This window comes from Aethalodelphis obliquidens, unplaced genomic scaffold, assembly GCF_003676395.1.
Source record: "Aethalodelphis obliquidens isolate GAN/ISIS:26980383/991018 unplaced genomic scaffold, ASM367639v1 scaffold14, whole genome shotgun sequence".
Taxonomy (NCBI): Eukaryota; Metazoa; Chordata; class Mammalia; order Artiodactyla; family Delphinidae; genus Aethalodelphis; species Aethalodelphis obliquidens.
The window spans coordinates 205,683-266,117 of NW_020837958.1; the positions used below are offsets into that span (position 1 = coordinate 205,683).

The window sequence follows — 60,435 nt, forward strand, 5'->3', positions numbered from 1 at the left end:
AAGAGGAGACATTCCAGCTGCAATCTAAATAAAGAGAAAAGGCCACCCATGCCAAGATGTGGAGGAAAAGCTGTCTGGCAGAGGTAACAGCAGAGACCAAGGTCCTGAAGCAGGAAGGGGCTCAGCATGTGAGAGGAACAGAGAAAGTAGGTCAGTGTGGCTGGATCTGAGTGGACGTGGGGCTGCGTGATGTTGAAGGAGGGTAGGAGCCAGATGCCATGGGGCTTTTAGGTCAGGGTGAAGGCTGGCCCTTAATCCAAGCGCACCACAGGGCTCTGTGGAGGGGAGCGCTAAGGCCTGATTTTGATGTAGTCTGAGGTCAGTCTCTGTCAATCTCAACTTACTTGTGGGCCCTCTATGGTGCCACAAGCTTTGAAGGTGCCCCCACTTCCTTCCTCATGATAGCATTTGCATAATCTGAATTGCATTTGAGAGTTTCCTGTGTCTCTCAGGAGCCCGAGCAGTGGTTTACCCCTAGTTCAGCCACCATGAACCAGTCATGCCCGGACCTCCCTTCCCCGCCTCCACTGGGCCTCAGTCTCCGCATCCACGAAGTGGGCGGGTAGGACCAAATGATGCATATGGCATTTCCGGTCCCATCACTAACTTTGGTTTGTGATTGGAAGAGGATGCAGCAGAAGTGGGATCCAGGAGAGAAACGAAAGTGAAAGATGGAAAACATTCCTCCAGCCTCCAGGAAAGTAGGCAGAGCTGGGGGTGGGGACAGGGTAATGGGGGGGGAGGGAGGTTTTTAGAAAGCTGGCCTGGCAGGGTCCCTGTGACCCAGACTTTCGCTTCTCCTAAACACCCCAGAACACCATGTGACGCAGCCTGGCCACAGAAGCAGCGAAAGGGGAAGCTAGGGGCTCCCAGAGTTTCTCAAGGAGCAGAGAGCTGGACAGAGGCTGAGCCCGAAGGGAGAGGGCCTGGGAGGGGCGGCAGGGGAGGCAGTCTCGGGAAGGCGAGGAGCGGAGGAGACAGCGGGGCGGTGGGGGCACAGGGAGCCCCTGTGGGAGGACCCTTGTCTCCGGAGTGTGGGCCAGGTGTCACCAGGGGAGGGGACAACGGTTAAGAAAAGACGACCAACCGGAGAGACCCGCAGAAAAGGAGGGGGAGGGGCAGAGACGAGGAAAGAGAAGGGTCGGCAGTGAGGAAGGGTGGAGGAAGGAAGAAGAGTTAGGGGTGGGAGGAGGGGAGAGGAGAGAATTAGGGAGCGGGAAGTAGAATCCGGGTAGCCCCAGAGGCCCCAGGGGGCGAGAAAGACAGGGAGAGGGGACAGGGGAGCAGAGGGGAAAAGGGAGAGGAAGGGGGGACCAAAAGGGGTGAGAAAGGAGGGAAGGGAGGAGAAGAGAAGAGGGAGGCCGCGGGGGAGGGCCGGAGGGCTGCGGACAGGGTGGGGGTCTGAGAAGCGCAGCGGGGGCCCAGGATGCCCGGGCCGCGCACACCAGTGGAGCCCCGAGAGTCCGGGGAGCGCCGGCCGCTGCTGGAGCGCAGGCCGCGGGAGCCCCGACGGTGGTGGCGGGCGGCGGCGGCCGCGGTGCTGCTCGTGGAGATGCTGGAGCGCGCCGCCTTCTTCGGCGTCGCGGGCAACCTGGTGCTCTACCTGAACAGCGCCGACTTCCACTGGGCGGGCGAGCAGGCGTCCCGCGCCGCGCTGGTCTTCCTGGGCGCCTCCTACCTGCTGGCGCCCGTGGGCGGCTGGCTGGCCGACGTATACCTGGGCCGCCACCGCGCCATCGCGCTCAGCCTCCTGCTCTACCTGGCCGCCTCCGGCCTGCTGGCCGCCACCGCCTTCCCCGACGGCCGCAGGTCCTTCTGCGGCGAGATGCTCTCCCTGCCGCTGGGGCCCGCCTGCCCTTCGCACGGCTGCCTGCACACCTCGCCCACCCCCTACTGCGCCCCCACCCTCTACGCGGTGTTGCTGCTGCTCGCCCTGGCCGCCAGCTCCGTCAGGAGCAACCTCACCTCTTTCGGTGCCGACCAGGTGAGTGACAAGAGGGCCCGCCCCGTCGGGAGGCCCGGGGCGTGCGGAGGGAAAGCGATGGACCCGGGAGTCAAGAGGCCCTGGCTGCCAGCCTGCGTGACCCCTCTCCGGGCCCAGTTTCTTTATTTGAAAGAAGCTGTGGGGTTGGGGGTTTGGGGGTGCGGACCCCTACAACAAAAACGATGGCACGATAGTGAACCATAGTTGGCCTTTGACTATGTGCCACTTTCAGTGTTTTAACTCATTTCGTCCTCTTAACTACTTAGAAGGTAGGTAGTATTTTTATGTCCATTTTGCGGAGTAGGACACTGGAGTTTCAGGATGTTTATCGGCCTGGCTGAGGTCTCATAGAGAGCAGGTCGAAGAGCAGGTTAGGGTAGCTGCACATCAGGCCCCACACCTTGGGCCCCATCTTTGTGTGTTGTAGAGATCTAGAGGCAGGCGGGAGCCTCTTCTTGCCAGCTGTGTCGGAGGTTGAGTCAGGCCCACGTGTTCAGATCCCAGCTCTGCCACTCACCAGCCAGAGGCACCTGGGCCAATACCTTAACTTCTGCGCCTTTTTCTGTACACTTTTGGACAGAACATGGCACATAGGAGAAATTCGATAGATATTTGTTAAATGAATGAGTAAATACTGTGTAATAACATGGCTATATTTTGATAGCTCTACTCAGTGGGCTATTAGACAGTAATTTTTAAAAATATGTAACGTGACTTGAACAAAACCGCATACAGTGTTAATGAGCAAAAGCAACGCAAAATTGCCTACAGAGTATGAGTACAGCCGCGTGAAAAGAGCAGGTGTCAACAAAAGGGGGAAACTGGAAAAAATTGTGACAGTAGTGTGATCAGGTGCCACCGGTCTAGTTGTACTTTTTTCCTAATTGCTTTAAAATGTTCTTTAATTGCATGTATTACAATCAGAAAGGGGACATTTTGGAAGGAATATTGCATCCAGCTGGCACCCACAATGCGGCATCCAACACAATCTCCGGAGTCCTTACCAAGGAGTGACTCATCCAGCCTGTTCGGATTCCTTTGATGATGGGGGATTCAGTGCCCCCAGGACAGCCCCGTCCATTTCTCAGCCACCACTGACCTTCCTGCAGACCAGGAGACCCCCAACATCTGCCAGTGGGAATCTCTCAGCTTCCCTTAATTCTTCTGCTCTTTCATTGACATCCCACTCCGCCCCCAGGTGCCCTTGACTTCATTGACCTCCAGAGGGCCTCAGCCACCTACTGCCTCCTGTCTGTCCCTCCTCTTGGTGGCAGAATTGGTCTCTCAGAGGCTCGGCCACTGGGTAGCATGGACTGTGGGTGGGGCCAGGCCAGGCTGGAAGGCTGCCTGGGGGTCTGGCCTGATCCCTAGGACAGTTCAGAAACACTAAAATGATTTGAGACAGGGATGGAATCATTAGATTAGATTTTTTTTTAATTCTTTTCTTTTTTTTTAAACCCCACATTTGTTTATTTATTTTTATTTTTTGGCTGTGTTGGGTCTTCGTTTCTGTGCGAGGGCTTTCTCTAGTTGTGGCAAGTGGGGGCCACTCTTCATCGCGGTGCGCGGGCCTCTCACTATCGCGGCCTCTCTTGTTGCGGAGCACAGGCTCCAGACGCGCAGGCTCAGTAGTTGTGGCTCACGGGCCTAGTTGCTCCGCGGCATGTGGGATCCTCCCAGACCAGGGCTCGAACCCGTGTCCCCTGCATTAGCAGGCAGATTCTCAACCACTGAGCCACCAGGGAAGCCCCATTAGATTAGATTTGAGTTCTTTAAAATGGCTCTGGTTACAGGGTAGGCAGTGGATGGGGGTAACACGAGTGGGCACACCAGAGCAGCGAGGGGGCTGCTGCAGAATTCCGGGGGGGCTGTCAGATGGGGGGTGCAGGTGGGAGGGGCTGGCACCATCTGGCAGACAGCCATACCCAGGAACTGAGTGTTTAACACACTTGCTGATTTCAGAAAGGGCCATCCATCATTCTCGACAAAGTGGCTGCTTATTTTGGGAGAGCTCATTTATATCCTGAACGGGCTGCCTGATCCTCCCCTTACAGTTGCAACTGTCATATTCATTTATATCCAGTTAATAAACGGAGTGCCTGCTCCTAATGGGACTTATTCAATTTTCTGCTTGAAAGTCTACAGCAAGGATTTTCAGTGAGTGAGAATTCTCAGCGAGTGGACAGGCCCCCCCCTCCTCATCCCCGAGAGGACCCCTCAGAATCTCCAAGGGGATGCAGTTTTAAGCGCACCTGTGTGGACTAAAAGTTTACATTTGGGAAATGAACACAATACCTAGTTACCTTTTTCCTCATGCAACTACAGAAATTAAAGCTTGATAAAATCTTAACTAATGGATATATGTATCTCTGGGTGGAAGGAGAATAATGGATTCTGAGATTTGGGGAGTTATTGAAACGGTGATGGGGTACAGAATCATTTATCTAGAGAGGTGACCTCCAGACATCACTGCTTTTAAAACGTACAGATGCCCGGGCCCTGCCCCAGATCTGCTGAGTCAGAATCTGGGACCAGGGTCTAGGAGAGGTATGGGCAGCCAGTGCAGTTGATCCAAGCCAGCAGACCGGAAGGGGGCCCGGGGCCTGGCTGTCGCAGATTGATCCAAATCCTGGGTAAAGATTTTCAGCTTTACTGCCCTTGCTGGGGGGCCCACATTTTTTTTTTTGCATCAGGCCAGAACCCGCTCTTGGGGCCGTGTCTGGGACCACTTCTGCTTTCCCTGATTATGCCAACTTTGTCTGACTGGGAGGCAGGTTGCGGTGGGAGCACAATGGAAAACTCCATTTGCATCTTCAAACTGCAGAGGAAATTTTCAATTAGACTTTAACTGTCCTTTCAGTAATATGCACAAATCCTAGGACCTGAGACCTTGAGTGGCTTTTTTCTGACTATGAAGGTGACGCCCAGTATGGATTGCTCAAAGACAAAGGGATAAATCAGCTAGAAATGAACAAAGGGGCACCAGAGACATCTGTTGTGTGTACTAGTTAGTGACAATAAACAAGCAATGTGTGGGCTTCCCTGGTGGCGCAGTGGTTGAGAGTCTGCCTGCCGATGCAGAGGACACAGGTTCGTGCCCCGGTCCGGGAAGATCCCACATGCTGCAGAGCGGCTGGGCCCGTGAGCCATGGCGGCTGAGCCTGCGCATCTGGAGCCTGTGCTCTGCAGCGGGAGAGGCCACAACAGTGAGAGGCCCGTGTACCGCAAAAAGAAAAAGAAAAAAGCAGTGTGTGTCAAGGGCAGGAAGAAACAGGTGTGTCAAAATGTCCTGATCATTAACAGGTGACTCCCCAGAGAAGGGTTTATTCATTCATTCAACAAATATTATTGAGCATCTATTTAGTGATCAGGATGAGGAAAGTGCCAGGACACCCACCCACTGATCCAAGAAGTGTCTCTGTGGGAGAGGGGGTGCAGGCACGCGGCAGGGTGCCCTCGCACCTCCTTGGGCCTCACTCTCACCCTTGCCCGGCAGGTGATGGACCTTGGCCGCCACGCCAGCCGCCGCTTCTTCAACTGGTTTTATTGGAGCATTAATGTGGGTGCAGTGCTGTCGTTGCTGGTGCTGGCCTTTATCCAACAGAACATCAACTTCCTGCTGGGCTACAGCATCATCGTGGGCTGTGTGGGCCTGGCCTTCTTCATCTTCCTCTTCGCCACCCCCAGCTTCATTACCAAGCCCCCCACGGGCAGCCAGGTGTCCTCCATGCTCAGACTTGCTCTCCAGAACTGCTGTCCCAGGCGGTGGCGCCGACACTCTGCCAGGTAAGGGGAGGGCTCTGGGCGAAGAGGCCACATGATTCAGTTTAAAGACATTCTGGATCAGCTCCAGGGGTAGCCCTTTATGATGACCAGCTCCCCAATGGGCTAGAGCTGCCCGCCATGACTGAGGATGCTGACGGAAGTCAGGGTGATGGTGGTGGTATTGGCAGTGGACTCACTGTAGAAAGTATGAGGATGTTAGTGGTCTTGACAGTGATGGTGGCGAGAAAGATAGGGATGGTGGTGTTATTAGCGACAATGAAGATAAATGCTGGCAATGGTGATAACCATGGCAGTAGAGTGGTGCTTATGAAGATGATCTACCAGTGAAGGTTGTTGGGATAGCAGTCTACGCTACCTGGGTATTAAGTATAAGAAAGGCTAAGGTGTCAGCCAAACTGGCTCCCTTTCCCATTAGCTGGCATTCAAGGGAGGAAGGTTCTGAATGGCCTTGCATGTGCACAATGGCTTCCTTTTGCCCCTCTCTTCCCTGAGTTAATTGACTACTTATGCTAAGCAAACCTGTCTCCAGACCTTGGACCCAGTTACAGCTCCTGTCAGTGGGATCTAGACGGAAAAGGTATAGAACATGCTTTCCCCCAACCTGGTGCATTGCTGTAAGGTTTTGTTTGAATGGTCCATTGCTGCCTAACTAACTATCCCAGAACTTAATGGCTTAAGCAACCACCTTTTTTTTACCCCTCAAAACCTTGTGGGTAACTGGGCTCAGCCGGACAGTTCTGCTTCTTATGGTATCACGGCGGGCTGCAGTCACTGAGGACTTGAAAGGGCTAGAACATCCAAGACGGCCCACATTCCCGGCTGGCAGTCAACGTTGTCTATCAACGAGGACACCTCGGCTCCCCTTCGTGTGCCCTTGCCCCCCAGGTGGCCGGAGCCTCTCCCAGCAGGGTATCTGGGCTGCAAGAGGAGGGAGCATTCCAAGAGGGAATGTTCCAGAGGGCAGGAAGTGGAAGCTGTCGGTCCCTGAAAGGCCTTTTGGAGGTTTGGAGTCCCAAAGCATCACTTCCTCCTCATTCTGTTGGTCAGTGCAGTCACAGCCCAGCTCAGATTCAAGGGCAGGGCAGCTAAAATCCACCTGCTAGTGGAAGAACAACGTCACAAACTGGGTGGGGAGAAGCTGATGGTGGCTGTCACACCACACCGGTATCGTCCCTTTTGGAATCTCAAAGGATGAGGCAAGGCTCTTGGGCAAGTAGGGATTAGAAGCCTCTCAGGACAAAGGGCAAAGGGTAAAGGGTAAAGGTTGATCTTTCCTGTCTCCTGATAATGTTCCCTCCACCCCTACCTCTCCATCCCTTGTTCTGTAGGGAGAGGGCTCCCACGTTGCCTGTTGAGGAGGATGGACTTGGGAGAGTGCGCTGGGGGGACTGGAGTGACAGCCTCTCTCTCTGAGTCAGGCACGGACTGGGGCTTCCCTGGCTCCCATGGCACACCAACACTACAAGCCAAAAAATCCCCCAAGACTCTGCTCGCCACAGCCTCTGGTCTTACTTCCCCCAGGACCCGAGAGGCCACAGCTCTAGGATGGAGTGGGTCTTGATCGCCAACTCTGCCACACGGATGGCAGTGATAGTATTGACAGTGGCAGAAAAATAATGGTGATAGAATGAGAACTCCACGGAGGGGATGGCTTTGGTGATGGTGATGACGGCAAAAGGGATGCCGATGGTGGAGCGGAGGACATGAGGGTGGGATTTCTGAGATGATGTCTGTGATAGGTTGTGATAGGGGAGTGGGATTAAAGTCGCGGATGATGGGGGAGGTGGGAAGGCGGCCATGGTGGTGGTGACAGGTGACGGTAGCAGCCATTTTATCTGCTGCCTCTATGGCCCCTCAGAGACCCTCCAGGCGCCCAGCTGCTGCCTCATCAGAGGTCTCCCCAGGCTGGCCCTTCCCCCCAAGAGGACATCGCCAACTTCCAGGTGCTGGTGAAGATCTTGCCCATCATGGTGACCTTGGTGCCCTACTGGATGGTATACTTCCAGGTCAGCACCCCCGCCCTTTCGCTCTGTGGGGACTCGCTCCCCAGGCCCCTCACTGGTCTCATCTCTCATGGTAGATGCTCAGGGTATGTGGAAAGGGGGAGGGGCTCACAAAGTGAACTGCTGCCACGTAGCAGCTGGGGTGGCGCCTGGAGCTAAGCCGTCCCAATAATTACACTCTGGGTGGTAGAGCACAAGGAACTCTGGAGACGGGTCTGAGGCCCAGTGACTGAATAAGTCACCCCATCTCTCCGGGCCTCAGTTTCCTGTTAGACTAGAGGCTCTAACAGTTCTGCAGCATTCAGATTCTCCGCCTTGGCAACGGAGGCCCAGAGAAGGTGTGTTGGTTGCCCGAGGCCCCACAGCAAGTTAGGGGCAAACTTAGTCCCCCGAGTGCTTTGCAACAGTGGTTCCCCACCCTGGCCGCGCCTCAGAATCCCCTGCAGAGCTTTTAAAAAATACAGATTCCCAGGTCCCACCGCAGACTACTGAAAGAGAATTGCTGGAGGAGTCTCCAGTGTAATAAACTTCTCAGGTGATGCTGACGCTTACCCAGGTCTGAAAACCGCTGCTTCCTGCCCACTCCCCAAGGGGAAGGTTACTGCAGTGAATGTGTGTGCGGGTGTGTGGAGGGTGGGCAGCAGCCTAACCCCAGCCTCTAATCCCCAGTCCACAAGGTCACTGCCTCTCACACACGCTCTGCAGGAACCTTGTTGCGAGCTGCAGAGGGTGAGGGTCATGCAGGGCCAGCCTGCTACGTGGGGGTGGCACAAAGGCCGAAGGTGTCTATGATGGGACATGCGTGTCCATGGTTGATCCCTAGTCGTACCAGTTGGCAGAATACTGACATCCTTCCATACCAGTCAGCAAACAGCTGCTGCCCTGAGCACCCCAAGTGCCCTCTGGCCCCAGGCCCTCCTGCAGGATTCTCCCAGAGCCCCCTCCCTCATACAGCAACTAATGGGATAACGGCCGGTATGGCGGGGAGCCCTGCAGCCTGCCCCTGCTGCTGTCCAGGGCCATTCTGGCGGGTCAGTGCCTACGCAGTCCCCAGTTGTGTCAACCTGTGGGGCTCAGCTTGGCCTCAGTGTCAGATGAGCGCTCCCTGCGGGGACAGCCATGCATTATCTTCCCCATGTCAACAAATATTTATCCACACTTACTCTGTGCCAGGCCCTGGAGACAAGAACGTGAGCCAGGCCAGCTGGGCCTGGGCTCTGGAGCAAAGCTGCACGCACAGCCCTCAGGCCTGGGAACAGAGCAAAGGAAACTCCCGGGGAGGGAGGAGGGTGGGAAGCTGGACGAGGGGACAACTGCCCGGCTGCCCTGTGCTACTGCGGAGGAATGCCTGCCTTGGAGCTGGGAGCATCCTGGGATGGAGGTGAGGCGGCCGTCTCTGTTCCAGCCTCACCTCCAGCTCTCTCGGCAGATGCAGTCCACCTATGTCCTGCAAGGTCTTCACCTCCAAATCCCGGACATCTTCCCAGACTACCCTGCCAACAGATCCGCGGCTCTGAGGGCCCAGGGCAGCGGCTACAAGGTAAAAGACACACATGTGATCAGCCCCCACTTCAGGCCGGGCTGGGGGCTTCCTCTAAGAAAAGGAGGAAATGAAGCTGCCGCCACACTCCCGTCCCCCAGCGGCACGGCATCCTCGGGATACAGGAAACGCACCTGGAGGCCCAGACATCCTGCCAAAAGGCTCAGGTGCATACAAGACTTAAGGTCAGCTTCACTCCCACCCACTGCTGCTCTGAAGCGGGCCTCACTGCCCAGTTTGCACCAGGCCCTCAGATCAGACACATTCGGGGCACTCTCAGCTCTACCCTGCTCCCTCCCTCTGTGGGACTCCTGGATGCTCACATCTCTGCCTTTCTCCAGGACTTACCAAACCAGTTCCTTGGCATCTCAGAGACTCTTAAAATCAAAGACCTTCAGAGCTGGCAGATAAATGACATACCTGCTACTAGACCTCCCTTCCTTGCCCATGGCAGACATCACTAATCTATCATGGCATTCTTTCATGCTGAGCCCATGAACATTCCAGGCAGCCACTACCAACTGACAGAAGTTGAAGGAACCTATTTGCCATCCCTGATCTAATCCATCCCCTAATTACACAGCCGAGGAGCGTGTAATCAGGGGAGGGGAAAGGACTGACTCTGGGTCGCCCAGGTCTCCGGACTCCAACCCAGAGCTCCTTCTGCTCTGCTAGCCTGCCTCTCTTGGTTCCTTCTTTCCCAGATCCCAGAAGCCTGGCTCCTCCTGGCCAACGTGGTGGTGTTGCTGATCCTGGTGCCTGTGAAGGACCACCTGCTCGATCCTTTACTGCTGCGCTGCAAGCTGCTTCCCTCGGCTCTGCAGAAGATGGCGCTGGGCATGTTCTTTGGTTTCACCTCAGTCATTGTGGCAGGTATGTCGGCCTGAGTGGAGGGCCTTGGGGAGGGGGCTGGCCTTTGTCTGGGGCTGGGGGGAGGCCGGCTCCACCAGGGGCTGATGCTGAAGCTGTGGGCCTGGGCCAAGTACACCCTCCACCCGTGGGTGCCAGTCTTGGCTTCTGGAAGATGTGAGCTGAAAGAGACCCTCCTCCTTGAGTCCAGCCTCCCCTCGTTTTGACAGATGAGGGGACTCAGGCCAAGAGAGGAAAAAAAGATTTTCCCCAGTGGGATGTACACTTTCTGAAGGCAGGGGATTTTTTTCTTTTTTATTCACTGCTATGAATAATGCACATGGGTGCTCAAAAAATGTGTTGAATGCATTTCCCAAAGACACACAGCCGTTTAGCAGTTGGCGGACATTTTTCAAAAAGTATCTATTATTTATTCTCTTCCCTCTTCCATTTCAAAAGGATTTGAAGGCTCTCATAGGAAAGAAGCTCTGGTAAAGAAGGCTTGCATTCTACTGCACAGACCTCAGCCCTTTTCACGTTGCGACTTAATAATCCTGAAGTTACTTAGTGTCTTTGAGCTTCATCTTTAAAATGGGGAGAGTAATTCATTCAGACCCTGTGCAGAGGCCAGGCTCCACCCTCATGGAATGTGGTCTAGCAGGAGGGTTGTGAGGATTAAACAAGAGGAAGTCAGTAAAGCACCCAGCACCATGCCTGGAACACAAGGAGCCAGAGGAATTAAAACTCAATAAGCAGTATTGTGTTGCCAAGTATGAAAACCAAACTAGATTCTTTTTCAGCTACATGCTTTAGTGCATTTTGTCCTATTTCATCCTCACAATAATCCTGGGATTTTGATTCCTACTTCTTGCATAAGGGAACTGGGTCTCAGAGAGGTTAAGTGATCGGCCCAAGATCACACAGCTAGCCAGTGGCAGGACCAGGATTGGAACCCAAGTCACCTAATTCCATATCTGGTGTTCATTCCACTAGAGCACAGCTGTCTTCTAAGCAATGAAGGGGGAGGAGATAAACTAAACTTGAAAGCCAGGTTAGAAACGCTATTGTAATACTTGACGCTGCAGTAGAGGAGTCGTATATCATGGGAACGGGGCTGGCTTTGAAACTAGACACGCTGGGGCGCAAATACAGCCCCAGTTACTTATCAGCTGTGTGACTCAGGGCTGATTGTTTAACCTAAATTTCTCTTTCTTACTTATAAGAATGCATATTAAATGCCTCGCCTATAACAGGCTCTCAGTTAACGAGAGCTGTTACGGTTATTGAGTGCAAAACCTAGTTCTGAGCTTCCTAGCAGCCAAGGCAAAAAGGGAAGAGATGGAGGGCCAGTGTTCTTTTCCTTACATGCTGCCTAGTCAATGACTGGCTACTTAGCGAATACCCACTACATGCCAAGCTCTGTCATGGGCTAAGCTGCCTACAGTGGGCCTGACTGTAGCCCCTCTCCCCACCACCAGGAGTCCTGGAGATGGAGCGTTTAGAGTACATCAGTCACAACCAGACGGTGTCCCAGCAGATTGGGCGGAACACATATTATGCAGCACCACTGTCCATCTGGTGGCAGACCCCTCAGTACCTGCTCATCGGGATCAGTGAGATTTTTGCCAGCATCCCAGGTATCCTGGACCCCTCCCCTGCTCTCGCATGGGTGATGGGCTCTGCCTGGTGGTGCCTCGAAGTCAGAGGTCTCACGGGCACAGCCTCTGGAGCTTGTCTGCACGGAGGAAGGCAGGGTTTTCTGAGCGGGGCTGCAGTCACCCCATGGGGACTTATCAGCACTGGTTTGTGCCAGGCACTGCGACAGGCAGTGGAGATTAGAGGTGAATAAGACATTCCCCACACCACCTGTCCCCACAGTCCCCCTGGTGCCATGTTCCCCACCCTCTGTGACTTTGCGGTTGCTGTTCCCTCTGCCTTCCCATTTCCCAGATTGGAAGTGAACTCCCATTTCCCCTTGAATTCCCAGTCTAACTGCCCTCTCCTCCATGAGGCCCTCTCCAAGGCCTCTGAGCAAAGGGGGTCCTCTCTGTCTTCCCTTTGTCCATGTGGTCCGGGGCAGAGGGAATGGGGCGGGGGAGACACTGGGAGATTTCTGAGGTTGAATCAAAATGATTTGATGATGGGGCTTCCCTGGTGGCACAGCGGTTGAGAGTCCGCCTGCCGATGCAGGGGACACGGGTTTGTGCCCCGGTCCGGGAAGATCCCGCGTGCCGCGGAGTGGCTGGGCCCGTGAGCCATGGCCGCTGAGCCTGCGCGTCTGGAGCCGGTGCTCCACAACGGGAGAGGCCACGACAGTGAGAGGCCCGCGTACCGCCAAAAAAAAAAAAAAAAAAAATGATTTGATGATGATGCTGAAGGTGGGCAGAGAGGGTGGGCAAGAGTGAGGATGAGGACGGGGCTTCTGTCACTGAAATGGGAGACCCAGGAGGAAGGGGAAGAGGGGTGACAGAGCAGTGTGGGAGCATCCAGGTGGAGGTGTTCAGGGGGGATGAGCAGGGCAGAGGCAAGGGGTCACCCAGGGGAAGCCAGGAGGGAGGCTTGGCTGGGGGAGGGGAGGGCTGTGGCCCAGCAGGCTCTGCTCCTCCACCAGCCCCTTGGGTCGTCCTTCCTCCCTCTCTGCAGGCCTGGAGTTTGCGTACTCAGAGGCCCCACGTTCCATGCAGGGCGCCATGATGGGCATCTTCTTCTGCCTGTCTGGGGTGGGCTCGCTGTTAGGCTCCAGCCTGGTGGCACTACTGTCACTGCCGGGGGGCTGGCTGCACTGCCCGGAGGATTCTGGTGAGTGTGGGAGGCCTCCCCAGGAATGGGACATGGGTGGAGGGCGACTTGGAAAGGTGATGCCAACTGCCAAGTGCTTTGACCCCAGGCAGATGGAAATGGCACGCTAGACTCAGTACGGGGCACTCGCCCAAACCTGGCCCAGCGCCCACAGCATGGTCCTGTCCTGAGCCTCAGGTACCCTAACCGTCCAAAAGGAATCAGTGAACTCAGCAGACCTCCAAGGCACCTTCCTGCTTCCGAACTCTGCCATTCTGGCTAAGGGTCACCTCTCTCTGTGGTACTTATGTTTTAAGCCCCTGAAAGAACAGCAAGCTACCAGGGCATTGTAGACACCACAGGAGACACCCAGGGCAGCCCGATGCTAGTGGGCTATCTGCCCTGTGTTTTCAGACCCCACCCGCTGCCCACTTTGGCTTCAGCTGCCAGCGCTGGGGGAGCCCTGCCCTGACCCGAATGCCAACCCCTCCTTTCCCCAGGGAACATCAACAAATGCCGGATGGACCTCTATTTCTTCCTGCTGGCCGGCATTCAGGCTGCGGCAGCCTTGCTGTATATCGGGATCGCTGGTCGCTATGAGAGGGTGGCCCAGGGCCCAGCCTCCCAAAGCTGTCCCAGGAGGGACAGTGGCTGAACACGGCCCCCACTCTCCGCTTGCCTCTCTCCCCCAACAGACAGCCGCAGGCCCAGCTGGGGTTTCCTTCTCAGTTTATTCTGTACCCAACATTAGGATGAAATGGTTCTCATAAATATGGGCCATGAGCCCTTCCTCACGACCATGGTCCATGACAAGGGGCAGGGCAGAGGGGGCCTGGGTGGGAGTCCTTGCGAGGGACCAGGCAGGGGACTCGCATCAACAAGCACCAGAGGATGAACAGGAGGCTGCCCAGGCGAGAGGCCCACGGCGCCGGGCCAGGCAGGCCGGGGAGGGTCAGGAGCTGCCCCGGATCCGCTCCATGTAGCTGCGCAGCTCCTCGGGGTCCTTCAGCCCCATGTCCTCACACACCCAACGGATGTCCTCCTCGCCTGCCACCAGGATGGACTGCACGGCAGGGGCCCCCCCGGGCTCCTCCGGCAGCTGGGCTGGGGGTGCTGGCGCAAACGTCACAAACTCTACTCGCTTCCGCCGCCCCCCCGCTTCCTTCCTGGCCAGGGTGCTCGAGGAGCTGGGGGTGCCCCCGGCAGGGGCCTGGGCCAGGGTCAGGGCCTCCCCTCCTCCCCCACTCTCGCAGGGGCAGCCCCCCTCCCCCTTGGGCAGGCCAGGGGACTGCCGATCCAGCTGGCGGCTCAGGTCCTCCTGGTCAGTGCCCAGCCAGACCCAGTTGTGGGGCTGGGGGGCGGCAGCACTGTCGGGGGGCTCCTTGCGCTGGTAGCGCAGCATGAAGACCACACCGTTGACCAGGAAGATGAGGATGGCCAGACAGAAGATGCCCAGCAGGGCGTACATGCCCAGCTCTAGTTCAGTGACCCGCTGCGGGGCGGGGACCATCTCCTCGTCTTCTTCCGCCTCCTCCCTAGCTTCTGCCTTCTCCTTCCCGGCCTCCTCTGCTGCCTGCTCAAACTTGCGCCTCACATCCCCGCCGCCCCCCACACTGCCTGCCGCCCGCCGTTCTCCACCCACGCTGGCCTCTGGGGCAGCTGAGCTCTGAGCGGGGCTGGATGGGAGGGCAGGGGCTGGGGTGGGAGCGGGGGACAGCCCTAGCCAGGCGGTGCCAGAGGCCAGGGGCACACGGTGGCGGCCCCGGCGGCAGGGCTCAGGCGGGTGCAGAGCCACATGCAGGGGCAGCCCCTTGACGCCCGCCCCACTCACCACCACCCCGAGTTGGGCACCCCGCTCATAGGCTGGCAGCACAGCGCCGGGCTCCTCGGCCGAGACGGACAGTCCCAGGTCACGGTGGTTGTAGAGCTCAGCGGGGGCCAGGGTGTGGTCAGAGAAGGACAGCCATAGGGAGAGGGCCACCTCCTGTCGGGCACACAGACACAGGCAGAGACACGCCAGGGCACGCACGCATGCACACAGAGACCACTCCCACAGAGACAGGCCACACGGAGGAGGAGAGACCAGAGAGAAAACAGACACAGGCAGAGGGACAAAACACAGGGAGAGAGGGGACATGCGTCAATCACCTGTCTTCCACTCTGCCCTGGGGTCTGAGTCATCGGGAGGGTCCTCAGTTAGAGCCATCTAATAACCTCCCACTGCCACACTCCAGCCAGTCACTGCTTGATCACCTCCAGCCGCAGAGAGCTCACTACCTTACAGGGAGTCAGTCCTCATCCCGAAAACCCTAAGGTGAAGGGTGGAGGTACCTCCCATCCCCCTGTTATCAACCCCCAGCTGGAGATGTTGACCTCATCCCCCTGACCCCCCAGCTGTCACCTGCTTTGGGGCAGGAAGGGCTGACTGTGCCCAGCACGTGGCTGTGACCTCCCCGGGGTGGGCAGTGCCCCGGCTTAGGGCAAGTGAGATGCCCATCACTGGCTGCACCCGCAGCTCCAGCACCGAGACCTTGTCATCCGTCACGGCCAGCACCTGCTCCCCCAGGATGGAGTCAGACAGCGGGGAGCGCACCTGAGGGTGAGAGGGAGTTGGAAGTGTGGGGGGGGCCCTCGTACACAGACAGCCTCTGCCCTCTGAGAACCCAGCACCCTTACAAAGGGATCTGGTTTGTGCTCCCAGCATCTGCACAGGCTGCTTTCCCACCCGTAGCACCACAAGACCTGGCTCCCACATACCCAACCCCAGCCCTTCATACTTTGAGGACTTCCTCCGTTACACGGGCCGCCCTATTCTGACCCAATCCCCAACCCCCCTGGGTTCATACCTCCCCAGGTACACCCTGGGCCTTCCGACACTCTTCACACCTGACCATTAACATTATGGGAGTCACCTACACCCTTTTCAGGCCGTCTGCTCACCTCGATGGAGGTGATGCCGGGCTCCCGGCCCACCAGGACGCGGCCTCCCTCCAGCGAGGCGACACTCGGGTCCTGCACGCGGGCGTGCGGCGCCACGAGGTGGGACACGTCCAGCAGCCAGTCCGGGCCGAGCAGGTGGGTGAGGCGGCGGCCGCCGTCCAGCGGGTGGGCCGCGAAAGGGACGAGGAAGCGCACGCCGGCGCGCTGGTACTGCAGGCGGCAGCCGCGGACGCGCCGCTCGGCCTCCTCCGCCCCTGCCGCCTCGGGCTCCAGCACCCTGCGGGGAGCGGCGGCCCGGGGGCGGGGCGTCAGCGCGGGCCCCGCCCAAGGGAGGCCCCCGGCTCCTAGTGGGCGCACGTTCCCCAAGCCCCGCTCGCAGCTGCACCTTCGTGGCCAGGTCCTTCCACCCGCAGGCGCCGCGCCCCAGTCCCATTCCTGACTGGTGCCTTTGCCTATGCATCGAGCCGGTCTCGCCCTCCTCTTACTCCTAATTGGAACTCTGGTTATGCGTGACGAGACCCTCTCTTAAGGGGGAGACCCACGGTGCTCGCTCTCTGGAGGGCCTGGGAGCTCAGATTCCAGAGGCCTGAGGCCACCTCGTCCTTGCGCTCTGGTGGGATCCCCTCAATATTTACTAAGTGCCATCTTAGGCTTTGAGGACACAGCAGGCGACAAAATAGACAAAATCCCCTCCTTACATGCTAGGGGAGGAGTGTGGAGGGTAGTCAGACTACAAACAAGATTAATCAGATCACGTGGTATGTTAGAAAGTGATACGTACTATAGAGAAGTAAGACAGGGAAGGAGGAGAGGAGTGGAGGTCGGCAATCACAAACAGCGGTCGGAAGCTGGGTGATGATGGGCGGGCAGGGGGAGAAGCAACCGCAGGCAATGGGGCAGTTTTTCAGACCCCAGCTCGGGCTTATGGCTGTGTCCCCTGCACCCTCAGTCCCAGAGCGACTTCGCCAAGGCCTGCCAGCTTCCCCAGGGCTCCACCTACCCTTCCGCTGGGCCAGGTACCCTCCAGCCTCGGACCTGCTCGAGGGTGGTGTCGGTGAGTTCGATGTGCAGGGGCAGCAGCGGGGCCCACACGGTCAGCCGCAGCGAGGCCCGCAGCCGGCGCCACCAGAAGTCCACCCGCACCCCCCGAGCACCCCGGCTCTCCTTGCCAGCCACAAACACAGTGTCACAGGCCTCGGACACCTGTGGGAGGGCAGAAGACAGGGGGTGGGCGCAGCCACCTGGGACAGGTATGGACCGGGGGGCATCTCTTGACCCCCATACCATAAGAAAGGGGTACGGTTGAAATTCATTATGTATTTTTCTGTAACGCGTGTCCTCAGATTAAGATTTCCCCACGCGGCCGAGATCCATTCCCCTGGCAGGAACGGCCCTTCCCTGAGCTCACCTGGGGCTCAGCTGGGGGAACTGGCTATCTGCACAGGACAAAATCTTTCTCCTGGCAGAGGAGGGTTTGAATCCACAACTCTGGCTCCTCATTAGTGCTGGCCCCTGGCTTGGGTGCCGGAGCCACCAGGTACGAGTGGGTAGGCAGAGGCTGAGGGCAAGGCAGACCTATCCGTCCGTGAACCCTCAGGTAGGAACCACTTACACAGAGGCAAAGTGCTGGCACAGGTAGCCAAAGACACCTCCACTCAGGCGGCCAGAATTTAGGAAATGCAGGCCCTGGGCTGCCCCTCTGAGGGGAATTCAAAATGGGGAATGTTGCCCTGCCTTTTTTTTAACCTCATGGGTCATTATGAGGCTCCAATAATAATAGTTGTCTTTACTTTTACCATTCGATAATGACTGTATTGTATTATGATTATGACAGCAGCCCCTGCTCTCCGCTGGATACTGTCTTAGAGTGCTTTTAATTCTTACAACATCCCTAAAATAGATTCCCATTTTAAAGCTTAGGAAACGGAGGCTCAGAGAGGTTGAGACTTGTCCACAATCACACAGCTAGCTGATAAACAAAGATGGGTTTCAAATGAAAACTTTCCCACCATAAAGTACATGCTCTTAACTCTCCCACGTCAGTTCATTTGCCAGTGCAGTAAGAACGTGAAAGTGCCTAAGTTGGGGGTTTGGGGGTTGCACAGCTCCCACTTGACTCTGGAGAGAGTTGGTGGGACCAAAGCTGTGGTCCCCCTCATGAGGTTACTGGTGTCAAGAAAAAGCTGTTCTCTTGGGGACCTGAGTGGGGAAGGAGGAACGCTGTGTGCGCCACGTGTACACAGACGCATACGTGCCACTCACCTGCAGGACCTGTGTGTTGGCTGACTCGCAGCCGATGTGCTCTGTCACCTCCACCAGAGCTCCGCCACTGTCCACGGTGACAAGGCGCACAGGGACATGCCGCGGCACTCCAGTCAACGGCGCCGTGTTCACCAGCTCCTCAGCCTGGGGGTGCAGGAGGAGCTCAGCCCCAAGCTCTTCACCTCACTTGGCCCCCAGCCTGGCTGGGAAGAGCTGGGGACCCCTTACCTTGGCCAGTGGGACGAGGGCTCTTATGTCCCGCTCCGACACCAGGATCTCCCACACCATTTTGTCCTTCTCCGCTTCGGGGGCCTGGCCTGGGTACTCCAGCTGCCATGTGACAGGGCGAGTGACTGCCACGCCCCCACTAGTGCCATTCTCCACCAAAAAGTCCACCCACAGGAACTCGGACAGTTCAAGGGGGCTGCTGGCCAGAAGAGAGAGAATCTGAGTGCTTGAGAGCGGCCAGGCACTGTTGTGAGCACTTCCTGTATTCATGAGGTAGGTCCTACGATTATCCCCATTTTACAGATGAGGAAACTGAGGTCTGGAGGTTATGTAACTCGCCCAAGGTCACACAGCAAAAAGTGGAAGGGCTGGGATTAAACCCAAGCATCCTGGCTCCAGAGCCCAAGTTCTTATCCACTCAAGATCCATGAAGCCACTTTACCAACCCCTAGAACGCTCGCTGGCTCTCCTGCCTTCCTGGGCCCCCCGCACTCAGGCCTCTGTCTTCCACAGCCGTTGGGGTGACATGAAGCACCAATGTCAATTTCTACCAAGTAGGAAGATTCACTTCCCGGTCCCAGAACTGCCACTTGACACCCTGAATAATAAATTACCTCACGGAACCAGCCTAGATGCTTGCTGGGTGGTACCTTATTTTCACAAACCCTAAGGGATGCATCATTATTCCCATTTCACAAGTGAGGAAACAGAGGCTCTGGTGGGGTAGGGCGGGGGCGTGCTGAACTGGCTTGCCCAAGTTATTTATCCAAAAAGTGTCAGAACTAGGATTCAAACAGGGGCTACAAAGCACATGGCCTTGACCCAGACTCAGGGCATGAATAAGAAGAGTTCATCAATGTTAAGAACTGCAACTGGGCTTTGGGGGGAATATTAGTGGCTGGGAAAAAAGGGACCCATTTGCGGGTAGTGGGAGGCAGGGTAGTGGCAGTGAGGGTTGTGACTGGGCGGCCAGGATAGACTGTCATCACCTGGATTAAGACTCACAGACACTCACTGTACCTGGCACGTACCTGGGGATGGATAGATAGTAGCTGAATGAACAAAAGATATATCTGCGTTGTGCTGCTTCCTCGAAGGAGTCTGCTCTTGTGCCTGCCTACATGGGAATATGGGGGCCGGCAGCCCCCTCCCCTCGGGCCCCCTAGATCTGCCCACTAGCACTCCAGTACCACCCCTCCCCGCTCCACCCCTCGTGGGAGGGAAGCACCCACCTGGAGTCCGGCCCCGCGGGCCTGTCCTGATGGCAGGTGATGAGCGTGGTGTGGTGCTTGGAGCCCTTGAAGCGGTCCAGCTTGGCGGTCCAGAGGGCTGGCTGGGCTGGGCGGGCAGCTGTCACATACAGCCCCTTCTTTACCTTGATCCTGGGGAAGGGGACACAGGTCCAGTTTGTCAGGGGGCTGCTGAAGCGTGGACTGGATCAGAGCGGGAAGATAAGGGACTCCAGTGTGAATCTCCTCCTCGCCATCCTCTGACCCAGAAGGACCTCATCTCATTGCAGGTCCTGCCACACAGCTCTCCCCCATTCAAAGACCACTTATGACTCCCCACTGCCCACAAGGTCAAGTCTTAGCCTGGCATCCGAGGCCCTCCAGGGTCCGGTCCAGTTTCTTCTTTGGCTGTGACATCTCTCCACGCACTCTTAGCTTTAGCTGCACCCGAAGTACACGAGCACGACGCCCTTCATGCCTCTAAGCCTTTGCTCAGGCTGTACCTTCAGCCTGGTCTGCCCTTCCTTTCTTCACCTGCTCATTCTTCAAGTCTCCAGCAACACAGATACCATTTCCTTTAGAAAGCTCTCCCTGTGGCAGGATGAATTTCCCCTGCCTCCATCCCCCTAACCCCAGCCCCTGCAGCACTTTGTACCTTCATCAGAGCATATAATCCAGTCCCTGCCCATCCAGTCCCCTTCCCTACCACTAGGGGTCCCTTAGTGCCAGAGGGGGATGGGGCCTTGCTCTTTTCTGAAGGTCCCGAGTAGAGACACAGGGCTTGGCATATTTTAAGTGTCTAGGGAGATCTAACGATGATACGAGTGAGAGAGGAGGGCATGAGAGACAGGGAGATGCGACGGGCACCTGTGAGACACAGGGATGGGACACACACAAACCCCATTATGGGGTAGGCAAGTCACGCCCTGCAAATCCTTGGCAGTAGTAAGATTGGGGTGGGGGGGACTTCCCTGGTGGCGCAGTGGTTAAGAATCCGCCTGCCAATGCAGGGACACAGGTTCGAGCCCTGGTCTGGGAAGATCCCGCATGCCACGGAGCAACTAAGCCCGTGTGTCACAACTACTGAGCCTGCACTCTAGAGCCCCATGAGCCACAACTACTGAGCCTGCGCACCACAACTACTGAAACCTGCGCACCTAGAATCTGTGCTCCGCAACAAGAGAAGCCACCGCAATGAGAAGCCCACGCACCGCAACGAAGAGTAGCCCCCGCTCGCCACAACTAGAGAAAGCTCGCGCGCAGCAACGCAGACCCAACGCAGCCAAAAATAAATTAATTAATTAAATAAATTTAAAAAAAAATTGGGGTGGGGGATGGCTGGGGGTGGGGCACTTCCTGAAGAAACAGACACAAAAGGAGGGCCTTCCTATGGGGAGGAGCCAGCTCTGTCCAAAGGCTAAGGACCCATGGTGAGGGTGGTAAGAGGGAAAAGATGCAGATGAATGGGACTAGGGCAAATACCTCTGCCAGGCATCTGAGCATTAACCACTCCCAGGCACTGCACTTTCCAGTTTTTAAGCCCTCTCCCGTTTCCCCTCCCTGGAGCCGCAACTGCCCTGTGGGTAACGTTAGCCCACCGGACAAAGGAGTCTCAGGGAAGCGCCAGGGGAGGGCAGCTTCCTCCTTCTGATTCCAAGTTCAGGGCCGTGCCCAGTCGCCGGGTCCTGCCTGCTGCCAGGGCAACCACAGTGCTTGGCCTGGAGTGGGTATGGCGGACCCATGTTCTGCAGAGGTCAAGGATTCCACTGAAGACCCCAAGAGGAAGAGGTACCTGCGCAGTCTTCCTGCAGAGGTTCCGGCCTCTGACCCGCCCCCAGGGGCCCGGTGCTCACCGCAGGGTCAGGACGCTGGCTGTGAAATTGTGTTGAAGCAGGAGGGTGGCACTGAAGAGCTGGCCGGGCCGCACGGGCATGTCAGGCACCCGCAGAGTCACTGCCTCATCCAGGGGCACCTCTTGGTACTGTGGGGGGTCCGCGGGGCGCAGCTCCACGTCGCCCACTGGGAGGGCCTGCTCTCCAGGGTCCTCCTCCCTGCCGGGGCCGCAGCCCCCAGGGCCCTCGGCTGCCGGCTCCAGTGTGTAGGACAGCTCGGCCCGTGTGGCCGAACCCTGGGAGAACCAGTGGGAGGGGAACTCCAGCTCCACTACACAGGCGCCCAGGGATGGCTGCAAAGACACAACGGCCATGGTCAGCGTGGTGGGGGAGGGGAGTCCCAGCACCCAGGGCGGGAAAGCCAGAGCTGCAGGGGTCCCTGAGAGCAGGGCCAGCGCGGGCCACAGGCGCATGCCACGTGACACAGCCAACTGGCAACGCGACTGAGGCTAGGTCTCAGAACGCGTCCACTGGCCGTTCTTCCACCTTTGGGAGCGGTTTCATTCCACGGGGAATCAACCCCAACGCCTGCCCCTAATCACACTCCAGGATGGCCCTGACGACCACTCAGAATCCTCAGGCTTCTCAGAATCCCACAGCCCACAGAACACCTCTCTCCAGCGGAACCCTGTGCTAGACTGCGAAAGAGCAGGAAGTCCAATAATAAAAGGAATGCGAATAATACAACACTGGCTGAGGGATTGCTCTTGTGCCAGGCATTGGGCCAAAAGCTATTCTTGCACCCGTCTCATTTATTCTCCATTCCAACTCAATATGAGGTAAAAATTGTTATTATCCCATTTTACTGATGAGGAAACTGAGCCTCAGAGAGGTTACGTTACTTGCCCAAAGTCACGTACAATGGACTGAACTCCTTAAGGGGGCCTAAATAAGAGGGACCCGCGAAAGCCAGCAGAGCAGGAATGGAGTCAGGTGGTCCATGACCTCCAAACCTCCCGGGAGTGGTGAGCCCTCTCTTCCCTACTCCGGGACCACCCTCTGGTGGACACAGCAGCAGGGCCAGCCCAGGTGGGGCCCTCACACTCACCTGGAAGCGGCAGGCTTGGTGAGCAGTGCCTGCAGGGTGTGTGGCGTGGAGCCGGGCACAAGGCAGGCTGCCAGGCCCCGGGGGCCAATCCTGCCCTTTGAGGTGGAAGAGGACGCGGGCGTGGGGCTCCGCTGGAGTCACAGCCGCTTCCACTGACACGGCCCGCACGTCCCACGGGACTGGCCGTTGGTGTGGCTCAGTGACCCGAGGGGGGACCACCTGGAGGGAAAACGGGGGTGCTCAGCAAAGCAAGGGGTGGGGAGAAGCAAAAACTCAGGCTGGCAGGAGACAGCCTTTACGGGCCTCCATTTCCCCCCTCTGGAAAATGCGGAGCTCAGCTAGGGCTGAGCGACACACAGCAGACCTTGGCTCTGAGTCCGGTTAGCCCAGGAGACTCTGGTGGCCCCTCCTTACCTGCTGAGTGGCGAAGGGTGGGTAGGAGGCCCGGAGAAGTGGCTGGGCCCTGGGCCAGGGCTGCAGGAGCAGAAAGGTCTCAGATCGGGAGCCCAGAGAGGAGTTGGCAGGTGGATAGTGGCCCACCTGCTGCACACGGAAGTGCTCGGGGGCATCCAGGAGCTCCAGGGCCGCCGGCAGGTAGACTGGGTCCAGGGGGTCCTGGTCACAGTCCACTGAAGAGGGAGAAGGGGGAGGGATGGTGACAGCTTTAAGGCAGGCAGGGGCTGAACTCAGCTTTGTCCCGGGGCACAGCAGTGGTGAGCGATGGACGAAGAAAAGGGTTGTAACTGTCCCATCCTCCCAGGGTGTCGGGGGGAGTCTCCCCATTTCACAGATGAGGTAACTGGGACCAGGATTTGAATCTACATCCAGGACCGACTGCCAGCTTCCGAGTCATTCCTTCTTCTGCCTTCCACAGACCCAGGCCTTCCTCACGCCAGTAGAACCTTCCCAATGTCTCCTCCTCCCCCATTCCTGCCCCCTACCTACCTGCCTCTGACACCAAGGCATTTGTGGGGTACAGACCTCCCCAGACAGGGTCTATGTAGTAAAAGATGGTGTTGAGGTGAGCTTCGTAGAAGTAGAGACCGTTTCTCAGCCCCTGGGTCCTTGGCCAGACTCGGCTGGGCATCCCCACCCCCACCCCCGCCTCCCTCTGCATCATCACCATGGCAACCTTGCACTGGTTCCCCGAACTTGCTGCCTTCTACCCCATCCCAACTGGGTATTGGAGTGCAAGTCTAGAATGGGGGAGGGGGGCGGGAACCATAAGCTTGGGGAGAGAGTCAAAGTATTCAACCAACAGTCAGAAGGGCAAAGGATCCCTAAGACCATATTAGGTTTGTATCAACTGACTATTAGTTAGCCCTAAAAATAATAGTTAACATTTTTTGACAGAAAGCTATATGTTGGCTACTATTTTAAATACTTTACATGTATTAACTCTTTCGGGTTTTGTAATAGCTCTGAGAACTAGGTTCTATTAGTATTAATCCCATTTTATGGTTGTAGAAAATGAAGCTGAGAGGTTCAGGGACTTGCCTGGGGTCCCACAGCAGGAACGTGATGGAGCTGGGAGTCAGAGCCCAGGCACCAACCATTACACACCCTGCCTCTCCACCCTCCACCTCTCCACCCTGGGCTGCTTTCCACCGTGCACCCTGTGGGCTTCATTCCCTAGAGTGTGGGTCTCTCCTCCTCTGCTGGGCAGCGCCTCCCTCCAGGGTCAAGAGTCACTGTCACCTTCTTAAGGAAGCCCCCCTTGATTGCGTGCCCTCCCACCAGTCCCCTCAGTCTTCTGCGCCCCTGAATTAGTTATCTTCCTGTCTGTCGGCTGGGGGCCTTGTCTTACTCATCCCAGCATCCCCCATCCCTGGAGAGGATGTTCTGGGAGTCTGGAGACCTGTGTTTACGTCCTAACTCTTCCTCGATTAGCCTTGGGTCAGCCATTTAACATCCTGGAGCCTCAGTTTCCTCACCTGTAGAGCGAGCGAGCATTTAGTGACACGGTGGACAGGGGAGGGCTTTGTAAACCGCGGTGCGCTGTGTGGAGGAGGGATTATTGCTGCTGCATAATAGATGTGACAAGGCTTTCCTCTTCTCTCTGTGTGAGGGGTTATTAGGGCTCCTGCTGGGTCCCCTGGGGAGGGGAGCAGGTGGCTGAAAGCAGCCCTAGAGCCAGTTCGCTCTCAGCCCCACTGCTGGGCTGGGGGACTTGACGGTTTCAACCTCCTTCTGGGCCCTCCCCAGCAAGGAGCATGTGGCTGAGAAGCTCCACTCCCCGCGACCCCCACCCCCAAGTGTAACAGGTGAGTGACTATGGCTCCCTGGGGGCAGACCCTGGCTTCTGGTTCTTCTCCTACTCCATACTCTACTGCCTGGATAATTACAAGATGCTCTGTGGCCTGACTCCCACGGACTCGCATCACTCAGAGCTCAGCTCTCTGGTGGGGGGAGGGGGCAGAGAATGCCTCGCTCTCCGTGGCATCCTCCTCCACCTAGCAGCCTCAGCCCACGACAAGGGCAGTCGGCCCCCCACGCAGGGGCACAGGGGAGGCGCTGCCCCTTCCTCCAGTGATCTCCATACTCAGGAAGGCACCGATGAAGTAATTCCAAGGTCAAAGAGCTCCTTGGGGCAGGGGGAAGGCGGCTGCGGATCTCGCAGCCTGGGCAAAGGGGCTGCTTCCCGTTCCGTGGGGGCTGGGTTGATGGTTACGGGGAGGAGGCCAGGAGCCACGGGGCTACAGCTCTCTGTACCGCAGATTAGGGAGCTGGTGTGTGCGGGACAGGGGGCAGCCAGGTTAGACGTCGCGACTGGAGGGGAAACTCGTGGAAGGTGCGGGGACACGGCGAGGATGGGGGGAAGACGGTGAGAGCCCGGGGACCCCGCTGGCCTTGGGTCAGGAAGAAGTTGCCAGGTTATGCAAGTGAGGAAAGCCAGAGGCGCGAGGCTGGGGGCCGGATCCCAGGGATAAGACCTCTCCAACCCTCAGGGCACGCTGCGGGGCGACCCGGCTCGGGGTTTAGTCCCAGAACTCGCGGGTTCCCGGCTCCCGAGCATCCCTCGCGCTCGGCCTCTGCTCGGGCCCGGCTGCCCCTCGCCCCGCCCCGCCCCTCCCCTCCCGCTGACCTCTCACGACGTCCAGGACGAGGGCCACCAGCAAGCAGAGCCAGGGGCCGCAGGGCCCCCGGGGAGCCGCTGCCACGCGCCCCGCCATCCAGACGTTCATCCTTCCCACTCAGGGCCGGGACTAGGCGGGCAGTTCAGGTGGCCGCGGTCCTCCCGGCATCTCCCGGCCCGACCCGGCCGGCTGGGTCCCCGCCGCCCGCCAATCCGCGGGCCCGCCCGCCCCGCGGCTGCAGTTCCCAGACAATGGAGCGGGAGCTAGAGCTGGAGCAGGAGGGTGGGAGGGAGCGAACACGGCTCACGGGCTGCCCCTCAGCCCTGCCGGGTCCTAGTGCCCTACGGATGCCGAAGCCCCAAGCGCCCCCGTGCTAGAGGTCGGGCAGAAGGCCACTTCCCCGGGGACCGACTTGCCTCTGCCAAAAGGGACACGACGACGTGTTCGGTTCGCTCCCTTTCGGAAGCTCCTGACCAATGAGGAAAAAGCACCTCCTCTGCCTCACCCCCACCCCACAAGCAGCTCTCCTATAAAGGCATCTGACTCTTGAACCAGAACCAGAATTGCGGGGGGCGGGGACGTAGAGAACCGAGCTCGGGGGTGGAGAGGGGATGAGAGGGGCCAGGAGGGCCAGGTGACAACTACTCTGACAGAGGAAGAGCCCCAGATGCAGGCAGCCCCATCCCTGGGAGAAACCTGTGGGTCTATGAAGAGGGAGGGCTGCTCTCTTTGCTGAGGGAAGGCCTGCCTCCCAGATCCGGCCTCTGGGCGCAGCCTTGCCCGCCAGGCAGCCTTGGGAGAGGTCCAGAGCGGGGCACCTGGCTGCACGTTAGCCTTTCCTGGGCGGCTTAAAAAGGAAAAACCACACCCAGGCCCCTCCCCGAAATGCCTGATCCAATCTATGCACCGGGTTGAGAACCGCGGCGCAGAACTCCTGTCTGGCGGGGAAGCAGGGAGGGCAGGCAAGCCTCTCTCTGGCTGGGGGCCAGCCTTCGCCACTCCTGCACACAGGGCTGGACGGGGTACCCTCCTCCCCCTCCCCCACAAGAACACTATTGCCACAGAGCTGGTCAGTCCTGGAAGTTTGGTAATGGGGGCGCGTGCCCTCCTCATTCCTCACACCCCTGGAGGGAAGGGTGACTGGTACCAGCCTTCTTTCGCACTCCTTTCCTTTCTCCCGCACTCCCTTCCTTTCTCCCGGCTTCACACTACCTGACACCTGCAGGGAGAAGTCGTGAAAGCTGAGCAGCTCCACAGAAATGGGTTTAGCTGGAGAGAAGGCACTCAAAGCAAGCCAGACTTTGAGCAAATACATCTGATCCGGAACTAGATAATAAAATAGCGTGCACTTTATTTAAAACCAACCAAGCGCTGATAAAAATATATTTCACTGCAGCTGTGATTCCATCTCCAACCTCAACAGTAAGAACTGGGCATTTCTCTACTCTTCACATCACATGTGGGGCCTGGCAAAGGAGGCCACCCACCTCCACCAAAGCCTCGAAGGAAGCGTGAGCGCCCTGGTGGGGAGGGTGCAGCCGCAGAGCATGAGAAGGGAAGGGGCTGTGAGGCGCATCTCTGCTGTCTGCTCTGCGCTCCTCCTAGGCAACTCATCAGCGGACTCCCTGGTGGCAGTGATGGAGAGAGAGATGGAGAACCGCCCGGAGCTGCGCAGACAGGACGATGAACCCTCCTTCCTCCTTCAGGGTCTCTGAAACCCCCACAGGGGATCTCATGGCCACCGCAGGGTCCTACTTGCAGGCACGAGCCTACGAAGCAGTCATCTTTTGCTCTGGCTGAAGGGAAATCAAGATTCTGAGAGGAACCACTTTCCTCTTGACACTAAGCAGCTACAGGGCAGTTTCCTACATACAGTACGGCAGCGGGCAAGCGGAGGGCCCTGCTGGCTCGGATTAAGGCACTTGTAACAGATTCAATGTACATCCCGGCCCACTTCCCTTCCCTTCAGGCCCCAAATGCCCTGCCTCTTCCCCACGCTGGGCAATGAAGGGGACAGGAGCATGTCCTGAGGGACTGTGGTTTGGATGGAGTTCAGGGCTACAAGGAGAAGACAAGCAGGAAGGAAGCTGGGGACTTGGCAGGGGAGGAGCTAGAGAAGGACAGGAGAGCAAGAGCGTCGGAGGGAGGCAAGGCAGCCGCTGAGTCACGGGAGGCCCCTGGCAGTGATCAGAGGTGTCTGCCGAGAGGAGGTGCAGAAGCTGGCGGGAGGCCCCCCACCTTCCCCTGGCTGAGACAGGGGGCAGCAGAGAAAGGGTGAGGAGAACCAACCCCAGACAGAGAACCACAGAGGACAGGGCCCCTGAGGACCAGTGCGGGGGTGGTCTTTCTCTCTCTCTCGGCTAAGGGGGCTGGTGCAGAGACAGCGTTCGGAGACAGAGCAAGAAAGGGGCAGGGGGCTGGGAGGAGGGCTGTGCGACCCAGAAGCAGCTCGGCTCTTTGGTATGATGAAGGTGGCAGCATCCGGCGTCCTTCTCACTCCTCCTCCACGCTCCGGGGCCCCTTGGCCGTTCGCCTCTGCCGCCAGCGCAGCTCTTCCACCTGGCGCTCCAGCCCCCGCACCTTGGCCTCCAGCTGGGCCCCCGAGGCCCGGGTGCCAGTGAGCCGGCTCAGCAGGGCGTAGAGCGTCAGCAAGGCCAGGAGGAGCAAGGCCCGGGTGGAAGGGTCAGGCACTGACCTCACCAGGGCCACAAAAGCGGCCAGGAAGAGGGCAAGCTTCAGGCCCCACAGGATCCGCCCCAGCAAGGCCAAGACCAAGCCGAGGAGCAGGGACAGCAGCCAATAGGCAACCAGGGCCCCCGCTCCCCACAGCAGGAAGGTCTGGACTTGGCCGGGGCTGAGCTTCAGGCCCTGGGTGAGGTGATCTCCTGGAAAGGGAGAGAGTCACAGAATCAGCCCACCTGGTGCCGCGAAAGGAGAGGTTTGGTCAAGAACCAAAAGCGGGAGGAGCCAAACCCCCTCGCCAAGGAAAACTCCTTTCCCACGGGGTCGTGGAGCTTAAATCTCAGCTCTGGTCCCAGCTGACTGTGGGGAGACTACTTCCCTTGGTTGAGTCTGCTGCATCTGTGAAGTGGGAGTAATGCTCTGGGCTGTGGGTGACAGTTAGATGAGATGGTATGGCTTAGCATGAGGCGGCCGTTAGCAGCCTGCTCTTATGCTCGTCTCTGGGGAGACCTGGGAGATGCTGAGCAGCCGGGGAAAAGTCTAGACCCTGAAAAGATAAATTCCCACAAACAGGAAGGGACAGGCTAAGCTCCAGCTGACCTAACCATTCTCTGCCACTCACCTTCTAGCCCCAAGGCATTCAGCAGCTGTGCAGCAACCCCAGACAGCGTGAAGAAGGCCACAGAGATGGCCGATGAGACCGCCCACATCACCTGAGCCAAGGTCTGTGGGAAGAGCAGAGCGTGAGTTGAGTCCGTGATTACTGATGCTCTTCTCTTCTGAGTCTCACCACCGCTGCCCACGAACATCTCCACCTGCCTCTCAGCCTGGCTGAGGGGTCCCTTCCACAGCCACCTTCCAGTGCATGGGGATGGACGGCGGGCCATTTCTCCTTCCTTCTGAACTGGAACCCAGGACACTTGGGCCCTACTTCAACTGATGTGCTGGAATACTTTGGCGGTAGTAGTGGGTGAACGTGGGCATGTGGGGGTGACCATCCAATCCCTGGAGTAGTCACCCTGTAAAACTGGGGTCCTCCTAGCCTCCCAGGGAATCATGAAGGTGTGTGAAGTAACAGCGGTGGAGGGCTAGGATGTTTCAGTGAAAAAGAAGTCAATCAGCTCTTCTATATTATGCATTTTATAAATGATTGTTTCAGCCGTTTAGGACGACCTATCAGAAGTATGTACCAGCAGGCTTGGGATGCCATTAGGCAGAAGAGACAGCCCTGCCTAAGAACCCTGAGTCATCCTCACCGCCACCTCTGAAGGTGAAAGAATGAACTCAAGTCTTGATATTTTGCCAGTTTAAGCCTTTAGGTCAGATTTAGACCAAAGCCAGACTCTATAGTCACTGGTGACGTAGGTTGATAAAGATGGCTCATTTCCCAGCCTTTCTGGCAAGAAAGGGCAGGAATAAGGCAAAGATAGGGGTGGAGCTAAAGGCCCTGGGGTAGGAATGAAACAATGAGAGTGCAAAAGGCCGGGGCTGTCTGGCTTCATTCTGTGGAACTGGGGGCTCTCTCCATGAACAACGGCTCCTCTGTCCTCAGTGCATGTAGCCACAGCAGGGAACACCTTCCTTACCTCGGAAACTAGGTGCGTGGTTTCTGGCCCAATCCAGGCATCCAACGTTCCCCGCACAGATCGACCTATCTGGCTCAGGAGATCAACTGGGGCCTCCCTCTTCTGCTGGCCTGGTGGCACGAAGTCTCGATGGGACTGGGATGACGCTGAGTGGAGGAGGACGAGGGCTGCTAGGAACATCAGGACGACTTTGAACAGATGCTTGCCCCGTGGTGAACTGCTGCCTGAGCCTGCCATGGCTGGGTCTGCCAGAGAAGAAGCATGGGGTGAGCGGAGGGCCCGAACCGGCCGAGAAACCCACTGTCTCGAGCATGACGGGCCCCAGCACCCCCCACCGCCCCTCCCTGTTAGCTGACAAAGGCAGAACTCAGACTTCAACTTAAGCCGGGCACAACCACCTCATTCACGGGTTCCTCTCGCACGTCCTTTACCACTTGCATCTTAACTAGCCAGCAAGTATCAGTCAATGCCTTAAGGTGGATGAGAAGATCTCTCTAAGGCTTATTCCAGTTCTAAAACCCTGAAGGCCTGCCTTTGTGTCTTAGGTGCTTTGGTATAAAAACAAAAAATTATAAGACTATATGGCTTTGGGCTTTCCTGGCAGCGCAGTGGTTAAGAATCCACCTGCCAATGCAGGGGACACGGGTTCCATGCCTGGCCCGGGAAGATCCCACATGCCGCAGAGCAACTAAGCCCGTGTGCCACAACTACTGAGCCTGTGCTCTAGAGCCCACGAGCCACAACCACTGAAGCCCATGCACCTAGAGCCCGTGCTCTGCAACAAGAGAAGCCACAACAATGAGAAGCCCTGGCATCGCAACAAAGAGTAGCCCCCGCTCACCGTAACTAGAGAAAGCCCACGCGCAGCAACGAAGACCCAAATGCAGCCAAAAATAAAAACAAATAAATAAATAAATTTATTAAAAAGAAAAAGACTATACAGCTTTGTCCTCAAGGAGGTTATAATCTACTTAAGATAAAGCTGATATTTATATTTTAAAAAAACCTTAAAACATAGCACTCGAATAGGATTACCGCTATATAACGATGTAAAGAAAAGGGCTCAGGTGCTCAAATAAGAACCCACTGCACATAGGTCATTTGCTCTGCAGGACCATCACGTGAGGTGGGCGTTATCCTCCTCGCTAAGGGGAGACAGGAGAAGAAACTGAGACTTAGGAATTAAGCATTTACCCAAGGACAAAGGCCAGGAGTTAAACCCAAGCTTCCGCTTCCAAAACGCAGAAGTGAAGGTGGTTGCTCATTGGAATCACCTGGAAGCTTCACAAAGTTCTGATACCTCTGCCCCAAGCCCCGAGCTTCTGATGTCACCATCCGGGTGTGGCCTGGGCTTTGACCTGCAAAAGCGCCCCAGGGGATTCCACTGTGCAAAGTTGAGACCCACTGATACAGAGATGACCTCAACTCCCCAGCCCCCAACGTAGGCAAGAAGTTAAAGCACAACTTTTACGGAAAGATATTATTATTATTAACAGCAATTTAACCACGCGTCACCTATCTCGTTTAATCCTCACAACAACCCATCAGTTAGGTATTGTTCTTATCCCCCATTTTCCTGATGAAGAAACTGAGGGAGGATAAGTAGTAAGCGGGAGAGCCAGGATTTGAATCCAGGTGCATCTGACATCAGACCCGCTCACACACAGCCCTGCGTTGTATCCTCTCCAACTTCAGTCTCAGAAGCGACTTGGAAAGTCCTACAATAGATTATTCATGAGCTAAAACAGACTTGACATCTACCAATCCACTCCATGAATTACTGGTGACAATTCACTTAACCACTCTGTGCTCTGATCTCATCTGTAATGGGATACTGTAGGCAAATTAAGACCCAACAAGTATCGACTCATTGAAGTACGCTGGATTTGGCCAAGAGAAACGTTTTCAGTTCCAACTTCTATTTGCCACCACGCTTGAGAAAAGTCAAATGGCACCAGCAAATCCCATTCTTTTCCAGGCTCAGAGATGAACCTGCAGTTCCAGGGTGTTTCTGTGATTCAGACCTGATGAGCGGAGAGGCTAAGCCATGTTGCTGAGGTAGGAGCAGCCAGGTGTTTGAAGTTTTTGTAGTTACCAGGGCACTACGGGAGTCGGCCAGAAATCTGGAGCCATCAGGATGGAGGAGAGCGAAGACAAGATATTCCCATTCTTGTTTAGTGGGAAGGAGCAGGGTCCAAGAAGGGGTTATAAAAATATCACACTCGGGGCACTTTCTGGCCCAGAAACAGCTGCTCTAAGTCCCTCCTGAGGCCTGTAGGTAAAGCAGGGCTGCAAAACATGCAGTTCATAGGGAGCGACCTCAGGCTGGGAAGCCTTCTCCTCTTTTTGGCACAAGTCGAGAACCAGATGGTTCCTGCCTGCCAGGGGTCAGAGACGAGGAAAGCATAGGTCAGTTCCTGGTCTATCTGGGTCATGACCACACTGGGGACATAAAGAGCAGGGTTGCTATATTGGGTTGGATTCTATATCCAAGGACCTCCACCAGGAGGGATCAGATGTCGTGTCCTCCTTTCTGGAAGGTCAGGGTGACATGAGCTGCTGCCCAGTTGGCAGACTTCTGCATTCTTCGCCAGCCTCGACTTTCAGGCGGCCATTTGCTCCAGTCGAGGGGAGCTGGGGGACCTTGAAATAAACTCTCCACGGGGAGGCTGGCATTGCAATGCCAGCTGACCTTCCAAAGGGCACCGGAAACCAAATCTAACGGGATTCTGGAGAGTGCCCTTTGCAGATAAGAGAGCAGATTACTGGCTCGTCCCTTTCATCCAATTGTTTTCTTTAACAGGATTCTTTCTCATTTCTTTTTTTTTTTTAACATTTTTATTGGAGTATAATTGCTTTACAATGGTGTGTTAGTTTCTGCTTTACAACATCTTTCTCATTCTTCAGCAAGAGTCTAACCCACCGCCATTACGCCTCCTCACTTCAGCCCCATCAAATACTTTTTTTTTTTTTGCGGTACGCGGGCCTCTCACTGTCGTGGCCTCTCCCGTTGCGGAGCACAGGCTCTGGACGCGCAGGCTCAGCGGCCATGGCTCACGGGCCCAGCCGCTCCGCGGCATGTGGGATCCTCCTGGACCAGGGCACGAACCCGTGTCCTCTGCATTGGCAGGCGGACTCTCACCCACTGCGCCACCAGGGAAGCCCCGATCAAATGCTTTCAACAAAGAGAAGCCATGGTAGTCAGGAGCCGAAGCAGTCTTGAGCTCTGAGAGGAAGGATGTCTTAAACGTCTTCACCTCCTGCAATGCCTGACCTCAGAAAAATAGCAGGCACTCAACAACCACAACAAACTGTGTGTGTGTGGTGTGTATAGTGTGTGTGGTGTGTATAGTGTGTGTGTTGCTTTATAATTTACAAAGCGCTTGTTCTTTCACCACCTCATTTAACTCTTATAAGAATCGTATAAGATACTGCTACTCTCCACGTTTTACTCAGAAAACAATGGCTTGGAGAGATCAAGTGACTTGTTAAAGTACACGCATCGGGACTGGGACTTGACTCCAGAACCCAGGATCTAAACCTTGCCCTTTCGCTCCTTCCACACCTCCACTCTGCCTCAGTAAGACATGGTCCCTGCCCTCAAGGTGCTTCAAGTCCTGCCCCCAAATCAACAATCACAAAGTTAGAGGACTAACTACCCAGACTCCCACGAGGAGGCCACCCACCAGAAGATGACCCACCTGCTGGGCTCACACGTCATGGCTCTACAGCGAGACGTATGAGGACAGCAAAAAATTGGGACTAGACCAGCCACTTTTGTTCAGGCAGCTGCAACGGGGCTCAGGAAGGGACGGGCTGAGCCGGGGAAACTGAACTATGGTAGTGAGGAGCCACATGTGTTTAGCTGTGGTTTGCTAAGAGGGAGGGGTGGGGGACGGTCCCCTCTCCCCCTGCCAAGGCTCCTTCCTCCCGGTAGCTTCCTCTTGCGCTATGAATCACGACGTGGCAGGAGGGGCAGCTGACTTTGTACCCTCTGCCGGCTCTGATTTCCCCATCATTGAGGAACTTGCCCCTCTGGAGCAGCAGTTCTCGACTCCGGTTGCCCATCAGAAGGGCCTGAGCCGGTTTAAGCTAGAGGGTCTGCCCCACCCCACCCCGGGGCTTCCTTACTCCGACCCTCCCCAGAGACGGGCTCAGGCTTTTGTTTTTAGAGCTCCCCGGGGATTTCTGATGCATAACGGGACAGCTGCCACAAATGGTCCGCAGCACAGGGAAGAGTCTACTTTGGGCAAAGCCCCCAGAGTGCAGCATTGGGCAGAGGACTCTAGACTTCCTTCTGTCCCAAGCTCAATTCTGCCACACACTAAAAGCCACTACCTTCTGTCTTATCACTTAACCTGAGTTTCAGTCTCCTCAAATGTAAAATGGGGTTAAGCAAGGTTATGAGTTACCGCAAGGAGTTAACATGTTTCTGCAAGAACTTTGTAAACTGTAAACATCTATAGGAACGTTGCAGTACACAAATTGCCAATATACCACTCACTGCATTGTAGCATCATTTACCAGTTTCTATGCCTGGCTCCCCCATTAGACTTTGAGCACCTCCTCGTCAGGCTTAACTTTTCTTGTAATCTCCAGCGCCTAGCACAGAACAATGACTAATAATTGCTTGTTAAATGAGTATTAGAAGCCCGCCAAGAAGCGGTGAGGGTGGCAATGGAGAGCCATGGAGAGGTGCGGAGAGGAGGCTATTTTAAAGTTGATCCAAATATGCAGCGGCCACCCGAAAAGCACAGCTGCGTGGAAAGGAAGCTGCTAGACCGGGTGAAGCTGCCCCTGAGAAGAATGAAGTCAGCGTCCCAGCAGGTGGGGGCAGCCCCCCGCTAAACCCCTGACAGCTGCTGCTGCCCAGCAACTGTTTGGGGGCCGGGCGACGGGCAAAGGGGCAGCCTCCCAGGCGCACGACGCCTTCCCCAGGACCCAGCCTCCTCGAGACAGGGTGTCAGTGGCGTGCATGTGCTATTTCGAACCGCGTGTCCCCTGCCAAGCTTGCTGGGTGGCGTCACCGGCAAGGGATGCGGCGCGGCCCAGGGGTTCGGGGTACCCCAAAGGGCTCGGAGCGGGGCCGCGGGAGGCTGGGCCGTGGGCGGGAGTCGGGGGCGAGGGGCTCAGCGCTGGCCTCGTCCCCCAGCCTGACAACCACCCGGCCTTGACCGGACCTCGGGGCAGCGCTGGGAACTCTTCTCCCCGGAAACACACGCCTCCCCTGTTACCTACTAACGACGCCCCCTGTTGCATAGCAACGAGGATCCGAGTCCCCAGTTAATCTCCCCGCCGCGCGACGTCGGAGCCCTCTCTACTGGTGCTCGCCAGGCCTCGCGGCTCCGCCCTGGTCCCGCCTGTAGCGGCCGCCGCCGCAACCCAGTCCCGGGTACAGCCCCGGAGCCCCGGTCTCGGGTCGCACTCACCGGGCTCCGGCCACAGCTGTTATTCACGTGCAACTTCACTAAAACGCGCCACTAAAACCGCGCCACTAAAGCCGCGCCTCAATACTGGGGCGTTGGTTTATCGTCTGCGCACGCGCGAGGCGGGATGCGCCCACGGACCCGCAGGCCTCCTTCACAACCCAAACCTGGTGCCGGTCAGCGCATGCGCCCTACCCTCTGATTACCTTTTTTTCCCAAGCATTCCCACGGAGAGAAGAATGGGGTCGGAAGTTCGAGCTGGGAACGGAAGTCTCTGGCAGGAAAGGGGAAAGAGGTGACTATATCTGGGCTATAGCGTGGATAAACTGGATCTTTGGATTTGGAGTGGAAGCTTATCCGCCTCTAAAAGGCCCCTTGGCATTTCGGGGAATGTAGTTCTCCAGCTACGTGGTGCCTCCTGGGGCATTGTGGGAAATGTAGTTCTAGAGGCGCCTCAGAGCACCTGGTCTTTTGAGAAACTTTTCGCGCTAAAAAAGCACAAAGGGAAAGGGTGTTAGAGGAGCAGTAAGAGGCGCACAACCGGGAAAATGCATCCTTTCCTTCTGAGAGCATTTCCACACCCAAACTCTGCAGATGGCTGCTAAATGTTCTCCGAATTTTAGAAAGGGAAGGGAACCTACTCCCAGACCCATTTATATATATATATATATATATATATATACAAAGGCAGCATTATGAGGGGGAACGCCAGGGGATTTGGAATGAAGTGATCTTTGGTCTGCTTTGTGATTCTAGCAGGTCACTTCATCTCTCTGGATCTCCTTGTTTCAACTTTGCTATTGTTAGAAAGAAAACTATAGGCTCGAAATGGAGTCACATTGCTAGGACAAGCCCCCAAACCGGGGATTAATACCTGACCTAGCTGAACTTTCAACCTCCCCCAGAAATGTAGTCTTAACTAGTCGGTCAGGAATTTTTTGGTCAGCACCAATGACGCAATCTGTCACATGGGCTCTCTCTTGCCCCCAAAGGAAGATGAGATAATCTGCTATATAGACGCCTTTCATTCCCCATGGATAGGTTACCTATGCCTAAAATAATCTCCTTTTTTCTGTTTATGACTTCCATGTCCTGCCTTTAAAAACCCTTCCCTTACTGTAGCCCTTTGGAGAGATGGCATGCTGCCTGATTCATGAATCTTTTATAGCTAATTAGATCTTTGAAATTTACTGGGTTGAATTTTGTTTTTTAACTGTATAAAGTACTAGAAGGTCCTAAAAATACCTCTTCAATGCACAGTAGGTGTGGCGATTCAATGAAGTAAGGGGGGTGAACATGTTTTTAAAAACATCCAAGTAGCTGTCCAAATGCTTCTATCACATTGGTTGCCATAGGCAGGCTCCCCTTTGATGTTAAAACAGTTCCTGAAACTCAACACTCTAAAATAGAGCTTTTTTTCCCCTCCCTCCCTGAACCAGCTGTCTAATTCAGCCTTCGATAGCTCTGAGGAACTGACCCCAAGAGGTAGTGGGAGAGGCCAGTATATCTGTGACTTTGGCTAAATGGTATGTGCAATCCAGCATCTGTCTCAGCAGAAGGTCACTGCTAGCCATGAGGAACAGGTATCTCAGTTCATGATTTTAGGGCTTTTCTAAGTATGGGAAGATGCAAGAGTTTGGGTTCATAAAAAATCTTCCTGTCATATTTAACTATCTAAGGGCCTGTTTTCTCAAAGCACAGAGTGGATCATCCTGTCCTTCACCCTGAATTCCTTTCAGGGTGTACTGTAGGTCAGCAAGTACAGCAGCTAAGGACTAGTAGACTAGTCCCTAGTAGCCTTGTGGAACTGGATGGTGAGTGGCATTCCTTGTTTTACAGTGCCCCCCTGTGGTCATAAATTTAACCAAGGTTTGGGAGGCATTTCATAACCAATTTGTCCCATGGGGCCAGTAAGGCTTATTTCTAGGTCAGGCGAGGATTTCGTGGCTATGCCGCCTAATGTGAAATTACTGGACTAGACCCTGTTAATTGTAGCCATAGAAGTATCTGAACCACCTGTATTACTAGTCTGTTATGGTTCAGGAAATGATTCTCTCTTGTTGCTTCTTCCCATATCTAGAGTTACACTGTTACCATCATTTTAATTTTTTATACAACTATATATTTGGTCAACTGTTTCAAGTTGCTTAGTCATCATTATTCTTGTTGGAGGCTCAATTACACATTGGGTAATACAAGAAATAACAATCTTGTAGAATAAGCAGAGTACAAGTAGTATAGCTAGCAGCATTAATAAAGTCTGAAGTAGGAATTTAAACTAAGAACTTTCATTAGGTGCAGCCCCTGGTCATACCAGTCACTATATTTAAGGGTAATGATAAATTGGCATTGTTCATAAGGTACTCAGCCCAATTTCCCAATGTTATTAATCTTATTATCCTTAGTATAATTTAATTGTTCCCAACATAAGGGGGCACGAACCCGTGTCCCCTGCATCGGCAGGCGGACCCTCAACCACTGTGCCACCAGGGAAGCCCCCAGAGGCCCTTTTTAAAGTGGGAGATGAATCCAAGAGTCAATTTCCTTCAGTTTCACTGCACATGAGCTAGTTAAGAGTACCTGATAAGGATCCTTTCATCTAGGTTGGAGAGAATTCTTTAAATGATGTCTTTTCCAGTATGCACAATCTCCTGGTTGCAGGTCATGGGGCATCAGATCTTTATCCAAACATAGCTAGGGTAAGCTTCAGAAACAAGATTAGAATGTCCTTTTAAAAGTTCAATTAGGGCTTCCCTGGTGGCGCAGTGGTTGAGAGTCCGCCTGCCGATGCAGGGGACACGGGTTCGTGCCCCGGTCCGGGAGGATCCCACATGCTGCAGAGCGGCTGGGCCCGTGAGCCATGGCCACTGGGCGTGCGCGTCCAGAGCCTGTGCTCCACAACGGGAGAGGCCACAACAGTGAGAGGCCCACATACCGCTAAAAAATACTGCCGAAAAAAAAAAAAAAGTTCAATTAAACCTTACAATAATGCAACTTAGTAGAAAAGAGCCATCTAGGAAGTCAGTCTTCGGCAGTAAATACCGAAACTCAAAGACCGCTAACAGCACTAGAACTTAATATCCACAAAGGTATTACTGAAACATAATTCTTATCTCCAAAACCACCTTCATCTCTACCAAATATAGCCAAATTAAGACTAATTTGCTTGCAAAATGAGTGTGGTTTCAATAAACTTGGCCTGATTATTTACATAATTGATCATATATGCTCTTTTAAATTGGCTTTGTTGGAACTTTTCATAAGGAATCTCAGATTTGAACTTTAAAAGTCCTCTCAAGGCCAGGAAAGACATGCCAAGGACTTGCCATCAGATTCTGTTTGGAATACCTATAAATTTGGGTGAATCTCTTTCTTCTTGAGGTACAAAATATCTTGAGGTCCTTGCATCTGCCAGGAAGTGGCTTTCTTTATTCACCTGATAAGGCTGTTGGGGACCCTGTATACAAGATACCAGACTGTTTTTTCAACGGATTTATGGCCCCATAAAGTCAATCTTAGTTCCTTAAAACTGTCTGGTCATATCTGAGCCTATGCACATCTCTCTCTATTATGACATTCCAATCAAAGCCTTGATAGTATAATGAATGTTTCCAATTGTGTGCTGTTATAAGGAGAGTAGATTCTTATTGAACTTATGCAAATAACCATATTGCCATGAAAATAAGAATACTAAGAGTTTCCAAATTCTGGAGGGATCAGGTAGAGAGAAAAGATAAATGTTTCAGTTCTGCTTACAAAGGTATAATTTACCAAATTGCTGTAAGTCACAGCTTAAGGGGAAAGGTTTGCGTATATCTGGAAAACAAAGATTAAAAGTCAATAATATTTCAGACAAAAAGTCACGCTTGTTGATCTTGATACTTCATAGTTTTATGAAGCCATGAGATTTTCCATTCGGATTCTTTACTTTCTTACCCAATTCAGCAGTATAATCTGAAAGTTATCAGAACCCTGTACTTATCAGAAAGTCCTTTCTATGAATCTTCTTGAAAATGAAGCATTTTTGCAAAAGCATCAGAGCAAAACAGTAATTATCTATAAATGACAAGAGACTTTAAAAGGCATAGTTAAAGACCTGATTACGATGCAATTGTCAGAGAAATTTAGTTATTTTTGTGACATAGAATATTGAAATAATAACTAGAATTATGACTGATAACATATTATGACTGATAAAATTATTAATGTTATAATGTAACATTATATCTACATTCAAATTTTAGAAATTTCATATAATTTCTAGAACATTTATGTTAATAACAATTACCCATAAACTATAAGCTAAGAAGGTTGACAATGCTTCCCCTGTAATTTAACATACCAAGTAGTTGGGATTGACATATATATGCTAATATGTATAAAATAGATAACTAATAAGAACCTGCTGTATAAAAATAAAATTAAATTAAAAAATTTAAAAAAACCAAAGCATACGAAATAGTATGTTAGATATTAGTTTAATATCTTTCTTTGAGATGTTTTAGTATTCTCTGAAGTATCCCAAAGTTAGCTAGAAGTCAAAAGAACTTTGGGAGTTCCCTGGTAACATCCCCCATGATGCACGCACGGAAGTTTGTCAAAGATATCAAAAGATTTCAAAACACTTGGTCAAATAGGATCATCGGTCACTGTGAAACAATATTTATTCACTTAATCAAGTGACAATAGAAGATTTCAAAGGCAAATACAAAAAGTTGCAACAGATTGTTTAAAAGGTAGAGAAACTTTACATTCTGCTATCGAAAGCAGATCAATATTCCAAGAAAACTTTGCCCCTCTTAACAGAGAGAGAAAACCAAATTCTAATTTTGTACCAGCTTATTTTTAATATTAAAACTCATTCAACCAATTAAATTCATTCCAGTCTTCACCAGTCCTTATCACATACAAAACTCTTTTCCTAGATAACCTTCTATAACTTTCTTTTATACCTTCAGATTTTGTCCTATGCTTTCCCTTTCTCTCTCTCTCTCTCTCTCTCTCTCTCTCTCTCTCTCTCTCTAACTTCTTTTTCGGACAAAATTACTTCCTTTTCCCTTAACAAAATTCATTTCCATTCCCTAAACCTTCTTTTTCCTTTGCACACAAATATATTTTCCTTATTAATTTTTGGAAGTTTTAATTATATATTTTAATTATGCTCTTTAACCTTTAAAAACCTTAATTTCTAGTAAAAGCTAAGAGGTAAGCAATTATGAACTGTCTCTTAATTAGCATTCTGTAGAATGGCAAACTTATTAACTCTATTTATAATTTCTAAAAACATGTGCTTTCTTATTAAAAAAAGTCTCAATTAATAGTTCTAAATATTATTAGTTTCTCTGTAGAGGGAAGCCTATGTTACTGTTTCAGTATCTTATTTTATTTGTAAAGGATCTAGATAGTCAATAAACTTCTAGATATTCAATAACTTAGCATTTAACTTAACTTAGCAAAACTCTAAAGTTTCAAGTTACCAAAAACCTGGAGAAACTATTTTTAAGAAGACATATGATAAAACGTAATTTTTCCTAAAAAGTTCATCTAAAAACTCTTATCTCATTTACATTTAATTGACTTGTAAAAATCTTACTACGGCAAGTTATTTTTCTTGCTGACAAATTTTGTAATAGAGATAATAAGATCTTATTTGACTTTTAGTAAACCTACCTACAATAAAAATATTACACTTACTGCTGATTACTTTAAAGACATCTCAAGTTACCAGTATTAATTAAACCAACAAACTTTAACTTAATACCAAATATTAATTTAATACTGAATATTTCCCAGAGCATATGAACCTGAAATCCATTTGGGTTAGTTTATTTATATTTCTGAGAATTTATATAAGTGCTTAATTTCACTTAAACCAATTAAATAGAACTCATTTACAAACTAATGTTGGCAATATCACCTGCAGGTAGAAACATCATATCTATAACATACACACAAACATGTAGACAACACAACCAGAGATCTCAAAGCTTCACTTAAAATTTAGTCATGAATTGGATATTACAATATAAATCTCATTTGTTTATATAACAGAATAAGTTGTTTACTTGCTTGAGTTTAAAAAGGCCTCTTTTCCATTTTTTCGTCTCCAGTGTCAGGAATTGGAGATGGTCTAGATAGGTGAGAGTTCCTGAGAGCCCTGGTAGAACATTTACATCTCAAAGGCACAGGGAGAGAAATGCAAGCTCCTCCTAGAAGGACTTTTGTTCCGTTAGGTTCAGAATTTTGAAAAGATGTTTTATCAAACCGATTTCTCTAACAATGCAAAAACCAGTTTTGGAATGTTAAAAGAGCCCCATCTTGGCCATTTCAGGGTGGGATTTCCTTTAGGTCCCAGTTAAGTAAGTACTTGCAAAAGTGTAAGTTCTGTGAATACATGAACCTGACTGGGGTGTTAGTTGGAGGTTGGCTGTTTGATGCTCCTCTTTTCTTCTTTTGGGAAACTCTATCCCACATTTTAAAGTTGGTTTGTCAGGATAAAACTACTACTGAAAACTGTATGGTGGGCCCAGGTGCTGTTTGTAAGCTTAATTCCTCTAAGGTGTCACCTTAGGGTCATTTCAGCTCTTTTACCTGTCTCGGTTTCTCCTTCTAGCAATCTAAAACCCCCGCAGGTGCTCGGAGCACCGGACGGCCAATCCTTATGTGTGCATCCCTGGATGAGTGACTTTTTAAATTAATGAGTGGGAGACTTCCCTGGCGGTCCAGTGGTTAAGACTCCGTGCTTCCACCGAAGGAGCCACGGGTTCGATCCCTGGTCAAGGAACCAAGATCCCGCATGCTAGAAAGTGTGGCCAAAATTAAAAAAAAATAAAAACAACAAGAACAACAAAGAACAAAAAAGACCCCAAAAACCTATAGGAAAAAAAATAACATAAATTAATGAGTGGGTTTCCCTATGGGGTTGCGGTACAGTATGAGGACTCACCTCCCCCTCTCCCATAAATTTCTCAGTTGCCTGAGAAAGCTGAAACCAGCTGGGAAGAGCTATGTCTCTTATCTTTGGAGCTGAAAGCTCTCATATGCTATCTTCACTTTTATTCTGACAAACCCTGTTAAAGTTTATGAAGCTGATTTGAGGAAAGACATCAGGTCAGCCTCCCACCCAATCACCCAGTCCAATCGCACTGAAAGACTCCTCAGTCAGTGTCTTTCAGCAACTGAGCAAAATCTTCCCAGTGTCTCTCAACTGGGGAATAAGGCACCTCTTCTTGAACCTAAGTTGAAGGATATCCCGCTCCTCATACCAAGGGGTTTAACAACCTCTGAATTAAACTCAGGATGGTCAACCAAGATGAGAGATCTGAGCTTAGGAGAGACTCAGATAAATTCATCTGGACACACCAAGGAGGCGGACGAGCGCAAGGGGCCCTTGCTGGTACCAAGGGTCTGGATCCTAGAGTTTACACAAAGGAGAGAAGTCTGCTCTGGGTTTCTCCCCTCATGGTCACCAAAACTCAACTGACAAAAAAGTGCACAACATACGAGCTGTGAGTTGAGTTTTATGCATTGTCTTACTGAGGACTAGAGCCCGGGAGACAGCCTCTCCAATAGCTCTGAGGAACTGCTCCAAAGAGGTAGGAAGAGAGGCCAGTATATGTGTGATTTTGGCCAAGGAGTATGTACAATCCAACATCTCAGTAGAAGGTTACTGCTAGTCACGAGGAACAGGTATCTCTGTTCATGATTTTTTTTTAATGTTTGGGATTTCATTTTAATTAATTAATTAATTAATTTGGCTGCACTGGGTCTTAGTTGCAGCACAGGGGATGCCGTGTGCAGGATCTTTGTTGTGGCATGCGGGATCTTTAGTTGCGGCATGCGGGATCTTTAGTTGCGGCATGCGGGATCTAGTTCCCCGACCAGGGATTGAACCTAGGCCCCCTGCATTGGGAGCGTGGAGTCTTAACCACTGGACCACCAGGGATGTCCGTTTCAGTTCATGATTTTAGTGCTTTTCTAAAGTATAGGAAGATGCAAGAATTGGGGTCATAAAAATTCTCCTGTTACATCTAAGGGCCTGTTTTGTGCATTTTTCCAAAGCACAGCGTGCCTCATCCTGTTCTTTGTCCTGAATTCCTTTCAGGGTGAACTGTAGGGCTGCAATTATAGTGGCTAGTGATTTAATCCTTATAGGACTGGATGATAAGTGACATTCTTTGTTGCACACAGACTACACATGAGTAGCAATCAGTCTGTCCCCATGTCAGATTGTTTCTTTCCTTCAGATCTTTCTCAGACACATCCATCTTCCTCTGGACCTTCATCACTTCCTGCCTTGGCTAAGGGTCTCTTTCTTCCAGAACAGGCTCTGGTAGCATCCTGGGCAACACCTTCCAGCCTTTCTCACAGTTGCAACTTCACATTTGCTTGTGAGATCGTTTTTGATTTGTAGGACTACCAATCTCATGTCACTTGGATTTTCCTGTGCAGGAAATATAACTTTTTTTTTTCTTATGACAAGTTAATTTCTTTTCAACTCTCTTTTCCATCTGAGTGGTAGGAACACTCTTAGACAGTTCAGGGTTCTTCCCACCCTTGTTTTACAGGTTGTACACACCTTTTGGAAAATTAACATAGGGCCAAAGCGTGGAGGGGAAGAATTCACCTAATCCTCTTAGTTGTTTGAGCTGCATTGTCCTGGTTAATCCTCTGTCAGTTGTCCACACAGGTTGCAACTAAATCTTCCTGGGAAATGGAGCTTCTGGGTTATTGACCAATGTGTACCTTTGCTTCCCAAGGAGCAGCAGCCTTGGCCTGGGGGAGCAGGGCATAGAGTTCCAGTCTCAAGAACCCACTGACAGCTATGCATATAGCCCATTCCCCCACCTCTTTCCTTCCCAGCCTTAGGTAATCTTTATCTCCTTTGTGGGGAGATTGAGACTGGGGGCAGTGGGGAGGAACCTGATATCATGTTCTCACCTGTAATAGTTACTCCAAAATCAATTGCGCCGAATCCTTTCTATTCCCTGAGGGGCTTGTTTTGAAACTCAGAAGCCTTGAAATGACTCCCCATTTCCTCCATCTTCTGTCACAGCCATAAGCTCCCCAGCACAGGGACACCCCTGGTTTTGCTCAGAGTGCTATCCCCAGTATCAAGTACAGAGCCTGACTAGCACATAGTGGATACTCAATAGATTTGTCCAACAAATGAATTATTGGGTCTTTCTCTCTCCCCCTCCAACCCATCCAGTTAATGTCTTCCAGAGGAATCTTCTGGAAATGTGGTTATCACTCCATAGCTGATCTGCTGTCCGGCTGTGAACCCAATCAAGTCTAACCACCTCAGGTTCAAGGTCCCCTCTAAACGGATCCATTTTATTCCCTACCACATCCAAGTACTTCCGATGCCTGACCTGTCACGCAGCCTGTTATTCAACCAACAATAGTTATGACGTTCCTGCTCTGTGTTGGGCACCGTGTTAGACTCTGAGAAACAAGAGTGACCGGAACAATCATGGTTTCTGCCATCACGGACTTTATGGCCTAGCGGAGAACCCAGACAGCAAACAGATACTTGTACATAATTAAATAATTAAATGATTATAGTTATCCAGAGTGGCTCAGGGGAGAATTACAGGGCACCGTGACTAAAATTCAGTCAGGGGTCAAGAAAGACGCTCCAGAGGAAGTACCATTTAAGGTGTGATTGAGTTTACTTTGGAGCGGATGGGAGGGGAGGGAAAGAAGAGAGGGAGTTGAGGAAAGTGTTCTGGGCAAACATAACTGGAACCAGCCAGAGTGGGTAAGTTTGAGGACTTAAAAGGCCAGTGTGGATGAGCAGAAGATGAGGACTTGCCCAAAATCACACAGCAAATTGGTAGTAGAGGCAAGACCAGAACAGTTTCTTGGCCAGTGTTAGTTTCTCTACCTATCTGCACCTGCGCCTACTTCACTGGGTCTTTCAAAGCGTATTCCGAGAAACACTTGCCCGAGAATCACGTGGGGCACGCACTGACAACGCATACTCTCTAAAGTAGACCCCAGGAAGATGCATTTTAAGAAGTTCGTTAAGAAATTCTCGCATACACCAAATTTTGCAAGACTACGGTCTCACGGTCCCCGCCAGCTCCGGTCTCAAAAGGGTGTCGCTGAATTGATTGGCTTCAAAGTCCCACTGCATCATGGGAAATGTAGTTTCGGATCTCCTTTCCTATCCCCTGGGAGCGCTTTACGGAACGAGCCGAGAGGGCCCGGAAATAACCGAGTAGTTCCTGGCGCGCCCTTTCCTGCCCGATTGCATTCTGGGAAAGGGCAGCTTCCGTTAAGTGCCCGAGGCTGAGGCGCGCGACCGGTTGCGGTCCCACGTGAAGCTCTAAGCGAGCGTCGCTCGGCGGGGCTGCTCCCCGCTCTTAGCGGAGCGTGCCGGAAGCAGCGGGGAACCGGAAGTGGCCCGCGGAGGCTCGGAAGCTGATCCCGGAGCCCGGTGTGAGGAGCCTTGGAACGCAGCGACGGCGCCATGTCCCTGATCTGCTCTAGTGAGTATTGGCTGCGGCCGATCTCGGGTCGCAGGAGGCCGGAGAGCCGAGCGGGAGGATATGCGGGCCGCTGCGACGCCGGGGTTGGGGCGGAGGTGAAAATGGGGCTCCCGGAAGGCAGGGCGGCGGCCTGTCAGCCCGGGGGTCCTCCTTCTTAAGTGTGAGGTGCATTTGCGCTGCGCTTCACAGTTTACATAACGCCTCAAGCGTGTTGTCGCAGGCAGCACTGAGGCCACCCATCTCGTTTGCGCAGTGGAACTGAGGCCTGGATAGAGGGGAGCAGGTGCAGGGGAAACAGGAAACCCTAGGGCTTGTGCAGGATCCGCCTCCGCTGGCGCAGGGATGCGGGCCTCAGTTTCCCCATCTGCAAAATGAAGGCCTTGGCACTGGATGTTGTCTGAGGCGCCTCGCTTGGGTAGGCAGAACTTCTGCAATTTGCAGAAGTCGCACAGTAGGTTAGAGGCAGTGACAGGGCTGGAAGCCAGGTCTCTGTTGGTTTACAGCGCGCTTGCAAGACTGTGATCTCGTTATATCCTCATAAGAATTCTCCGAAGCAGAAATAAACATCTGGTTTTACAGATAAGGATGTAAGGCTCAAGGAGAATGTGGCTTTTGTAAAACAGTACAGCTAGTAAGTGGCAGAGCTGCATGATGGAGCCAGGTTCTCTGACCCTGAATCCATGCTCTTTTCAAATGCCTTGTCCTGTCTTTCCTTTAGGTGTTTTATTGAGGCGTGCAGAGGTTTTGCATTCTCATTGTTCATCCGGGTATTAGTTTCTCATTTTTCTCTCTCTTGGCTTCCTAACTCTCAAGCCCTTTACTCTTCTCAGAACCTCTCCATAAATCCAATACAAAGGGAAGAAGGAGCGAAAGGAAATGTGACTAGAAAAAGGAACCTTACGCCTTAAAGAGATGACGGTGTGCAAAGTATTTTCACATTCATTGTTTGAACCTTGAGAAAGATCTTTTCTGTTTTTCCCGGCTCCATCCTTCCTGTCATTTGCTCATCGGGTAGATGTTTACTGAGTGCCCGCTGGGCATCTGCATTGTTCTGGAAGGCAGAGACCAGCTATAATCCCTATCCTCGAGGGGTGTAAATGATAGCTTTGTTGGGGGTTGTTGTGAGGATGAGTTAAGCAGTGGAGAATGTTTACAGTCGCCCTTGGCATCTAGTAAACACCATGTAAGTGCTTTTTGTTATCATAGCACTTGGTACATTGCTTTGTAATTTCTTTGTTTGAGAATCCATCTAGGCTCTAGTTTGAGATTTGAATGGCTTCGTGTGTATCTCTCTGTCCTGCGGTATAATGGGTGCCTAAGCATCTTTGTTCAAAAATGAGATGGGCGGGGACTATTGACTGCTCTCTAGGTGCCTGGCTTTAGTAGTCCTGTAATAATTATTTATTGACTATCTGCCTGTCAGGAGACTGATGGAGAAGCTAGTTAGGTGGCTGGGAAATGTTCTGGGTACCGTCCGAAACTGGCTCGGTGTCACGTCTTGATTGCTGTTAGCTGAGTGTAGGGACGTGTGGTCTTGTGGCGGCCAGCAGTAGGTGGAGCATCCCTGTGGCCCTTTCACCACCCCAGGCTCACTGCCTGCCTTTTCTCCGCAGTCTCCAATGAAGTACCAGAGCACCCGTGTGTGTCCCCTGTCTCTAATCACGTCTACGAGCGGCGGCTCATTGAGAAGTATATTGCAGAGAATGGCACAGATCCCATCAACAACCAGCCTCTGTCCGAGGAGCAGCTCATCGATATCAAAGGTGCCTGCTGGCGGCCTCAGTCCAGGGCCGTCCTAGCCCGGCCTGGGAGGGTGGGAGGGGGTGCCCGCGGGCTCAGGGAGGGGACGGTGGTCTGTTAGTGCAGGCTGAAGGGGAAGAGCGGGGGAGGGGCAGAGCGCCCTGGGCTGTGGGTTTTCACATCCACCTTCCCTCTCTTGGCAGTTGCTCACCCAATCCGGCCCAAGCCTCCCTCAGCCACCAGCATCCCCGCCATTCTGAAAGCCTTGCAGGACGAATGGGTAAGGCCCTGGAAGAGAACTGGTATCTTACCCACTTGAAAAGAAGGGATCACTGGGGCTTCCCTGGTGGCGCAATGCTCGAGAGGCTGCCTGCCAATACAGGGGACACGGGTTCGTGTCCCGGTCCGGGAAGATCCCACATGCCGCGGAGCGGCTGGGCCCGTGAGCCATGGCCGCTGAGCCTGCACGTCTGGAGCCTGTGCTCCGCAACGGGAGAGGCCACAGCAGTGAGAGGCCCGCGTACCGCAAAAAAAAAAAAAAAAGAAGAAGGGATCACTGGATTAGGACGTGGGGGTGGGAGGGATGGAGCATTACTTTCTCTTTTGAGGGGAGGGTGAGAGCAGAAGAGGAGCCTGCTTCTTGACCTCACACAGATCTGGGCTCCACGCTTTGTTCCTTGCCCACTTGCCTTGTCCCTGGGCAAGTTGCTCGTATCCAAGTCCTGCTTTTCCTGACCGTATGACATGGATTAGTGCCTGTCTCTCAGGGTTTGGGGAGAATTAGAATAAGATTAGAGTATAAACTTCATGATGTCAGGGGCTTATTTTACTCATCAGTAGAGCCCCAGCACTGAGAGCAGCGCCAGGTACATAGTAGGTGCTCTAAAGTGTGAATGAACGACTACATCTTGAGGATTGTCTGACGTAGTGCCTGACGCAGTGAGGGCAATCAATAAATAGCAGCTGTAGCATTTTTATTCCCTTTGACAAGGTGACGGCACGACATCTGAGATGTGCCGGTAAATTAGAGAAGATGGGAATGGGAAAGAATTGGCTCCCACTCCTGTCTGTGTGCCCAGGGTTTGGCGTGCGTAGGAGCTCGGGGGCATCTCCCAAAGCGTTCAGAGTTACTCAGATCTTGCTCGGGTCACCGGTACTGGTCTAGTCTTCTTATCAAGGGCTGACTCTTCTGCTGGGTGCTCCTCGCGCCTCCCCCACCCCCTCAGTGGCATCTCCCTCTCCCAGGACGCAGTCATGCTCCACAGCTTCACCCTGCGCCAGCAGTTGCAGACCACCCGCCAAGAGCTGTCCCACGCTCTGTACCAGCACGATGCCGCCTGCCGTGTCATCGCCCGTCTCACCAAGGAAGTCACTGCTGCCCGAGAAGGTAGAGCCTCTCGCCTGCCATGCCCCACTCTGGGCTGGGCCTGTTTTATAATAGCCTGTTTCTGACATTGTCTTCTCTCCCAGCTCTGGCTACCCTGAAACCGCAGGCTGGTCTCATCGTGCCCCAGGCTGTGCCGAGCTCCCAGCCTAGTGTTGTGGTGAGTGTCCCCCCAGCCTCGCCAGCAGCCCGCGCACACGTGTGTATGTGTGTGTGTATGCGCACGCGCGCACGGTGGCTCACACAGCCCTCCTTTGCAAGGCTCTCTGGCATTTCTGTGCTCCTCTCACCTTCACCTTTCTGCTCTTCAGGGTGCAGGCGAGCCGATGGATTTGGGCGAGCTGGTGGGAATGACTCCCGAGATTATTCAGAAGGTATGTCGTGCTCTCACTTGGTGGGAAGGCTGATGGGTCCTCCCTTTTCACTATCTGCCTGGAGTCCAATACGAATAAAAATCCCATCCATTTGGAGATGAAGTCGAGTGGTACAGAGCACAGACTCCGACTAGGCTGCCTGGCTTTGTGTTTTGATATCACCAGTTATAAGCTTTATGACCTTGGGCTGACTTAACCAGTCCTGTGTCTAATTTGCCTTCTAAAGTGAGGATAATGGTACCTGCTTTATAGACTTGTGGGAATTTTAAAGATTTTGATTACTCTTAAGTACCGTTTGTTGCTCTCATTACGGTTCTTTGCAGACTAAAACATTTTGTTACACGTTTTCTTTTTGTTTTTTTGAGGGAGACAGAACAGGAGTGATCATTTTCATTTTACAAATGAAGAATCTGTAAAGAATGTGAGGTTCAGATTCAAAGGCACAGCTCACAAGAGGCAGAGCTGGCCCCTGAGTCCAAGTCCAGTGCTCTGTTATACTCAGGGGATCCTCCTTAGTACGAGTTGATAGTGTGTGTCTTTTCCAAGCCGTTCAGGTTGTCAGCATGCATCTCAGCTCTCATCTTAGTGGTGCAGGCGTGGTCTGGGAACCGTGCCATTTATTGCCTCTGGCCTTGGGCAAGTGACTTCACTTCTCTGAGGCTCAGTTTCCTACTCTGTGAAATAGGGTCATCAGCACCCACTTCATAAGGTTGGAATGAAAGTAAACAGAGATCGTGCGCAGAAGCCTTTAGCACAGAGCTCGGCAGGTGATGAGTTCCTGGCGATGCTCGTGAAAGCGTAGATGTGACAGCATTCCCCATGTTGTTTTCCTGGCAAAATAATTTGTCTCACGTTGAGCCTATTCCCCTCTCTCTTCCCCAGCTTCAAGACAAGGCCACTGTGCTAACCACAGAGCGGAAGAAGGTGAGTCCTCCCAGGGTCAGGGGCGGGAGCTGGCCTGGAGGACGTGGCTGGCCCCTTAGGAGGAGGGGGGATGGCCGAGTCCTGCACTCACTCCCTCTTTTCTTGGGGGGCTTTTTCTTTCTCTCAGAGAGGGAAGACTGTGCCTGAGGAGCTGGTGAAGCCGGAAGAGCTCAGCAAATACCGGCAGGTGGCATCCCACGTGGTGAGTGGCGGAGTCCTGCAGACTTGGAGACACGGCTCTCCCAGGCTGTTTCTGGGGTGGGGCAGGTCAGCGTGGCCTCTGGCCCTGCCCCGTTTCTAGTCTTGGCTGCTGAGTTGTCAGGCTTCTCTTCCTGCCCAGCTCTGGCTTTCCCAATAGCCAATGAGGGACTGACTGCATCCAGGCAGAAGTCCAAGTGCAGTGGATGAGGAACAGGAGTCACTTATGTTCCCGGGGGCCGGGGCCGGGGCAGTTGGGCGGCTTTGTGGCCTGCCTTGATTCGGCCGTGACTGGGTTTGATGTGGCTCTCTCTGCACAGGGGTTGCACAGTGCTAGCATTCCCGGGATCCTTGCCCTGGACCTCTGCCCCTCCGACACCAACAAGATCCTCACTGGTGAGAGCGGGCCTGGGGACAAAAGTACCTTCTTCAGCAGAGGGACTTGGGTGGGCCTGACACATTTTTGGATCTCATTTTGGTCCTCTTCAGGTGGGGCAGATAAAAATGTCGTCGTCTTCGACAAGAGTTCTGAGCAAATCCTGGCCACTCTCAAAGGCCATACCAAGAAAGTCACCAGCGTGGTCTTTCACCCTTCCCAGGTAAGGGCTCTCCTAGCACCCTCAGCCCTCATTCCTGAGCCCTGTTTCAGTGGTTTAGGGGCCCAGGACCAGACCCCCACCCCGTTGCCTCCTTGGTGAAGTGACATGGGCCTGAGAAGGAGTGCCGACTCTCCAGCTCAGGCAGTTAGGGGCTGGGCTTGGGGTCGTGGGGTTGCCCTCTGCTCTGTGTCAGAGCTCCTGAAGCGTGGCCTTCAAACCGGGGGGGAGAAAGGAATTGTGTAGTTTGAAAAGCGTATTCGTTGAAATGTTTTATGTTAGAAAAGGGAAAAAACCCTACAGTGTTTATAATACAGACTGTAGGAAATAAAGCTCAGCAGGATCTTGCCTCGTGTATCTGAGGAGGACAGAGGGGTCTGTCTTCCTGCGGTCCTCCAGGCTGAGGGTGGAAACGCGACGTTAACCGCTGCAAGGGGTGTGGGTTAAAACAGACGGAGAGCTGCTGCTTTAGAGGGTAAGCAGCTCGTTTGACCAGATTAATGACATGGGATTTGAGTTTTTACGTCTAGGACAGTTTGGGACTGTAGAACAAGTGGCTGGATGGATCAGCTCTTCCCAGAGTCTTTTCTCTGTACCTTTAAGGAAATTAGAAATAGAAAAATAACATGGTGAACTTTTCATTAAACTAGATATGTTCCAATTGAAGCACTGTTTTCCTGCTTACTGCGAGTTAATGTTATTTCTCTCATGCAAGTGCATTGATGGAAGATGGTAGTTGGTTTTACCTTATAGTTTTTAACGTCCTAACTAACCAAAATAATTGGTTGGTGACACCACGTAAGTTTTTCTGGGAACTAACTTGCCCCCGGAATCCTTAAGTGTGGGATGCACTGGAACATGCCCTTGCAGCCCCTTCCGGGCCTGGTACTGTTCAGACCTGTGCCACCCCAGACTATTTAAGTAAACTGAAATTTAAAATTCAGTTTCTCAATTGCACTAAGCCACATTTCTCTGGTCCTGGAAAAGGGTTGTGGGAAATTTCCCTCTGGTGCAGTTATCCTTTTTACCACTAGATGGCAGGGCCTCCCGCCGTTGGCCAAAGGCTGCTTAATTTCCCATTCTAATAGCATTTACCCTGGGGTCCTCTTAGGCATCGTAGGGGCGGATGGGTGGTTCCAGGCAGGGCAGGGCTGTGGCTGTCCCCAGCCCTCTTCACGGGCCTCTCACTGTCGTGGCCTCTCCCGTTGCGGAGCACAGGCTCAGCGCCCATGGCTCACGGGCCTAGCTGCTCCGTGGCATGTGGGATCCTCCCGGACTGGGGCACGAACCCGCGTGCCCTGCATCGTCAGGCAGACTCTCAACCACTGCGCCACCAGGGAAGCCCCTGAGCCCTCTTTTGTAAGATGGTTGTGGTCCATCTCTTCTCTGTCTGTGATCATCTGTCTCCTTGCGTTCCTTTTAGGAGCTGGTGTTTTCCGCCTCGCCAGATGCCACTATCAGGATTTGGTCTGTTCCGAACGCCTCTTGTGTACAGGTTGTTCGGGCCCATGAGAGTGCTGTGACAGGCCTCAGCCTCCACGCCACTGGTGACTATCTCCTGAGCTCCTCTGATGACCAGGTGTGGTCCCAGCCAGGGCCCCAAAGAGGCTCCTGGTCCCCAAACTCCTATATCCTGGGAGGAGGGAACATCTTACCAAACCACAGCCAGTTCCGCAGAACCCCAAGGAGAATGTTCCCTCTACCAAGAGGGGCTGGCCTTGCCAGGGTCTGCCGGCCTAGAGTCTTTGCCTTCCTGAGGGGCCACCAGAACCTGGGGACCCACTGTCTTACTGGCTCCGTTGTCTCTGTGTTTTCAGTACTGGGCCTTCTCTGACATCCAGACAGGACGTGTGCTCACCAAGGTGACCGATGAAACCTCTGGCTGCTGTAAGTTGCCTCAGAAGCGCTGGGCTCTTCATTTGCTGTGTTTTGTGTATTTTAATGTCTTATTTAGTCATTTGCTCATTTGTTCTAAAAACACACTTAACCACCAGTACCTGCTGAGAGCCAGGCGTGGCGCCAGCCCGGTGAGCAGTGGGAAGAGCGAGGAGCCTGCCTTGGCTGCACTTAGTCTCAGTCTCCCCTGGGGCGCTGACGCACGGCTGTCTCCCTCTCCGCAGCCCTCACCTGTGCGCAGTTCCACCCTGACGGACTCATTTTCGGGACAGGAACCATGGACTCTCAGATCAAGATTTGGGACTTGAAGGTAGGACGCGGTGACCTCCATCTGCGGCCCAGGGCTGGAGCTCTTGGAACTGTGCAGTGTGGTGAAGTGTTTATGGTACCTGGCCCCAGGGGTGTCCCAAGAGTGGACAGTGGCTCTGTGTGTGTGTGTGTGTGTGTGTGTGTGTGTGACAGTAGGTGGGGTCTGGGGGCCCCAGGCTGGGCACCACCCCTGCTATTCCTGCTGGTTGTCCTCCCTGAAGGATGGAAGAGGACATCTCAGAAGTAGGACTTTGATGAGCTCCATTTTCTCCCCCTGACCAGTGGGTGACATTGTACTCCCTGCCCCCCAACTGTAGGAGCGCACCAACGTGGCCAACTTCCCTGGCCACTCGGGCCCCATCACCAGCATCGCCTTCTCCGAGAACGGCTACTACCTGGCTACGGCGGCTGATGACTCCTCTGTCAAGCTCTGGGATCTGCGCAAACTTAAGAACTTTAAGACGTTGCAGCTGGATAACAACTTTGAGGTGCGCCCCCTCCCTCCCCCCAGCTCTCTTGGTCGCCTCTCCTCCTCATTTGTTGGTTATTCACTGAATTACTCTAAACTGCCTCTGTTTATCCCCAGTTGCTCATAGTTGCTGCTCTCATGTGACCTCTCTCCTGATTCTGGCAGGTAAAGTCACTGATCTTTGACCAGAGTGGAACTTACCTGGCCCTTGGGGGCACGGATGTCCAGATCTACATCTGCAAACAGTGGACGGAGATTCTTCACTTTACAGGTAGAGGCTGGCCCTGGGATGCTGAGGTCTCTGGGTGCCCTGGCCCAGAGGAAAGTGGGAAGATCTCACTGTGTTAGGAATTTCTAGGGGTAAGCTTGCATTTGCCAAGGCCGCCTTTAATCACTATCTGAGGCAATAGAGTTTAATGGCTAAGACAATGAACTCAAAGAGTCAAACTGCTTGGCTTTAAATGCTGGCTCTACCACTTGAATCTGTGTGACATTGGGTAAGTTACTTAACCTCTCTGGAGAATGATAATAGTACAGTTGATCCTTCACAGATTCAGCCAACTGTGGGTCGAAAATAGAGCAAAACTCGAATTGGCCACACACTGGCAACTGTTAACGTAACATTTATCTTATATTTACAGCTATTTACATAGAATTTATGTTGTGTTAGGAATTATAAATTATCTAGAGATGATTTAAAGTATGTAGGAGAATGTGTGTAGGTTATATGCAAATACTACACCATTTTATATAAAGGGCTTGAGTGTCTGTGGATTTTGGTGTCTGCAGGAGTTCCTGGAACCAGCACCCCTCAGATACCAGGGGAGGACTGTACATACCCAGTGGGGTTGTTGTGAGGTTTAGCTGAGTTTATATATACGTACATGTGTTTAGATGAGTTTATATAAATATATAAACGTATAAAATACAAATATACATAACGTGTAAACGTATAAATACAGAATAGCAATACACATAGATGGATGTGTTTAGAACAGTGTCTGGCACATAGGAAGGATGTGCTACTGTACCATTCAATATTGTGTCTTAGTCCGCGGTGGGTTAGAGCGATAAAGAAGGCAGGCCCAGCGTTTGCACTAACGGAATTTCTGGTCAGCTTGGGAAGGCAGATGTAGAGTGACTTCACCAGTGATTACTTAAGTGTGGTGCTAAGTACTAGAGAAAACGAGCGTGAGATGCTGAGACGGTGGATGGCAGGGTTGGCAGCCTCACAGTCGTGTGGCCTCGGGTATGTGACTTGCCCTTTGGAGCTGCAGTTTCTTCATCTTTCAGTGGGCGTTCTGACACTGCAGGTTGTGCCAGCTGGTGCTGCGGAGGCGCCTGCACGGTGACAGGGTGCCTCTTGCACCCTCAGGAGCTGGGTGAACGGCGGCTGCTGTTGTCTTTGTTGATGAAGTTCTTGTCCTCATTAGCAGGTTGTGGGCAGGGCACAAGCACCTTCTCCCACCCCCGATTCTCCTCGGTGTGTGTGTCCCAGAGGTGGCCAGGCCTGACTGTGTGGCCCACGAGTTTTAACCTTCACTGGGCCCTGGTGCTTTGGTTTGCAGCAGAGTTAGGTGGAGTGGAGGGCTGGAAACACAGGGTGGCTTTGTAGTGGGGAGCTGGTGGGCCGGCTGTGATCCTAGGAATTTGCACTGATGCCCATGAACTGCCCGAGCCTCTTCTGCCCCTGCCCCAGCCCTGCCCTGCGCCAGGGGCCCAAGTTTCCTGGAGTTAACCTCATGAGCTAGAACCAGCTGATAGAATATTCCAGTTACACACAGGGAGTCAGAACTAAATACATACCAACCAGCCTAGCTCCCAGTCAGTTCTCGGACTTGAACCGAGCCGAGCAGAGCCGAGTTGTAGCTGCTCCAAAAGCTTAGGTGGGGGAGACTGGCGTTCCACTCAGCCCAGCCACAAAACCTGCGTGCCTGCCGTGGGCCAGCACCGAGTGAGGCCCTGGAGCTCAGTGCTGTGCGGGTCAGACTAGAGCCCTGGCCTCGGGGGTTGACAGGCCACAGGGAGGTCGATACGGGCAGAGGCCCGCAGGATGAGGAACACTGACGGGGGAGGAGGACTGGATGGGTTGGGAGCGAATCATTAGGGGTCAGTGCTGAGACCCCGAGGAAGAAAAGCCTCCTCACCATTGTCTCTTGTCTCTCCCCACAGAGCATAGCGGCCTGACCACGGGGGTGGCCTTTGGGCACCACGCCAAGTTCATTGCTTCAACAGGCATGGACAGGAGCCTCAAGTTCTACAGCCTGTAGGCCCCGGCCCTCTTCACAGGGGCTGGGCCTCATCTCAGTAGTGGGGTAGCGTTAGGGGTGGGGGGTGGGGACAGGGGAAAAGAGGCTGGGGGGGGGGGGGGGGGGGTAGGGGGCGGGACATTCGCATCATTTCCCTCTGGTCCGGGCGGCGGGCTGAGAGCCGTGGTGGCATGGACACCCTCATCCGTGCAGCCTCCGGGCCCGCTGGGAGCAGCCGTGGGGCAGAGTCGGGGTGAGGCTGAGCCACGGGAACTGTGAAGGGGCTGGGCTGAGGGCTCAGCAGGTTTTTGTAAGCAGCGATCTAGTTTTCATTAAAAAAAGAAAACACCAACACAGCCACCTTCCTCTGTGTGTCTGTAGCAGGGAAAGCCAAGGGGAGGGGCACCAAGGAGGACTCTGGCCACCAGGATGCCCATCGTCCTTTTTTTTTTTTCAATTGCACAACGGAAATAAAAAAACAAAAAGAAGCCTACAAGCCACTTGCCGGAATGACTCTTCCCGTCCCTGCAGGCCTTGACTTTGTGTTCATAGGGTCTCACGTCACTTGCCTCGTGGGGTTGGCTCCCACGCGAACCTGGAAGGGAGGGGGAAGGGCTGAGGGGCTGCCGGCACGCCAGGAGGGATTCCTCAGCCGTTTAGTCCGAGGTGACAGAACATCTGTCCCAGACTAGCTTGAATCAGAAGGGTTTCTGTAACTCTGGTGTTTGAAGATTTGAAATAGAACTGGTCCCGAGGAGACAGCCAGCAAACAGTAAATAAGCAAAAGGTCAGCGAATGCCCTATTTAATTAGGGAAATGAGGGTGGTCAGTGCGGCTGCTTTGGGCGGTCAGGGACGGCCTCTTGCAGATGACACTTAAGTTGAAGCCTGATTGACGGGAGCTAAAGGGGAGGTGGAGTGTTGCAGACTTAGGGGAGGTCCTAAGGCTGGAATGGAATGGTCAAGGTGCGTGGAGCAGGGGAAGGAGGCCAGTGTGGCCGGAGTGCGGCGCCACTGGGTGTGGCGCCGGGAGCTCATCAGTACCCTTAAGAAGAGTGGTCCCAGTAGAGCGTTGGGGCGAGAGAGAAGTGAGAAAGTGGGAGGCAGTGATTGTAGGTAAGGAATCGTGCCAGGGAGGGGAGCCAAGAAATGGGGTGTCCCCTTGGGGTGGCGGTGGGGTCAAAGCATAGCAGTCCATGTTGACACAGCAGAGCCCTCCGCGTGTGCTTTGCTGGGTCCGTGCCGTGTGGCCTTCTAGGAGGGTCAGAATGCCTCTTAGCTAGTAAAACCCTTGAAACTCCTGCAGCAAAGAAACCATTTAACTTTTTGACCCAGTTTCCTCATAAATACTTGACAAGGAGAGCCTCTGTGTATGTGTGTGTAACCCCTGGTGTTCATGGAACTTGCCTTTTGGAAAACGTCCCAGAGTTTTAGCTGTTTTTAAACAGTGTGCAGTGAGCATCTTCAAGTATGCAGCCTTTTGCTAACTTAGGTTAGTTCTTACAGGTAACTTTCCAAGAGTGGAGTGGTAAGGCAGCGTTTGGAAGTTTTCCTACATTTGCCAACCTAAGTAGTACCAATTTGAAGGTGTGGCTCGATGTGTGACGATAGTAATTTTATGTATCCTCAGCCAATTTGGGGTATTTCTTGTGATTTGAAAAGAGTATGGGTCTTCAGAAAAGACCCATCATGTAGTTCTGAAGCAGGACCAAAAAGGAGAAGGGAAACTGCTGAGTGAAAGATGGACCTGTAGAGCTGTCCGCTGTTGTTTGCAGGTGGTGGAGCAGCGTCATTCAAGGTGGGGGTGGCTGAGGACCCTGGGGGTGTCCTGGGGCCAGCACAGCACCAAACCATCTAATGGTTTCTGGCTAGATACTAAGATGCATTCTTAAGGTTTGCCTTCGTTTCCAGGAAAACTGGAAACTGCGGGACATACGGACAGAGGTTCTTGGGGGACCTGTGGGTTGGAAAGGGCACCGTGGTCTCCCTCAGATTGTGTGAAGCGTGTGTTGTATCCATGCAAATGTGCACTGGGGGCGGGGCTTAGAGTATATCTCAGAGGGACTATAGTCCCACCCCCACCCCAGTCAGTTCCAGACCACTGCCCTAGAAGGACTGGTATGTGGATCGTAAGGCTCTGAAGTGCTTCCATCTCTCCTGCCCTCTTTCCACTCTCACGGGCAGAAGGGCTGTGTGCCAGACACTCTACATACATTTTCTCATTTCATGCTTGCAACAACCTTGCCTTTAGCTGTCCAGCAACTGGGCAGCTTCCTGCACCCGCACGGGGCTTCATGTCCCTTTGAGTCCAGGGTGGGAGATAGGCTCTGGGACTCTGGGGACAGACTCTGGGTTTTGAATCCCAGCTCTGGCGCGCAATAGTGAGGGGCCTCGGTCAGATTATTTAACTCCCGTCTGTTCAATGCCTTCATCTGGAAGACGGGGATAGTGCACTTATTAGGGACGTTGTAAGGCTTAAGCAGGTTAGTGTGTGAGCAGTGCTTAGGGCAGTGATGGACGTGATGAATGCCGTACACATTCTAACAGCTGCTGCTGCTGCTACTTTTACTTCTACCACTACACTGGTTGCTCTCCCCAGGGTCCCTGCCCTGCCAGGCGAGTGCCCTCACTCAATCCGGGTTCATGCCTCTGGCATAGTTCTAACCACGTTACCTTGGAGGTGTTTATGCATTTGTCTCTCATAACTAGGTTTTACTCTCCCGAGGGCAGGACCGTGTACTCATTGCTGGCATTCAATTCACCGCTGCTGAGGGGCAGACAGATTCAAACCTGGGGCTCAGACCGAAGCCCAGGCTCTGTCTCTCCGCAGAAACAAAAGGCGGCGGCGGGGAGGGGTGGGGGGGGAATGGATGACAGACTTCGTTATTTCAGCCAGGATGGAATGGAGAGCTGTCATCCCTGCCACGTCTCCCCAGATCTCAGCTCAGCTGTCTTGCAGGTGAACCTTTTGGAAGTAGGGCTCAGTTGGTAGATTCTAAAGGGCTCACCTATTCCGGACCCTTATTAGGCTCATGAAGTTTTGTAATTAATACTTACTGCATCCTACATGAGCTTGACCCCTTTGACGTTCCATTCCTGGATCGTTCATGCCTGAGGACCCAGTCCCCAGACCCACCCTTGTCCCGTCCACTGTTGAAACTTGCTTGGCCTTGGAGCACTGACCAAGGCGGCCACCTGGGGGCACTGTAGTTACACTAGTCTCCCCAGTAACACTGGCCCCAGGACCGAGCTGTCAGCACCACGGCTGGGCCCTGTTTTCCGCATTCCACAGACTGGAAACCATAAGTAGTAGAGCTGGGATTTTAAGCTGTCTGGCTACAGAGACTGCTCCATCATCAGCTGAGACAGGAGCGGGCAGCTCCACGGTGTTCCAGGATGTAGTGCTATGGTTAGGCGTGGGCTCTGGAGTCAGAAGCCAGGTTTGAATCCCAGAGCTGCAGCTCTCTCTGACTTGTGTGTTTGTGTCTCAGCTTCTGCACCTGTAAAACTGAGTTAATGTTGCCTGCTGCACAGGACTGTTGCGTGCAGAGAGCATGGGAAGCACTCCATAGCTGGGTGCTTTTTCCCTGCTCCTGTCTGCGCTGGCATCCACTGACATTGCTGGGGTCCCGGTGGCCCTTGACCCTCCACACCTGCGTTATAAAGGTGAGGGCTGACATGGCCGCCTTCCTTCATAAATCTTAGTTTATAAGGCTCTGATAACACGAAGTGGAACGTGATTAGGCAGGGAGGTGAGAGCACACAGGTGATACAACCGTGGGGCTGTAGAGTTCTCATAGAGGTGCCAGTGCAGAGGGTGGGGTGCAGCTGTTATGAAAGGTAAATCTGGGGAGAGGCGACACAGGCACATTTTGGAGAAGTAAAAATTCACTAGGTGGACCCAGGCTAGGGGTGGCTTGTGGAAGGAGAGGCTCTGGCAGACCCACTGCCTTGCTGAAGTGAGGAGGGAGGAGAGAGCCAGAAGGGGAAGACAGGCAGCGTGGAGGCAGGAATGGTGGAATAACGCCCAGCAGGTCGTCGTAAGGCAGGTTGGGAGGTGGCTGGTTTCAAACCAGCAGCGTGAAGTCTAAGATCTCATCTGAAGTTTTTCAGAATTTGGAACAGGTCTTTAACCAACATTTTAGAAGGTTTTTTGTTTTTTATTTTGATACATTCATTCAGAAGTGTCTAAAATATATCTTTTCAGCTTAAAGGATAATAAACACCCTTGTATCCACCACTCAGCTTAAGAAAGACAGCATTGGGGGCCCTCTGTGTGCCCTTCCAGGAATGCATCCCTCTTTCTCCCCCCCGCAGAGGAAACTGCTACCCTGAAATAGGGGTTGATTATTCCTTTGCTTCTATAATTTTGTCACTATATATTTTTCTTCCTTTTTTTTTTTTTTTTTTTTTTTTGTGCGGGGCCCTCTCTCCTTTGGCCTTTCCCTTTTGGGGCCACAGGCTCCGGACGCGCAGGCTCAGCGGCCATGG

The 60,435-nt window shown here is 53.2% G+C and overlaps 4 protein-coding genes across 10 annotated transcripts; 2 read left to right on the forward strand and 2 right to left on the reverse strand.

The window, feature by feature from the left end:
* The first annotated feature begins 1,336 nt into the window (after nucleotides 1-1,336).
* On the forward strand, nucleotides 1,337-13,737 carry SLC15A3 (solute carrier family 15 member 3). 2 transcript variants are annotated; one of them, XM_027114584.1, is made up of 8 exons: nucleotides 1,337-1,984; nucleotides 5,481-5,770; nucleotides 7,629-7,776; nucleotides 9,203-9,313; nucleotides 10,018-10,186; nucleotides 10,622-10,721; nucleotides 11,641-11,799; nucleotides 12,806-12,916. In XM_027114584.1, exons 1-7 carry the CDS (start codon nucleotides 1,427-1,429, stop codon nucleotides 11,777-11,779), a joined length of 1,515 nt encoding a protein of 504 aa, XP_026970385.1. In that variant the 5' UTR covers nucleotides 1,337-1,426; the 3' UTR covers nucleotides 11,780-11,799; nucleotides 12,806-12,916. The 2 variants fall into 2 exon arrangements, with proteins under 2 accessions (XP_026970385.1, XP_026970384.1); XM_027114583.1 differs by lacking the exon at nucleotides 10,622-10,721 and adding an exon at nucleotides 13,441-13,737 and having other exon boundaries at nucleotides 1,345-1,984; nucleotides 12,806-12,961.
* Nucleotides 13,653-26,815, reverse strand: TMEM132A (transmembrane protein 132A). 3 transcript variants are annotated; one of them, XM_027114582.1, is made up of 12 exons: nucleotides 25,625-26,815; nucleotides 22,954-23,168; nucleotides 22,540-22,758; nucleotides 21,453-21,784; nucleotides 19,603-19,752; nucleotides 18,371-18,569; nucleotides 18,143-18,286; nucleotides 16,881-17,083; nucleotides 15,881-16,157; nucleotides 15,342-15,533; nucleotides 14,772-14,924; nucleotides 13,674-14,053 (listed from the first exon to the last, which is right to left on the reverse strand). In XM_027114582.1, the coding sequence occupies exons 1-12, from the start codon at nucleotides 25,722-25,724 to the stop codon at nucleotides 13,946-13,948; spliced, it is 2,292 nt and encodes a 763-aa protein (XP_026970383.1). In that variant the 5' UTR covers nucleotides 25,725-26,815; the 3' UTR covers nucleotides 13,674-13,945. The 3 variants fall into 3 exon arrangements, with proteins under 3 accessions (XP_026970382.1, XP_026970381.1, XP_026970383.1); XM_027114581.1 differs by having other exon boundaries at nucleotides 13,653-14,924; nucleotides 18,371-18,566; XM_027114580.1 differs by having other exon boundaries at nucleotides 13,653-14,924.
* A 128-nt stretch (nucleotides 26,816-26,943) lies between these two features.
* TMEM109 (transmembrane protein 109) lies at nucleotides 26,944-35,636 on the reverse strand. 4 transcript variants are annotated; one of them, XM_027114589.1, is made up of 5 exons: nucleotides 35,314-35,419; nucleotides 30,726-30,730; nucleotides 29,885-30,129; nucleotides 28,921-29,023; nucleotides 26,944-28,501 (listed from the first exon to the last, which is right to left on the reverse strand). In XM_027114589.1, the coding sequence occupies exons 3-5, from the start codon at nucleotides 30,119-30,121 to the stop codon at nucleotides 28,110-28,112; spliced, it is 732 nt and encodes a 243-aa protein (XP_026970390.1). In that variant the 5' UTR covers nucleotides 30,122-30,129; nucleotides 30,726-30,730; nucleotides 35,314-35,419; the 3' UTR covers nucleotides 26,944-28,109. The 4 variants fall into 4 exon arrangements, with proteins under 4 accessions (XP_026970390.1, XP_026970389.1, XP_026970388.1 ...); XM_027114588.1 differs by lacking the exons at nucleotides 30,726-30,730; nucleotides 35,314-35,419 and adding an exon at nucleotides 35,517-35,636; XM_027114587.1 differs by lacking the exon at nucleotides 30,726-30,730 and having other exon boundaries at nucleotides 35,314-35,445.
* Nucleotides 35,637-45,585: 9,949 nt separating this feature from the next.
* On the forward strand, nucleotides 45,586-56,445 carry PRPF19 (pre-mRNA processing factor 19). The gene is made up of 16 exons (XM_027114585.1): nucleotides 45,586-45,806; nucleotides 47,420-47,569; nucleotides 47,750-47,826; nucleotides 48,792-48,933; nucleotides 49,017-49,090; nucleotides 49,242-49,304; nucleotides 50,187-50,228; nucleotides 50,356-50,430; nucleotides 50,747-50,822; nucleotides 50,916-51,025; nucleotides 52,446-52,601; nucleotides 52,840-52,909; nucleotides 53,143-53,228; nucleotides 53,545-53,715; nucleotides 53,862-53,967; nucleotides 55,869-56,445. Exons 1-16 carry the CDS (start codon nucleotides 45,788-45,790, stop codon nucleotides 55,964-55,966), a joined length of 1,515 nt encoding a protein of 504 aa, XP_026970386.1. The 5' UTR covers nucleotides 45,586-45,787; the 3' UTR covers nucleotides 55,967-56,445.
* The last annotated feature ends 3,990 nt before the right edge of the window (nucleotides 56,446-60,435 follow it).

What these genes read in the sequence shown, in the direction of transcription:
- SLC15A3 (XM_027114583.1), top strand. Translation starts at nt 1,427, where the DNA reads ATGCCCGGGCCGCGCACACCAGTGGAGCCCCGAGAGTCCGGGGAGCGC. An exon ending in CCTCTTTCGGTGCCGACCAG is followed by an intron (nt 1,985 to 5,480) that starts GTGAGTGACAAG and finishes CTTGCCCGGCAG; the next exon opens with GTGATGGACCTTGGCCGCCA. An exon ending in CACCTCAGTCATTGTGGCAG is followed by an intron (nt 10,187 to 11,640) that starts GTATGTCGGCCT and finishes CCCCACCACCAG; the next exon opens with GAGTCCTGGAGATGGAGCGT.
- PRPF19 (XM_027114585.1), top strand. An exon ending in CACCAACAAGATCCTCACTG is followed by an intron (nt 50,823 to 50,915) that starts GTGAGAGCGGGC and finishes GGTCCTCTTCAG; the next exon opens with GTGGGGCAGATAAAAATGTC. An exon ending in CGATGAAACCTCTGGCTGCT is followed by an intron (nt 52,910 to 53,142) that starts GTAAGTTGCCTC and finishes CCCTCTCCGCAG; the next exon opens with CCCTCACCTGTGCGCAGTTC.
- TMEM109 (XM_027114586.1), bottom strand. Translation starts at nt 35,143, where the DNA reads ATGCAACAGGGGGCGTCGTTAGTAG. An exon ending in CCACGCACCTAGTTTCCGAG is followed by an intron (nt 29,024 to 29,884) that starts GTAAGGAAGGTG and finishes CTCTTCCCACAG; the next exon opens with ACCTTGGCTCAGGTGATGTG. An exon ending in GAATGCCTTGGGGCTAGAAG is followed by an intron (nt 28,502 to 28,920) that starts GTGAGTGGCAGA and finishes CTCCCTTTCCAG; the next exon opens with GAGATCACCTCACCCAGGGC.
- TMEM132A (XM_027114580.1), bottom strand. Translation starts at nt 25,724, where the DNA reads ATGAACGTCTGGATGGCGGGGCGCGTGGCAGCGGCTCCCCGGGGGCCC. An exon ending in CCCGCGGGGCCGGACTCCAG is followed by an intron (nt 18,570 to 19,602) that starts GTGGGTGCTTCC and finishes TCTTCTGGCCAG; the next exon opens with CAGCCCCCTTGAACTGTCCG. An exon ending in CCAACACACAGGTCCTGCAG is followed by an intron (nt 17,084 to 18,142) that starts GTGAGTGGCACG and finishes GCCCTCCCACAG; the next exon opens with GTGTCCGAGGCCTGTGACAC.